General features: G+C 42.3%; 1 long non-coding RNA gene across 1 annotated transcript; it reads right to left on the bottom strand.

The window, feature by feature from the left end:
• Positions 1 to 61967: 61967 nt before the first annotated feature.
• LOC133555639 (uncharacterized) lies at positions 61968 to 65334 on the bottom strand. The gene is made up of 3 exons (XR_009807343.1): positions 65040 to 65334; positions 64879 to 64961; positions 61968 to 62123 (listed from the first exon to the last, which is right to left on the bottom strand). It is a non-coding gene; the product is annotated as an uncharacterized LOC133555639 (long non-coding RNA).
• Between the last annotated feature and the right edge of the window lie 6755 nt (positions 65335 to 72089).

Here is a 72089-nt window from a genome sequence, read left to right as displayed (position 1 = left end):
ATGACCTGCAGAGAGTTGGGACCAAAGTAACAAAGGTTACCATCAGTAACACACTACGCCGCCTGGGAATCAAATCCTGCACGGCCAGACGTGTCCCCCTGCTTAAGCCAGTGCATGTCCAGGCCCGTCTGAAGTTTGCCAGAGAGCACATGGATGATACAGCAGAGGATTGGGAGAATGTCATGTGGTCAGATGAAACCAAAATAAAACTTTTTGGTATAAACTCAACACGTCGTGTTTGGAGGAAGAAGAATACTGAGTTGCATCCCAAGAACACCACACCTACTGTGAAGCATGGGGGTGGAAACATCATGCTTTGGGGCTGTTTTTCTGCTAAGGGGACAGGACGATTGATCCGTGTTAGGGAAAGAATGAATGGGGCCATGTATCGTGAGATTTTGAGCCAAAACCTCCTTCCATCAGTGAGAGCTTTCAATAGCTGACCAAATACTTATTTTCAACCATAATTTATGAATAAATTATTTTAAATTCCTACAGTGGGAATTCTTGGATTTTTTTTTCACATTCTGTCTCTCACAGTTGAAGTGTACCTATGATGAAAATGACAGACCTCTGTCATCATTTTAAGTGGGAGAACTTGCACAATCGGTGGCTGACTAAATACTTTTTTGCCCCACTGTATATGTATATATATATATATATATATATATATATATATATATACACACACACACACCAAAATATATATATATATATATATACACACACTTGTATGTGTACATACATATACATATACACATATACATATATATATATATATATATATATACAGACACACGTGTATACATGTATATATATATATATATATATATATATATCATATCTATCTATATATCGATATTGATACTGTATAGATATATATATATATATATATATATATATATATATATATATATATATATATATATATATATATATATATATATATACACACGGACACACACACACACGTAAGATAAGATATATATAGAACATCAACATTAAATGACCCTCTTCGAAACACAATCTTTGGAAATGATCGCTGCATAATACACTGTACTTTGTTTGTGTGGTCCAATCCAACCGTGTTCGCTTGACCGCTCTCTTCCATAGTAACACCGGCTGTGTTTGTGTTGCTAAAGGCGGCCGCAATACACCGCTTCCCACCTACAGCTTTCTTCTTTGACGTCTCCATTATTCATTTAACAAATTTCAAAAGATTCAGCAACACAGTAGTCCAGAATACTGTGGAATTATGCGATGAAAACAGACGACTTGTAGCTGGGAACGGTCCTGGAACAAAATGTCCTCTACAATATACCGCGACGTCTCAGCATGAAACTTCGGCGTGAAATTTAAAATTGCAATTAAGTAAACTAACCGTATTGGCATGTGTTGCAATGTTAATATTTCATCATTGATATATAAACTATCAGACTGCGTGGTCGGTAGTAGTGGCTTTCAGTAGGCCTTTAAGAAATCATAACAAAACCAAAGTACTTGATTAATTGATTCTCCCTGAGGTGGTGTCCCAATATATTTTTAGCCATCATTTAGCGACGTCCTTCGTCCTTGATTGAAAAATGGGAAATTCAATTACGAGTGAAAGATATACAAGCGCTACCAAAAAAAAAAAAAGGTTCAAGAGGACAAAGGTCCCCACGGGATATGGAATTTTTCCTCATCCAGAATGTCCTCAGCATGTTCGCACCAGACTGAGTTTACATCCACTCATTAATCAACGGCGACATTCATGCGGGCCAAATAACCTCCAACAATGATGGCGGCAGACAATAAGATACTGCCTGCTAGTCATAACGTGGCCGGTCTACGAATAAAAGATGAACGCTGCCATTCCCAAAATGTGATTCAAACAGTGGGGGAGGAACACAGCGTTATTTCTCACCATGAAACTAACCTGCTGAAGCATCATCGTCTACATTTGAGGAGGAGAGGGATGCGAGGAAAAAAAAAATACTACAACAAGGAAACGGTCAGGTTGAATGACATAAAAACACCCAAGCGTGGCAGAAGTCATCAGGCGCTATTTACCCTCACAAACATGTCACCATTCTTACCTTAAAGGGTTTTAGGTAGGGATGCACCGAAATGAAAATTTGTGGCCGAAGCCGAAGCCGAATAAAATTTAAACGCTTGGCCGAAGGCCGAATACCGAATAATGAATGCAGTTTTTCACAATTTTTTAAATATTGCATAAATAGCCTAGAATAAATACTTACACGTTTTTCAAATAAAGTAATTTTTTATTGAATATTGACATTTTTTTAATACTCCAGTAGCCTTTGCTTTTAAAAAAAAAGCACAAAGTTTTTCATTTCAATTAGGCCTTCAAACAAAACATGCATTCCAAAAAAAAAACAAAGTGCATTAAAGTGGATAAACCCACAACAAATGAATTATTGTCCTTTTGGCAAAAGTCTGCTTAGCCACAGTAGATATGCTAATAATGTAAACAGAAGGCTCAAGTAAATGTCAATTAAGTGTGTGCTTGTAACCTCATACACTTATACAGGTAGCCTACACAACAGGCTAATAATGTAAATAGAGACCCCAGTAAATCTCAATAAGTGTGTGCTTGTAACCTCATACACTTATACAGGTACACAACATATCCCAACGTCACTGCGTCAAAAAATTGCGTCACACGCCACTATTCGGCCTTGTTTTTAACTCATTCCACCGAAGGCCGAATGTGGCTTTTTTTGCCATATTCGGCCAAATATATTCGGTTACCGATTAATCGGTGCATCCCTACCGAATACTGAATACCGAATAATGAATGCAGTTTTTCCCCAAAAATTTTATATTGCATAAACAGCCTACAATAAATTTTTAGACATGTTTTTTTTACATAAAGTACATATTTATTGAATACTGACATTTTTTTTAATATTCCAGTAGCCTTTGCTTTTCATTTATATTAGGCCTTCAAACAAAACATGCATTCCAAAAAAAAAATAAAGTGCATTAAAGTGGATAAACCCACAACAAATGAATTATTGTCCTTTTGGCAAAAGTCTGCTTAGCCACAGTAGATATGCTAATAATGTAAACAGAAGGCTCAAGTAAATCTCAATTAAGTGTGTGCTTGTAACCTCATACACTTATACAGGTAGCCTACACAACAGGCTAATAATGTAAACAGAGGCCCCACTAAATCTCAATAAGTGTGTGCTTGTAACCTCATACACTTATACAGGTAGCCTACACAACAGGCTAATAATGTAAACAGAAGGCTCAAGTAAATCTCAATAAGTGTGTGCTTGTAACCTCATACACTTATACAGGTACACAACATATCCCAACGTCACCGCGTCACTGCACGTTGGTTGATTGCGTCACCGCGTCAAAAAATTGCGTCACACGCCACTATTCAACTTTGTTTTTAACTCTTTCCACCGAAGGCCGAATGTGGCTTTTTTTGCCATATTCGGCCGAAACTTTTCGGTTACCGATTAATCGGTGCATCCCTACCGAATACTGAATACCGAATAATGAATGCAGTTTTTCCCCAAAAAATGTATATTGCATAAACAGCCTACAGTAAATTTTTAGACATGTTTTTTTTAAATACAGGTAGCCTACACAACAACTTTTTTTCCAAGATGGCGCTGCTGTAGTGGCTGCTGTTGGCAGGAGCTCTGTGCTCTTGTATCATCCTTTTGTGTTTCCCTCTTGTTTTCACGTGTTATTATATTTTTTTGCCTTTTGGTCCGGGACCCTTTGGGACTGTGTGACAAGGGGTGGCACTTTCGTGACCTCTGTGGTGCTTTGTTTGTGGACTTCTGGATCTGCCTCCCGGGAGCCTTTTGGCCATGGAGACCAGCTGCTTGGTCTCTGCTACACCAGAGTCTGTTTAGATGTACTGGAGGAGATGCGGATGAGGGGACAGGACTGCGGAGCTAGCACTGAGCGCTGGGACGGAGAGGCTTCGCGGTGTCTTGGCTGGGTGAGCAGGTGTCGGACACCTCAGTTACCTTGGACGTATCCTCGCTCATCCATGCGGACTGGACACTGGCCGAAAGTGGAGTCGGCTGTCTTGGTTGCCTTGTTGGGTCTGCTCCTGTCTCTGGCCATGCTCCCTCCACCCCAGCAGACGATGGCGTAGATGTAACGGAGTAAATGTAGCGCGTTACTACCCACCTCTGGTTACAACAGCATGGCTTCATAGTAAAAGACTGCAGGTACTAGACTGGCCTGTCTGTAGTCCAGGCCTGTCTCCCATTGAAAATGTGTGGCGCAATATGAAGCCTAAACTAATAAGCATGTTGTTAGATAAGAGTCAGTAAAAATTAATTAAAGGTGTTTAATGCCATCCATCCATCTTCTTCCGCTTATCCGAGTTCGGGTCGCGGGGGCAACAACCTAAGCAGGGAAACCCAGACTTCCATCTCCCCAGCCACTTCGTCTAGCTCTTCCCGGGGGATCCCGAGGCGTTCCCAGGCCAGCCGGGAGACATGTCCTGGGTCTTCCCCGTGGCCTCCTACCGGTTGGACGTGCCCTAAACACCTCCCTAGGGAGACGTTCGGGTGGCATCCTGACCAGATGCCCGAACCACCTCATCTGGCTCCTCTTGATGTGAAGGAGCAGCGGCTTTACTTTGAGTTCCTCCCGGATGGCAGAGCTTCTCACCCTATCTCTAAGGGAGAGCCCCAAACTCATTTCGGCCGCTTGTACCCGTGTTCTTATCCTTTCGGTCATGACCCAAAACTCATGACCATAGGTGAGGATGGGAACGTAGATCGACCGGTAAATTGAGAGCTTTGCCTTCCGGCTCAGCTCCTTCTTCACCACAACGGATCGGTACAGCGTCCGCATTACTGAAGACGCCGCACCGATCCGCCTGTCGATCTCACGATCCACTCTTCCTAATGCCTAAAAAAACATTTAACACACAGTAGAGGCAGGTGTCGTTGAGAAAAAAAATCCTTATAAATATGCACAATATTGTCAATAATTATGCGCCGCTAACACATTCTGGCCGCGTGTACGATGTGTTTTCATCACGTCCCACGCCAGTTAAGACTATATTAGCCAGCACAAACAGCTGTCAGTGGGAAACAAAAGAGGCGAGTTTGTTCTGCCCGCTAAATGAGGTTGTCAGCATCATCAGCGCACCTCTCCGCTGAGAATAAACCGAGGGGGTGACAGTTTTGACAGAACGGGACACCCGCGACGTGCACCAGAGAAAATCTCATTTGCCTAGAAATCCTCACACACACAAACACGTTTAATGCAATGTGTTCATTTCCCAGCCGGAGGCGGACGCGGAATCACATCCAATTTGGAACCTTTAAATGTCCGAAACTTCCCTTGCCGGGGAGTAATTAAAAGAAAACAAACCGGGAGGGGGGTGACCTTCAAGGCCGGGCCTCTCGGACTTTGGCTTTTCCCGAGCTGATTGATTAACAGAGACAGAGCATGCCGAGACACATCAGGGCCGGCGTGCAGGTTAAGTGGTGCTAAGATTGTTTTATGGAGTCTGTGATTACACCACGGAGGAGCTTTGACTTCCTCGTCCTTCTGACATCCTCTTTCAATCAGGCACACTTTGCGTGCAGAGGGAAGAATGTCTGCGGGCTAAAGTAGGCTCTTTAAAGGGGAACATTATCAGCAGACCTATGCAAGCGTCAATATATACCTTGATGTTGCAGAAAAAAAGACCATATATTTTTTTAACCGATTTCCGAACTCTAAATGGGTGAATTTTGCCCAATTAAACGCCTTTCTATTATTTGCTCTCGGAGCGATGACATCAAAACGTGACGTCACCTAGGTAGTCAATCCACCGTTTTCTCAAACACATCACACACACTAAGTCAAATCAGCTCTGTTATTTTCCGTTTTTTCGACTGTTTTCCGTACCTTGGAGACATCATGCCTCGTGGGTGTGTTGTCGGAGGTTGTGACAACACGATCAGGGACGGATTCAAGTTGTCTTACGTGGAGTGCGCATCGATTAGCTATTTAGGCTAGCTGTATGTACATTTGTAGCTATATTTGCATCCAGCCTCTCTCTCCACCCACATTTAATGCCAAACAAACACTTCCCAATCGTCGGATTTAAGTTGCTCCGGTTTCACAAGATGCGAAAGTCCCGATCGTTTGGTCTGTACATTTTATCGGCGATGCTAAGGCAGACATGGCACAGAGATGTATGGATATCCTGCAGATGCATTTCTAACGATAAAATCAACAAAATCACAAAGGCGAGTTTTGTTGATGTTATTAACTTATGTGCTAATCAGACATATTTGGTCGCGGCATGACTGCCAGCTAATCGATGCTAACATGCTATTTAGGCTAGCTGTATGTACATTTGTAGCTATATTTGCATCCAGCGTTTCCCTCCACCCACATTTAATGCCAAACAAACACTTACCAATTGACGGATTTAAGTTGCTCCTGCACATTTTACCGGCGATGCTAAGGCAGACATGGCACAGAGATGTATGGATATCCTGCAGATGCATTTCTAACGATAAAGTCAACAAAATCACAAAGGTGAGTTTTGTTGATGTTATTGACTTATGTGCTAATCAGACATATTTGGTCGCGTCATGTCTGCCAGCTAATCGATGCGAACATGCTATTTAGGCTAACTGTATGTACATTTGTAGCTATATTTGCATCCAGCCTTTCGCTCCACCCACATTTAATGCCAAACAAACACTTCCCAATCGTCGGATTTAAGTTGCTCCGGTTTCACAAGATGCGAAAGTCCCGATCGTTTGGTCTGCACATTTTACCGGCGATGCTAAGGCGGACATGGCAAAGAGATGTATGGATATCCTGCAGATGCATTTCTAACGATAGAGTCAACAAAATCACAAAGGTGAGTTTTGTTGATGTTATTGACTTATGTGCTAATCAGACATATTTGGTCGCGGCATGACTAGAATAGAATAGAATGAACTTTATTGTCATTATATTTGCATGTAACGAGATTAAAGACTCCAACTTAAGGTGCGGTAGTGGGAACAAATATGGGGTGAAATAAATGACATAAGAGGTAAAAAGGAAACACTAACAATTGAAATAAACAGACTACTATCCAATAAAAATAATAAGCAATTCTGTACAATATACAAAACACTATAGAAGTACAAAATACAAATACTGCCAGCTAATCGATGCTAACATGCTATTTAGGCTAGCTGTATGTACATTTGTAGCTATATTTGCATCCAGCGTTTCCCTCCACCCACATTTAATGCCAAACAAACACTTAACAATCGACGGATTTAAGTTGCTCCTGCACATTTTACTGGCGATGCTAAGGCAGACATGGCACAGAGATGTATGGATATCCTGCAGATGCATTTCTAACGATAAAGTCAACAAAATCACAAAGGTGAGTTTTGTTGATGTTATTGACTTATGTGCTAATCAGACATATTTGGTCGCGGCATGACTGCCAGCTAATCGATGCTAATATGCTATTTAGCCAAACTGTATGTACATTTGTAGCTATATTTGCATCCAGCCTTTCTCTCCACCCACATTTAATGCCAAACAAACACTTCCCAATCGTCGGATTTAAGTTGCTCCAGTTTCACAAGATGCGAAAGTCCCGATCGTTTGGTCTGCACATTTTACCGGTGACACTAAGGCAGACATGGCACAGAGATGTATGGATATTCTGCAGATGCATTTCTAACGATAAAGTCAACAAAATCACGAAGGTGAGTTTTGTTGATGTTATTGACTTATGTGCTAATCAGACATATTTCCTCGCGGCATGACTGCCAGCTAATCGATGCTAACATGCTATTTAGGCTAGCTGTATGTACATTTGTAGCTATATTTGCATCCAGCCTTTCTCTCCACCCACATTTAATGCCAAACAAACACTTCCCAATCGTCGGATTTAAGTTGCTCCAGTTTCACAAGATGCGAAAGTCCCGATCGTTTGGTCTGCACAATTTACCGGCGATGCTAAGACAGACATGGCAAAGAGATGTATGGATATCCTGCAAATGCATTTCTAACGATAGAGTCAACAAAATCACAAAGGTGAGTTTTGTTGATGTTATTGACTTATGTGCTAATCAGACATATTTGGTCCCGGCATGACTAGAATAGAATAGAATAGAATAGAATAGAATAGAATGAACTTTATTGTCATTATATTTGCATATAACGAGATTAAAGACTCCAACTTAAGGTGCGGTAGTGGGAACAAATATGGGGTGAAATAAATGACATAAGAGGTAAAAAGGAAACACTAACAATTGAAATAAACAGACTACAATCCAATAAAAATAATAAGCAATTCTGTACAATATACAAAACACTATAGAAGTACAAAATACAAATACTGCCAGCTAATCGATGCTAACATGCTATTTAGGCTAGCTGTATGTACATTTGTAGCTATATTTGCATCCAGGGTTTCCCTCCACCAACATTTAATGCCAAACAAACACTTAACAATCGACAGATTTAAGTTGCTCCTGCACATTTTACTGGCGATGCTAAGGCAGACATGGCACAGAGATGTATGGATATCCTGCAGATGCATTTCTAACGATAAAGTCAACAAAATCACAAAGGTGAGTTTTGTTGATGTTATTGACTTATGTGCTAATCAGACATATTTGGTCGCGGCATGACTGCCAGCTAATCGATGCTAACATGCTATTTAGGCAAACTGTATGTACATTTGTAGCTATATTTGCATCCAGCCTTTCGCTCCACCCACATTTAATGCCAAACAAACACTTCCCAATCGTCGGATTTAAGTTGCTCCAGTTTCACAAGATGCGAAAGTCCCGATCGTTTGGTCTGCACATTTTACCGGCGATGCTAAGACAGACATGGCAAAGAGATGTATGGATAACCTGCAAATGCATTTCTAACGATAGAGTCAACAAAATCACAAAGGTGAGTTTTGTTGATGTTATTGACTTATGTGCTAATCAGACATATTTGGTCGCGGCATGACTAGAATAGAATAGAATAGAATAGAATAGAATGAACTCTATTGTCATTATATTTGCATATAACGAGATTAAAGACTCCAACTTAAGGTGCGGTAGTGGGAACAAATATGGGGTGAAATAAATGACATAAGAGGTAAAAAGGAAACACTAACAATTGAAATAAACAGACTACTATCCAATAAAAATAATAAGCAATTCTGTACAATATACAAAACACTCTGGAAGTACAAAATACAAATACTGCCAGCTAATCGATGCTAACATGCTATTTAGGCTAGCTGTATGTACATTTGTAGCTATATTTGCATCCAGCGTTTCCCTCCACCCACATTTAATGCCAAACAAACACTTACCAATCGTCGGATTTAAGTTGCTCCGGTTTCACAAGATGCGAAAGTCCCGATCGTTTGGTCTGCACATTTTACCGGCGATGCTAAGGCAGACATGGCAGAGAGATGTATGGATATCCTGCAGATGCATTTCTAACGATAGAGTCAACAAAATCACAAAGGTGAGTTTTGTTGATGTTGTTGACTTATGTGCTAATCAGACATATTTGGTTGCGGCATGACTGCCAGCTAATCGATGCTAACATGCTATTTAGGCTAGCTGTATGTACATTTGTAGCTATATTTGCATCCAGCGTTTGCCTCCACCTACATTTAATGCCAAACAAACACTTAACAATCGACGGATTTAAGTTGCTCCTGCACATTTTACTGGCGATGCTAAGGCAGACATGGCACAGAGATGTATGGATATCCTGCAGATGCATTTCTAACGATAAAGTCAACAAAATCACAAAGGTGAGTTTTGTTGATGTTATTGACTTATGTGCTAATCAGACATATTTGGTCGCGGCACGACTGCCAGCTAATCGATGCTAACATGCTATTTAGGCAAACTGTATGTACATTTGTAGCTATATTTGCATCCAGCCTTTCTCTCCACCCACATTTAATGCAAAACAAACACTTCCCAATCGTCGGATTTAAGTTGCTCCGGTTTCACAAGATGCGAAAGTCCCGATCGTTGGTCTGCACATTTTACCGGCGATGCTAATGCAGACATGGCACAGAGATGTATGGATATCCTGCAGATGCATTTCTAACGATAAAGTCAACAAAATCACAAAGGTGAGTTTTGTTGATGTTATTGACTTATGTGCTAATCAGACATATTTGGTCGCGGCATGACTGCCAGCTAATCGATGCTAACATGCTATTTAGGCTAGCTGTATGTACATTTGTAGCTATATTTGCATCCAGCGTTTCCCTCCACCCACATTTAATGCCAAACAAACACTTACCAATTGACGGATTTAAGTTGCTCCTGCACATTTTACCGGCGATGCTAAGGCAGACATGGCACAGAGATGTATGGATATCCTGCAGATGCATTTCTAACGATAAAGTCAACAAAATCACAAAGGTGAGTTTTGTTGATGTTATTGACTTATGTGCTAATCAGACATATTTGGTCGCGTCATGTCTGCCAGCTAATCGATGCTAACATGCTATTTAGGCTAACTGTATGTACATTTGTAGCTATATTTGCATCCAGCCTTTCGCTCCACCCACATTTAATGCCAAACAAACACTTCCCAATCGTCAGATTTAAGTTGCTCCCGGTTTCACAAGATGCGAAAGTCCCGATCGTTTGGTCTGCACATTTTACCGGCGATGCTAATGCAGACATGGCACAGAGATGTATGGATATCCTGCAGATGCATTTCTAACGATAAAGTCAACAAAATCACAAAGGTGAGTTTTGTTGATGTTGTTGACTTATGTGCTAATCAGACATACTTGGTCGCGGCATGACTGCCAGCTAATCGATGCTAACATGCTATTTAGGCGAACTGTATGTACATTTTTAGCTATATTTGCATCCAGCCTTTCTCTCCACCCACATTTAATGCCAAACAAAGACTTCCCAATCGACGGATTTAAGTTGCTCCTGCACATTTCACCGGCGATGCTAAGACAGACATGGCACAGAGATGTATGGATATCCTGCGACACTCAATTGTTGGTTAGAAGGCGATCGCCGAATAAATAGCGTCAATAGCTATTCGCTCAATAGCTTCAGTTTCTTCTTCAATTTCGTTTTCGCGATCTGCCTCCATACTCCAACCATCCGTTTCAATACATGCGTAATCTGTTGAATCGCTTAAGCCGCTGAAATCCGAGTCTGAATCCGAGCTAATGTCGCTATATCTTGCTATGCTATCCGCCATGTTTGTTTGTATTGGCAGCACTGGATGACGTCACAGGAAAATGGACGGTGGCTTCACAGATAGCGAAAATCAGGCACTTTAAAGCCTTTTTTCGGGACATTCCATGATGGGTAAAATATTGAAAAAAACTTTGAAAAATAAAAAAAGCTACTGGGAACTGATTATTATTGGTTTTAACCCTTCTGAAATTGCGATAATGTTCCCCTTTAAGGAAGAGCAGCTTTGACTTTATTGTTGCCTGGTGTCATTTAGATTTCCAACATGCATGCAACACATATTTGCCAACACTAACGGATTTTCCGTGAGAATCCCGAAATTCAGCAACTAACCCGAAAACCTCCCGGGACAAATTTTCTCCCCCAAATCTCCCGAAATTTAGGCAGAGCTGGAGGCCACGCCCCCTCCAGCTAAATGCGGACCCGAGTGACGTATCTACAGCCTGTTTTCACGTCCGCTTTCCCACAATATAAACAGAGTGCCTGCCCAATGACGTTATAACTGTAGAATTATCGAGGGCGAGTTTTTGGTTTCTTATGTGGGTTTATTGTTAGGCAGTCTCATTAACGTCCTCCCAGCGCGGCAACAACACACAACAACAGCAGTCACGTTTTCGTCTACCGTAAAGCAATTCGTCTGCCGTAAACAGCAATGTTGTGACACTCTTAAACAGGACAATACTGCCATCTACTGCACATGCATATGTGACAATAACATCTACTAGGGGTGTAACGGTACGTGTATTTGTATCGAACCGTTTCGGTACGGGGGTTTCGGCACAAGCTGTGCTTTCTGCCTCTGTCTCATTGTCCCGCCCACACAACCATCTGATTGGTTACATACAAAGCCAATCAGCAGTGCGTATTCAGACTTCAGAACGATGTAGTCAATGCTTTAGCGTCGAGCAGATATTAGTCTAGCAGGGTAGGAGCGGACTCTACCCAAATTATACTAAATACTTCCCAGTCACAACTATTACAAACATCACTATGTGCCCGTTGACCTTCTAGAAACTTAAACTGCAGCTCAGCTCACTCACAGTATAGGCTTGAGGTGAAGGCTAATTAGCTTTTAGCGTAACGTTAGCTCATTTTGCTGTGTGTGTGCGTGCGTTTTAGGGGCAGCAAAGCCCTGTCTGTCTGTTATTTCATTGAACTCCATTGTGTTTAGGGATAAATAGTCTCTCCTATTGCTATTGTACTATTGTTCAGCTATAGTTACATGAATCATTAGTAAAGTAGCAGCCTAGTTTTGAATAGCAGGGTCCCTGCTATCACATGTTGATAAAAATACAACATTTACATAATAAAAGTCAACTACAGGCTTCCCAAATGCTATAATAAATCAAGCATGATGAGTTGACTTTAAACAGTTTCAATGGAAATTGTTTAATTAACATGGGCAGAATTATTATTGTGTTCCCAATGTTAAAAGGATAAAGCCATTGTTTACAAATTTGGTAAATAAATACCCAAAAAATGTATATTTTGTTGATTTCTTACTGTACCGAAAATGAACCGAACCGTGACCTCTAAACCGAGGTAAGTACCCAACCGAAATTGTTGTGTACCGTTACACCCCTAACATCTAAGGCTATTAGAGCAATGGTTCTCACCCTTTTTTCAGAGATGTACCCCCTGTGAACAATTTTTTTAATTCAAGTACCCCCTAATCAGAGCAGAGCATTTTTGGTTGAAAAAGAAAAAGATAAAGAAGTAAAATACAGCTCTATGTCATCAGTTTCTGATTTGTTAATTTGTATAACAGTGCAAAATATTGCTCATTTGTAGTGGTCTTTCTTGAACTATTTGGGAAAAAAACAACTAAAAACGTCACCTTTTTTCAAAAGTTATCTCCTCTGAGCGCGTTTGACGTTTCGGCTTCAAACTCGCACAGGAGAGAGATTGAACCCTTCTGATTAAAAGAACAGAGTTCTGATTACTGCTCCGGTTTTGATTTTACGCGCCTTCAAAGAACCCCTGCGCAAAGTTACCTAAAAAATTTCATTTTTGCCTCTGAGCTGTAATTTGACCCATTTAAAATGCTTCAAAGTGCAAGTTAAAGCTCTACTATGCCAAGCGAAAGCCATTTATCAACAACATCCAGAAACGCCGATCTGTAATTTGATCCCCTTATCATGCTTCAAAACTCACCAAATTTTACACACACATCGGTCTGGCATGCCTTCCCAACTTAATAGGCAGCCAAATCAGAAAAATCGAAATTGCGCGCTAGCGCCCCTAGGAGGGAAAGAAAAACAGACTGCTTGTAACTTCCGTTAGGAATGTCGTACAGACATGAAACAAAAACTGTCACGTTAGACCTACATTTCATAATTATATCTTCTAGGGCAAAAATCAACAGGAAGTTGGGGAAAAAAAACCCTTCAAAACAAAATTTTCGCAAAAAATTCAATTTTTGCCTCTTTGAGCAGAAATTTGACCCCCTTAAAATGCTTCAAAACTCACCAAACTTGGCACACACATCAGGACTGGCAGAAATTGCGATATAATGAAAAAAAAAAAAAACTCAAAATTGCGCTCTAGTGTTTTGATCAAAAATTGCGCTCTAGCGCAATTTTTGATCAAAACACAGCAAAAACTGCTTCGAGGAAGAAAACACAGACAAAACTGCTTGTAACTTCCGGTGGGAATGCCGGAAAGACATGAAACAAAAACTTGTATGTAGGCCTCACTTAGACCTACATTTTAGTTATTGACATCCTTCAGCAAAAATCAACAGGAAGTTAAAAATTACCCCTTCAAAATAAAAGTTTTGTAAACACCCGTCACCTTTTTTCAAAAGTTATCTCCTCTGAGCGCGTTTGTCGTTTCGGCTTCAAACTCGCACAGGAGAGAGATTGAACCCTTCTGATTAAAAGTATAGAACAGAGTTTTGATTACTACTCCGGTTTTGATTTTACGCGCCTTCAAAGAACCCCTGCGCAAAGTTACCTAAAAAATGTCATTTTTGCCTCTTTGAGCTATAATTTGACCCATTTAAAATGCTTCAAAGTGCAAGTTAAAGCTCTACTATGCCAAGCGAAAGCCCTTTATCAACAACATCCAATGCCCTTAACATGCTTCAAAACTCACCAAATTTTACACACATCTGGGCTGGCGAAAATTGCCATCTAATAAAAAAACCAAACCCTAAAAATCTAAATTGCGCTCTAGCGCCCCCTAGGAAAAAACCCAGACAAAACTGCTTGTAACTTCTGTTAGGAATGTCGTAGAGACATGAAACAAAAACCTCTATGTAGATCTGCCTTAGACCAGGGCTTGAGTAGCAGCGGCAGCAGCCAAAGGCGGACCCGACCAACGCTGCTTGCAGCTTTAATTTTTCTTTTGTATCTCTTGAAGAGATACAAATGAAAAATGAGTGAGCTGAAATCACTCACTTTTACTCAAAGACGTGCCGTAACTTTTACTTAAAGACGTGCCCCGAAAAAAACAAAACTGGCCCGACAATTTAAGACCATTGAGTACTGAATTTAAGACCATTTTAGAAATTTCTAATAAATGTAATACTTTTTAAGGCCTTAATTTTAGATACATGAATTTAAGACTTTTTAAGGATCCGCGGATACCCTGAAATATACTCCTTCCCTCTTAAGCACGCCCCTCGGCCAACCCCCGACCATGATGCTACATATTAGCAGTAATGCTACTTTTGGTAGCAACGCTTTTGGCCCACACTTGACAAATTACGGTTGTCTGTTGGACATATTCCCACTTCGATGTTTATCAATCAATCAATCAATGTTTATTTATATAGCCCCAAATCACAAATGTCTCAAAGGACTGCACAAATCATTACGACTACAACATCCTCGGAAGAACCCACAAAAGGGCAAGGAAAACTCACACTCAGTGGGCAGGGAGAATTCACATCCAGTGGGACGCCATTGACAATGCTGACTATGAGAAACCTTGGAGAGGACCTCAGATGTGTGCAACCCCCCCCCCCCTCTAGGGGACCGAAAGCAATGGATGTCGAGCAGGTCTAACCTGATACTGTGAAAGTTCAATCCATAGTGGCTCCAACACAGCCGCGAGAGTTCAGTTCAAAACGGATCCAAGACAGCAGCGAGAGTCCCATCCACAGGAAACCATCTCAAGCGGAGGTGCATCAGCAGCGTAGCGTACTAGGATGATTATGGTAAATCCCCTTATCTGCTTATTGTGTTACTAGTGTTTTAATGAGATTATATGGTCGTACCTGTACAACCTGAAAGTCGGAGGGGTGTGGCCAAGGGTGTGGTGACCGCCAGTGTCTCCGAGGGAACGCACGTTTCCTCGACGAGGCGAAGGCGGCTGGTGGGGCCGGGCTGAGTTTTTTTTTTCCCCCCCTCCTCCACGGTAGAAGCATCCGACGGTCGGGGGCGGCCGGTGGGAGGAGGCAAGAGAGTCCGCAGCTGCCTCTTTGACAGGCGCAGAAGGAACGAGGCAAGCTCTCCGCTCATGTCTATGCTAAGAGCCACCATTTTCTCACCAAAACCTGCCGGTTGACATGTGGTAGGGAACCATGTTCGCTCTACCGCTCTGTTCCATAGTAAAGCTTCACTGTCATCTTTCGGGAATGTAAACAAGGAAACACCGGCTGGGTTTGTGTTGCTAAAGGCGGCCGAATACACCACTTCCCAACTAGAGCTTTCTTCTTTGACGTCTCCATTATTAATTGAACAAATTGCAAAAGATTCAGCATCACCAAGGGTGTGGTGACCGCCAGTGTCTCCGAGGGAAGCCACGTTTCTCGACGAGGCGAAGGCGGCTGGTGGGCCCGGGCTGAGTTTTTTTTTCTTCCCTCCTCCACGGTGGAAGCATCCGACGGTCAGGGGCGGCCGGTGGGAGGAGGCAAGAGAGTCCGCAGCTGCCTCTTTGACAGGCGCAGAAGGAACGAGGCAAGCTCTCCGCTCATGTCTACGCTAAGAGCCACCATTTTCTCACCGAAACCTGCCGGTTGACATGTGTGTAGGGAACCATATTTGCTTGACCGCTCTGTTCCATAGTAAAGCTTCACTGTCATCTTTCAGGAATGTAAACAAAGAATCACCGGCTGTGTTTGTGTTGCTAAAGGCGGCCGAATACACCGCTTCCCAACTACAGCTTTCTTCTTTGACGTCTCCATTATTAATTGAACAAATTGCAAAAGATTCAGCAACACCAAGGGTGTGGTGACCGCCAGTGTCTCCGAGGGAAGCCACGTTTCTCGACGAGGCGAAGGCGGCTGGTGGGGCCGGGCTAAGTTTTTTTTCTTCCCTCCTCCACGGTGGAAGCATCCGACGGTCAGGGGCGGCCGGTGGGAGAAGGCAAGAGAGTCCGCAGCTGCCTCTTTGACAGGTGCAGAACGAACGACGCAAGCTCTCCGCTCATGTCTACGCTAAGAGCCGGCTTATTACCACCATTTTCTCCCCGAAACCTGCCGGTTGACATGTGGTAGGGAACCATATTTGCTTGACCGCTCTGTTCCATAGTAAAGCTTCACTGTCATCTTTCGGGAATGTAAACAAGGAAACACCGGCTGTGTTTGTGTTGCTAAAGGCGGCCGAATACACCACTTCCCAACTACAGCTTTCTTCTTTGACGTCTCCATTATTAATTGAACAAATTGCAAAAGATTCAGCAACACCAAGGGTGTGGTGACCGCCAGTGTCTCCGAGGGAAGCCACGTTTCTCGACGAGGCGAAGGCGGCTGGTGGGGCCGGGCTAAGTTTTTTTTCTTCCCTCCTCCACGTTGGAAGCATCCGACGGTCAGGGGCGGCCGGTGGGAGAAGGCAAGAGAGTCCGCAGCTGCCTCTTTGACAGGTGCAGAACGAACGACGCAAGCTCTCCGCTCATGTCTACGCTAAGAGCCGGCTTATTACCACCATTTTCTCCCCGAAACCTGCCGGTTGACATGTGGTAGGGAACCATATTTGCTTGACCGCTCTCTTCCATAGTAAAGCTTCACTGTCATCTTTCGGGAATGTAAACAAGGAATCACCGGCTGTGTTTGTGTTGCTAAAGGCGGCCGAATACACCCTTTCCCAACTACAGCTTTCTTCTTTGACGTCTCCATTATTAAATGAATAAATTGCAAAAGATTCAGCAACACAGATGTCCATAATACTGTGGAATTTTGCGATGAAAAGAGACTTATAGCTGTGAACGGTGCAGGAAAAAAATGTCCTCTACAATGCATGACGTCACGCGCCATCATACCGCGACGTTTTAGCATGATACATTCGCGTGAAATTTAAAATTGCAATTTAGTAAACTAAACTGGCCGTATTGGCATGTGTTGCAATGTTAATATTTCATCATTGATATATAAACTATCAGACTGCGTGGTCGGTAGTAGTGGCTTTCAGTAGGCCTTTAATGGAGTAACTGTGAATCGACTTCATGTCCACCAAGTTGGGAGATGAATGAAAAGTGCCAAACATTTTTGCCTCATTTGTGCTCGAATGGTTTGAGTAAATGATGTGAGCAGACCAACTAAAACAGGATGTTGCCAAAATACTATTTAGAGTTGATGGGGTTAGAAGATTTGGCTGTAATTGGGCCCCCGTCATAAAAGTCTCCCGAGTGAAACATAATTATCTACATCATCAAAAGCAATTACGGATGCATAAATTGAACGTGTCTACGTCCGTGTTGTCCCGTGCACAAGTATTGGTAACGGAGAATTAACATGAACAATGGAGTTGGGCAGCTGGGGGTTAAGAGGCAACAACAAGGACGATGTGTCCCGTCTTCATCACTACGGAAACTTAGGAAATATTCACAACAAATGTGCGATCCATGAATGGACCTAAGCATGCCTCGGATCGAATCAAAATGAGTTTTTAAAGATCATGCTGTTCAGTTTTGAAATGACGACACAAACAGTGTCCAGTTTGGTGGCTGCAGGATTAGGTCTCGGCTTTTTTGCAGATGATGGCTTCATCTGGCCAGGATCTTCAGCTCTCACTGGATCGGTTCGCAGCAGAGTTTGAAGCGACTGGGATGAGAATCAGCACCTCCAAGTCCGAGTCCACGGTTCTCTCCCGGAAAAGGGTGGAGTGCCATCTCCGGGTTGGGGAGGAGACCCTGCCCCAAGTGGAGGAGTTCAAGTACCTCGGAATCTTGTTCACGAGTGAAGGAAGAGTGGATGGTGAGGTCGACAGGCGGATCGGTGCGGCGTATTCAGTAATGCGGACGCTGTATTGATCCGTTGTGGTGAAGAAGGAGCTGAGCCGGAAGGCAAAGCTCTCAATTTAACGGTCGATCTACGTTCCCATCCTCACCTATGGTTATGAGCTTTGGGTTATGACCGAAAGAACAAGATCATGGATAGGGTGAGAAGCTCAAAGTAAAGCCGCTGCTCCTCCACATGGAGAGGAGCCAGATGAGGTGACTCGGGCATCCCGAACGCCTCCCTATGGAGGTGTTTAGGGCACGTCCAACCGGTAGGAAGCCACGGGGAAGACCCAGGACATGTTGGGAAGACTATGTCTCCCGGCTGGCCTGGGAAGGCCTCGGGATTCCTCGGGAAGAGCTGGACGAAGTGGCTGGGGAGAGGAAAGTCTGGGCTTCCCTGCTTAGGCTGCTGTCCCCGCGACCCGACCTCGGATAAGCGGAAAAAGATGGATGGATGGCGCTCTGTACTTTTCCCTACGTCCGTGTACCACTCCGTACAGCGGCGTTTTAAAAAGTCCTCAATTTTCATCCATCCATCCTCTTCTGCTTATCCGAGGTCGGATAAATTTTACTTTTTGAAACCGATACCGATAACTTCCGATATTACATTTTAAAGGCCTACTGAAACCCACTACTACCGACCACACAGTCTGATAGTTTATATATGAATGATGAAATATTAACATTGCAACACATGCCAATACGGCCTTTTTAGTTTACTAAATTACAATTTTAAATTTCCCGCGGAGTTTCCTGTTGAAAACGTCGCGGAATGTTGACGCGTGTTTCAATCAATCAATCAATGTTTTTCTTATATAGCCCTAAATCACTAGTGTCTCAAAGGGATGCACAAACCACCACGACATCCTCGGTAGGCCCACATAAGGGCAAGGAAAACTCACACCCAGTGGGACATCGGTGACAATAATGACTATGAGAACCTTGGAGAGGAGGAAAGCAATGGATGTCGAGCGGGTCTAACATGATACTGTGAAAGTTCAATCCACAATGGATCCACCACAGTCGCAAGAGTCCAGTCCAAAGCGGATTCAACACAGCAACGAGAGTCCCGTTCACAGCGGAGCCAGCAGGAAACCATCCCAAGCGGAGGCGGATCAGCAGCGCAGAGATGTCCCCAGCCGATACACAGGCAAGCAGTACATGGCCACCGGATCGGACCGGACCCCCTCCACAAGGGAGAGTGGGACATAGAAGAAAAAGAAAAGAAACGGCGATCAACTGGTCTAAAAAGGGAGTCTATTTAAAGGCTAGAGTATACAAATGAGTTTTAAGGTGAGACTTAAATGCTTCTACTGAGGTGGCATCTCAAACTGTTACCGGGAGGGCATTCCAGAGTACTGGAGCCCGAACGGAAAACGCTCTATAGCCCGCAGACTTTTTTTGGGCTTTGGGAATCACTAATAAGCCGGAGTCCTTTGAACGCAGATTTCTTGCCGGGACATATGGTACAATACAATCGGCAAGATAGGATGGAGCTAGACCGTGTAGTATTTTATACGTAAGTAGTAAAACCTTAAAGTCACATCTTAAGTGCACAGGAAGCCAGTGCAGGTGAGCCAGTACAGGCGTAATGTGATCAAACTTTCTTGTTCTTGTCAAAAGTCTAGCAGCCGCATTTTGTACAAACTGTAATCTTTTAATGCTAGACATGGGGAGACCCGAAAATAATACGTTACAGTGATGTTTTTGATGTTATAGAGCAGGGGTAGGGAACCTATGGCTCTAGAGCCAGATGTGGCTCTTTTGATGACTGCATCTGGCTCTCAGATAAATCTTAGCCGACATTGCTTAACACCATAATTATGAATAATTCCGCTGGAATTCACAGTGCTAAAAATAACGTTGAAAATATAAAACATTCTCATGCATTTAAATCCATCCATCCATTTCCTACCGCACCTGTTCAAGAAGTCGCATTAATGGTAAGAAGTATTTTATGTCACGATGGGGGGGGGGGGTCGCAGCTTGCTGCAGGGTCGTTCCCCCAGGAAGGCAGACAGACTACTCGGGACATGGCATTTAGGTAAAAACATGATTTAATTTAAACAAATAAAAAGATACAAACAAAAATCGCTCACAGCGGAGGCACAACTTGGGCTAAGGAACAAAGCTAACGCATAAACAGACTATGAACATAAATCAAACAAAACTTACTTGGCATGACATGAAGCACGAAACTATGGCAAGGCATGAAACAAGTCAGCACAGAGCAAGAAAAGATCACCTTTACGCCAGGGTGACTGACTGGCAAAGACGAGCTTAAATACTGCCTTTGATTAGTGCTCGGGAAGCAGGTGAGCGGGCGTCTTGTCCACCAGAGACAGGTGGACAAAAGGAGTAACCAAGGAAACCAGACAAGGGAGTGGAAAAAAACAGGAACTAAAAGAGTCCAAAGTACAAACAGCACATGGCCAAACAAAAACATGATCAACAGACATGACATTTTATTTATTATTGGTTAGCTTCAGAATAACAATGTTATTAAAAAGAATAAAAGACTTATTATACTCTAAAAATGTTGGTCTTACTTAAAAATGCACAGATTTAGTTGTATTCAGTGTTAAAAAATGTGATATGGCTCTCACGGAAATACATTTTGAAATATTTGGCTTTCATGGCTCTCTCAGCCAAAAAGGTTCCCGACCCTTGCTCTAGAGCAGGGGTGCCCACACTTTTTCTGGAGGCGAGCTACTTTTCAATTGACCAACTCGAGGGGATCTACCTCATTTATATATATCATTTATATTTATTTATTTATGAAAGAGACATTTTTGTAAACAAGTTCAATGTGTTTAATGATAATACAAGCATGTGTAACACATATAGATGTCTTTCTTTCACGAAGACAAGAATATAAGTTGGTGTATTACCTGATTCTGATGACTTGCATTGATTGGAATCAGACAGTAATGACGATAACGCCCACATTTTCAAATGGAGGAGAAAAAAAGTTGTCCTTTCTGTACAATACCACATGAAAGTGGTTGGTTTTTGGCATCTAATTCATCCAGCTTCCATACACTTTACAAGAAAAACATTGGCGGCAAATTCCGTAGCTTGCTTGATTGACATTCACGGCACCCGAGGGTCTTGTGAGATGACGCTGGCTGCTGCCAGTTCATTATTATGAAAAAATGACAGAGAGGAAGGCGAGAAACACTTTTTATTTCAACAGACTTTCGTGCCGTCCCTTCCGTCAAAACTCTAAAGGCCGAATGCACATTTCCTATCTTCACAATAAAAGCCCTGCTTCATGCTGCCTGCGCTAACAAAATAAGAGTCTCGGAAAGCTGGCGTGCACAAGTGATGTGCACGCCAGCTTTGTGAGGGATCGCTTGTGCACGCCAGTTTTCCGAGACTCTTTATTTAGTTAGCGCAGGCAGCATGAAGCAGGGCTTTTATTGTGAAGATAGGAAATGTGCAGTCGGCCTTTAGAGTTTTGACGGAAGGTACGGCGCGAAAGTCTGTTGAAATAAAAAGTGTTTCTCGCCTTCCTCTCGGTCATATTTTCATAATAATGATCTTGCAGCAGCCAGCGTCATCTCACAAGACCCTCCGGTACCGTGAATGTCATTTAAGTGACGTCTTGGTGAAGATTGATGATCACTAATTTTTAGGTCTATTTTTTTTTAAAAGCCTGGCTCGAGATCGACTGACACACCCCCCGCGGTCGACTGGTAGCTCGCGATCGACGTAATGGGCACACCTGCTCTAGAGCCATAGGTTCCCGACCCCTGCAGGGGTGCCCACACTTTTTCTGCAGGCGAGCTACTTTTCAATTGACCAACTCGAGGGGATCTACCTCATTTATATATATCATTTATATTTATTTATTTATGAAAGAGACATTTTTGTAAACAAGTTAAATGTGTTTAATGATAATACAAGCATGTGTAACACATATAGATGTCTTTCTTTCACGAAGACAAGAATATAAGTTGGTGTATTACCTGATTCTGATGACTTGCATTGATTGGAATCAGACAGTAAAGATGATAACGCCCACATTTTCAAATGGAGGAGAAAAAAAGTTGTCCTTTCTGTACAATACCACATGAAAGTGGTTGGTTTTTGGCATCTAATTCATCCAGCTTCCATACACTTTACAAGAAAAACACTGGCGGCAAATTCCGTAGCTTGCTTGATTGACATTCACGGCACCCGAGGGTCTTGTGAGATGACGCTGGCTGCTGCCAGTTCATTATTATGAAAAAATGACAGAGAGGAAGGCGAGAAACACTTTTTATTTCAACAGACTTTCGTGCCGTCCCTTCCGTCAAAACTCTAAAGGCCGACTGCACATTTCCTATCTTCACAATAAAAGCCCTGCTTCATGCTGCCTGCGCTAACAAAATAAGAGTCTCGGAAAGCTGGCGTGCACAAGTGATGTGCACGCCGGCTTTCTGAGGGATCGCTTGTGCACGCCAGTTTTCCGAGACTCTGTATTTAGTTAGCGCAGGCAGCATGAAGCAGGGCTTTTATTGTGAAGATAGGAAATGTGCAGTCGGCCTTTAGAGTTTTGACGGAAGGTACGGCGCGAGAGTCTGTTGAAATAAAAAGTGTTTCTCGCCTTCCTCTCGGTCATATTTTCATAATAATGATCTCGCAGCAGCCAGCGTCATCTCACAAGACCCTCCGGTACCGTGAATGTCATTTAAGTGACGTCTTGGTGAAGATTGATGATCACTAATTTTTAGGTCTATTTTTTTTTTAAAAGCCTGGCTGGAGATCGACTGACACACCCCCCGCGGTCGACTGGTAGCTCGCGATCGACGTAATGGGCACCCCTGCTCTAAGTCCAGATGATGGCGGCGGGCCTCCTTTGCTTTGCAGGCCGTGAGACACTGCGAGGATCCCTGGCAGCTCATACATCAAGGGAGATTCTTTTTTTTTTTTTTTCCTCCCATGCACAGGGTAAGTATTTTAATTAGTTGGCTAATTGTCTAAGTAATTGGAAGACAACTTAGCTCAAAGAGTAATCAATCTCTCCAGCGCCGCCTTCTATCACATGAAAGGATCTGTAATTAACACGGGCAAAAGTACGGGACACTCTTTGGAGCTCAATAGAGCGCGGGGGGTGGGGGGGTTGGGGGGTGGATGTGTACGATCACAGATAAGACAAGAGAGGTTGAGGAGACGGATCCGGGCGAGGCGTTATCGGGCGGAGACGCCAGTGCTTAGAAGGTTGGCAGCGGCGAGTAAACAAAAGACGAGACAGCGGAGAGTGACTACTGTGTGCTGAAGTCTGGGGAAAATAAACATTTTTGGTGTCAATAATAGCCAAAATAAATATGAACGCCTCAGCGCGCCGCATGATTGCTCAAAACGTGCATCCTCCACCTTAAATTTCCCCAAAGAGTGTCTGTTATCTTGATTTGACAACAAAATTGGCAATTCATTAAATGTTTTCACGCGCCGAGTATCACTTTCAGGCGGGCATTAAAGAAAAAGGGGGGGTGGGGGCGGCACGTTTGGGAGGAAGGAGACTAATCACGTCTCGCGTTCATCCGTTTGAGGCCCCTTAATTTCCCCATTGTAGAAAACAAGACGCATAATGAACAATTATGCATAAAGTCAATTTCGGTGTTGTGCGCAAAGACTTAATTAAAATTACTAATGAAAAAAAAAAAAAGGGACGGGTGTACAGTGGGAAGGTTTGCCAGGCCGATCTCCAAATGAGTCCATGTTTTGTCTTCATGCCTTTTAATGAAAATGACCTGCAGAGTGGCAAAGCGGCTTTTTTTATTTTTTATTTGTTTGCTTTACCGCCGTCTTTAATCAGCCTCTGTTTGATTCCACAAAGAAAACCCACGGCACACAACAATAAGAGCGGGAATTAAGCACACACATATTGGACATAAAATACATCTCCCCGATCCGACAACATTAAATACAAGAACCGTTGCAAAAAACAAAAAAAATCATTCCTATGAATGCAATAAAATGTTATATTCTGAGAATGTATCACCTTTTAAGTCAAAGAGAAGATGCAAGGTGGTGTATATGCTTACTTGCCAACCCTCCCGGATTTTCCGGGACACTCCCGAAATTCAGCGCCTCTCCTGAAAACCTCCCGGGACAAATTTTCTCCCGAAAATCTCCCGGAATTCAAGCGGAGCTGGAGGCCACGCCCCCTCCAGCTCCATGCGGACCTAAGTGAGGACAGGCTGTTTTCATGTCCGCTTTCCCACAATATAAACAGAGTGCCTGCCCAATGATGTTATAACTGTAGAAATGATCGAGGGCGAGTTCTTGCTTTCTTATGTGGGTTTATTGTTAGGCAGTTTCATTAACGTCCTCCCGGCGCGGTAACAACACACAACAACAGCAGTCACGTTTTCGTCTGCCGTAAAGCAGTTCGTCTGCCGTAAACAGCAATGTTGTGACACTCTTAAACAGGACAATACTGCCATCTACTGTACATGCATATGGTTAGAAAAACAGTGACAGAGAATAGAATATCAGGTCCATTCTATGTGTCATACTTGATCATTTCGCGATATTGCCATATTTTTGCTGAAAGGATTTAGAAGAGAACATCGACGATAAAGTTCGCAACTTTTGTTCGCTAACAGAAAAGCCCTGCCTTTACCGGAAGTCGCAGACGATGACGTCACCCGTTGATGGCGCCTCACATCCTAACATTGTTTTTAATGGGAGCCTCCAACAAAAAGAGCTATTCGGACCGAGAAAACGACAATTTCCCCATTAATTTGAGCGAGGATGAAAGATTCGTGTTAGAGGATATTGATAGCGACGGACTAGAAAAAAAAACGGGATTGCATTGGGACGGATTCAGATGTTTTTAGACACATTTACTAGGATAATTCTGGGAAATCCCTTATCTTTCTATTGTGCTGCTAGTGTTTTAGTGAGTTAAATAGTACCTGATAGTTGGAAGGGTGTATCCACGAGTGTGTTGACGCCAGTGTCTGATGGAAATCGACGGCAGCTGTACAAACGGCACAAGCTCAGCTGTTCTCCGGTAAGTGGCGACTTTTTACCACAATTTTCTCACCGAAAACTGCTGGTTGACATTTGGTCGGGATCCATGTTCGCTTGACCGCTCTGATCCATAGTAAAGTTTCACCTCCGGGAATTTTAAACAAGGAATCACCGTGTATTTGTGTGGCTAAAGCAGGGGTCGGGAACCTTTTTGGCTGAGAGAGCCAAAAAGCCAAATATTTTGAAATATGTTTCCGTAAGAGCCATATAATATTTTTTTTAACACTGAACACAACTAGACGTGTGCATTTTTAAGTAAAACCAACATTTCTAGAGTATAATAGGTCTCTTATTCTTTACAATAACATTGGTATTCTGAAGCTAACTGTGGAGGGGGGCGTGGCCTGCGGGCCTGCAGCGACAGGTGCGTAGAAGGCCCACCTGGGCCTTTTTATTTAATCACCTGTCGCTCTGTTATAAGCAGCAGCCAGGAGGAGAGACTGGGTTTGGGCTGGAAATACAATAGCTGGAAAACAACTGAGAGATTTATTGAAAAATAAAACAATATTGTAACCCTGAAACAGGCTCTCATGTCGGTGCTTGGGGGTCTGAAGAACCCCCAGGAGGGCAAGCCCCACACTAACCAATAATAAATAAATAACTTCTTACCATTGACTCAACTTCTTGAACAGGTGCGGTAGAAAACAGATGGACAGATTAAAAATGCATGAGACTAATTTACATTTTAAACATTTTTAACACTGTGATTACAAGTGGAATTATTCATTACTTATCGTGTTAAGCAACGTCAGCTCAGATTTATCAGAGAGCCAGATGCAGTCATCAAAAGAGCCACATCTGGCTCTAGAGCCATAGGTTCCCTACCCCTGGGCTAAAGTTTCCCAACTCCATCTTTCTACCTTGACTCCTCCATTTTTAATTGAACAAATTGCAAAGGATTCAGCAACACAGATGTCCAGAATACTGTGTGATTATGCGGTTAAAGCAGACGACTTTTAGCTGTGTGTGTGCGCAGCGCTAATATTTTCTAACAGTCCGTGACGTCACGCGTACACGTCAGCATTAAGCGACGTTTTCCACAGGAGACTTCGCGGGAATTTTAAAATGGCAATTTAGTAAACTAAAAAGGTCATATTGGCATGTGTTGCAATGTTAATATTTCATCATTGATATATAAACATTTAAGTCTCACCTTAAAACTCATTTGTATACTCTAGCCTTTAAATAGACTCCCTTTTTAGACCAGTTGATCTGCCGTTTCTTTTCTTTTTCTTCTATGTCCCACTCTCCCTTGTGGAGGGGGTCCGGTCCGATCCGGTGGCCATGTACTGCTTGCCTGTGTATCGGCTGGGGACATCTCTGCGCTGCTGATCCGCCTCCGCTTGGGATGGTTTCCTGCTGGCTCTGCTGCGAACGGGACTCTCGCTGCTGTGTTGGATCCGCTTTGGACTGGACTCTCGCGACTGTGTTGGATCCATTGTGGATTGAACTTTCACAGTATCATGTTAGACCCGCTCGACATCCATTGCTTTCCTCCTCTCCAAGGTTCTCATAGTCATTATTGTCACAGACGTCCCACTGGGTCATTATTGTCACCGATGTCCCACTGGGTGTGAGTTTTCCTTGCCCTTATGTGGGCCTACCGAGGATGTCGTGGTGGTTTGTGCAGCCCTTTGAGACACTAGTGATTTAGGGCTATATAAGTAAACATTCATTGATTGATTGATTGAAACTATCAGACTGCGTGGTCGGTAGTAGTGGCTTTCAGTAGGACTTTAAAATTACATTTAAAAAAAAATAACATATTATATGAAATGATTTGGGTAATGAAAAAAAAATCCAGAGCGTTAGAGTATTATTTTTGTGTTGTTTTGGGACGATTATGCCAGTGTACCTAATGAAGCGTCCGTTGTGCTGAAGTGATTGCCGTGCATGTGACAGCCGCCTAAACTGGATAATTAGGATGAAACAGCCAGAGGAGAGCAGTCGTCAGAAGACATGATATTCCCCGAAGCCATCCCCCCCTCCCCTACTTTCCCCCCCTCCTCCGGGCCCTCGGCTCCCCGCCTCAAGGCCCAATCGGCAGCCCGGCACTGACAGATTGACAAATAAGGTTAATAAGTACTTTCCACCTCTCCTAAAGGCTAATCAAATATTAATCCTTGAGGTGTGGTCAGCAGAAAGAAACAACAACAAACAATTGGCGGTGGAGAATTGATCGAATTGATTCGGCAATGCACGGGGGGGAGGGGGGGGGGGGGGGGGGGGGGGGAGGAGGAGGAATACATTGCAGCCCGGCTCTGCTGCAGACAAATATTTGGATATATGAGCGCTTGGAGCCAGATTCAATTTTTAATCCCGTCTCCATATTCAATCTTCGCCGCGACCTCCGACCCCGGCGCGGGCAAGCTCTCACGAAAAACACCAAACAAAAGTGAAAAATGACGGCGCCGCCTTATCAGCGCGTGTAAATATAATAAACAGGCGCATTTAAAAATTGAACACACATCTTTTACAGCGAACCCCCACCCCCCTCCTTTATCCCCTCGCCGCGCTAATCGGACGCCCCCCGGACATCTCTGGGGCGCACACACTCGCCCACTGACTGATAGGGGCAGAATTGGATCCCGTGAAAAATGCAAAGACGCTTATCAAGCAACACTTGCAGGCGGCGCTCCCTGCAAGAGCATATGTCAACATCATTTATTAGATGTGGCCGGGGACTAAATTATGTATGATCACCGAAGGAACGGGCGGGGCCGTCGTATGCAGCAGGTGGATAATATTTGAAGAGCATATGGAATGATTAATAACATATTTGCCATCAATCATTAACCCTCGAGTCACTTTTCATATACATTAAATGGCCACAACATTAGGCACACTGGGTACACACAACACAAGAGCTGTCCTGAATTTATTACACCGGACCTGGGGGGAAATACATCCTGCGGGCCACATGCGGCCTGCTAAGATTTATAATACGACTAGAGATGTCCGATAATATCAGACTGCCGATATCATCGGCCAATAAATGCTTTAAAACAGGGGTCTTAGACACCCGGCCCGCGATACGTTATTTTGCGGTTTGAGTTCTTGGTTTAATCGATCAATCAATCGTTTATTTATATAGCCCCAAATCACAAATGTCTCAAAGGACTGCACAAATCATTACGACTACAACATCCTCGGAAGAACCCACAAAAGGGCAAGGAAAACTCACACCCAGTGGGCAGGGAGAATTCACATCCAGTGGGACGCCAGTGACAATGCTGACTATGAGAAACCTTGGAGAGGACCTCAGATGTGGGCAACCCACCCACCCCCCTCTAGGGGACCGAAAGTAATGGATGTCGAGCGGGTATAACATGACACTGTGAAAGTTCTTATGTGGGTTTACTGTTAGGCAGTTTCAACACACAACAACAGCAGTCACGTTTTCGTCTGCCGTAAAGCAGTTCGTCTGCCGTAAACAGCAATGTTTTGACACTTTTAAACAGGACAATAATGCCATCTACTGTACATGCATATGGTTAGAAAAACAGTGACAGAGAATAGAACAAGGATGGACAATTCAACCCTTAACTCAACAATGAGTAGATAAATAAATAAATGATAAATAAGTTGTACTTGTATAGCGCTTTTCTACCTTCAAGGTACTCAAAGCGCTTTGACACTACTTCCACATTTACCCATTCACACACACATTCACACACTGATGGAGGGAGCTGCCATGCAAGGCGCCAACCAGCACCCATCAGGAGCAAGGGTGAAGTGTCTTGCTCAGGACACAACGGACGTGACGAGGTTGGTACTAGGTGGGATTTGAACCAGGGACCCTCGGGTTAAGCACGGCCACTCTTCCACTGCGCCACGCCGTCCCATATGATGAGTGTTATGTGTGTGTATACGTGTAAATAAATGAACACTGAAATTCAAGTATTTCTTTTATTTATATATTATATATATATTATATATATATATATATATATATATATATATATATATATATATATACATATATAGCTACAATTTCTTATATATATATATATATATTTATATATATATATATATATGAAATACTTGACTCTTAACCACGTCCCCAACCACGCCCCCCGCCCCACCCCCAACCACACCACCCACCTCCCGAAATCGGAGGTCTCAAGGTATTTTGCGGCCCGCACCTTAATGTGAAAATTTTATGTTGGTGCGGCCTGCGAGTTTTATATAAATGGCGCTTTACAGCATCACACTTCTGTATACCCTCGATTTTTCCGGTACACTCCCAATTTTCAGAGCCCCTCCAGGGGTAATTACTCTCCCGAATTTCACCCTAACAACAACGTTAAGGGGACATTGTGGAGATACACTACCTTTAACGTTGTGTACAACCTGTACAAACAGCGTGAAAGCCCAGCGACATGTTGTATTTGGCTTCAGTCGATGTAACGAGCGACTGCAAGACATAGTTGATCAACAGCCATACAGGTCACACTGAGGGCGGCCGTATAAACAACTTTAACACTGTTACAAATATGCGCCACACTGTGAACCCGCACCAAACAAGTTTGACAAACACATTTTGGGAGAACATCCGCACCGTAACACAACAGAACAAACACCCAGAATCCAATGCAGCCCTAATTCTTCCGGTCTACATAGGGGTCGGGGTTAGGAGGGCGAGGGTGTATATTGTAGCCCAGAAGAGTTAGGGCTGCATTGGATTCTGGGTGTTCGTTCTGTTGTGTTTATGTTGTGTTACGTAGCCGTACTCTGATGATTAACTTGTGTGATGACTGTATTATGCTGATAGTATATATTTGGACCATGAATTGATTAACAAGTTGAAAAACTTATTTGGGTGTTATCAATTGTACGGAATATGTACTGTACAACCTACTAATAAAAACTTTCTATCAATCAATCAATCAGGTGCACCCTATGATCCATAAAATACGGTACTTTTATACATAGCAAACTCATCTCGTGGGCTGTATCCGGTCCCCGGGCCGTACGTTTGACACCCCTGCTGTATAAACATTCTTCACACTGAAAACAGAAGTGCAGTATTATTCCGGGATAACTGTACTTTGCAGCATCGCGTGGACATCGGGGGCGGTACCTCTGGATTGGCAGACCGGGGTGGTGGTTCCTCTCTTTAAGAAGGGGGACCGGAGGGTGTGTTCCAACTATCGTGGGATCACACTCCTCAGCCTTCCCGGTAAGGTTTATTCAGGTGTACTGGAGAGGAGGCTACGTCGGATAGTCGAACCTCGGATTCAGGAGGAACAGTGTGGTTTTCGTCCTGGTCGTGGAACTGTGGACCAGCTCTATACTCTCGGCAGGGTTCTTGAGGGTGCATGGGAGTTTGCCCAACCAGTCTACATGTGCTTTGTGGACTTGGAGAAGGCATTCGACCGTGTCCCTCGGGAAGTCCTGTGGGGAGTGCTCAGAGAGTATGGGGTATCGGACTGTCTGATTGTGGCGGTCCGTTCCCTGTATGATCAGTGTCAGAGCTTGGTCCGCATTGCCGGCAGTAAGTCGAACACATTTCCAGTGAGGGTTGGACTCCGCCAAGGCTGTCCTTTGTCACCGATTCTGTTCATAACTTTTATGGACAGAATTTCTAGGCGCAGTCAAGGCGTTGAGGGGTTCCGGTTTGGTAACCGCAGGATTAGGTCTCTGCTTTTTGCAGATGATGTGGTCCTGATGGCTTCATCTGACCGGGATCTTCAGCTCTCGCTGGATCGGTTCGCAGCCGAGTGTGAAGCGACCGGAATGAGAATCAGCACCTCCAAGTCCGAGTCCATGGTTCTCGCCCGGAAAAGAGTGGAGTGCCATCTCCGGGTTGGGGAGGAGACCCTGCCCCAAGTGGAGGAGTTCAAATACCTAGGAGTCTTGTTCACGAGTGGGGGAAGAGTGGATCGTGAGATCGACAGGCGGATCGGTGCGGCGTCTTCAGTAATGCGGACGTTGTACCGATCCGTTATGGTGAAGAAGGAGCTGAGCCGGAAGGCAAAGCTCTCAATTTACCGGTCGATCTACGTTCCCATCCTCACCTATGGTCATGAGCTTTGGGTCATGACCGAAAGGATAAGATCACGGGTACAAGCGGCCGAAATGAGTTTCCTCCGCCGTGTGGCGGGTCTCTCCCTTAGAGATAGGGTGAGAAGCTCTGTCATCCGGGAGGAACTCAAAGTAAAGCCGCTGCTCCTTCACATCGAGAGGAGCCAGATGAGGTGGTTCGGGCATCTGGTCAGGATGCCACCCGAACGCCTCCCTAGGGAGGTGTTTAGGGCACGTCCAACCGGTAGGAGGCCACGGGGAAGACCCAGGACACGTTGGGAAGACTATGTCTCCCGGCTGGCCTGGGAACGCCTCGGGATCCCCCAGGAAGAGCTAGATGAAGTGGCTGCGGAGAGGGAAGTCTGGGTTTCCCTGCTTAGGCTGTTGCCCCCGCGACCCGACCTCGGATAAGCGGAAGATGATGGATGGAACTGTACGTGGTCGTTTTGTGTTGTTATAGCGCAGACTGACAAGTACATGAATTCATGTAAATGTAAATGCAGCGCTCCGAGAAATAAATAGCACTTTAAAAAGTGTGCGGAGGGCCGCTATTTGCTCCTCTCTGGTCCTAAGTAGCTTTTAATATTGCCCAATGAGCAATCGCTCAAGCAAAATACTCTTCGGAGATGCTCCGGTACGTAATTGAGTGCACATCTAACAGTATGGAACAAATCCCACATAGCGCAGGGACGTGATAAATTGCATTACAACACACACATACAGTGCATATGTATATGAAAATATATACATATATATATAAAAACATTTATATGAAGTCAATCGGGCCAGGATTGGTTAGAAAGAAGCTCATGTTGCTTGCTTATCCCATTAAACATGAAACAGTTTAAGCTCTCAAACTTGCTGACACGTGCAAAGCAGCGCTTAAAAGCTAGAGTGTTTGACGAGAGGGGGGGGGGGGGTGTATGCACGCAATTGTTTTTAACAACGGCGCAAAAGGCAGCCATGATGGAGGTCGCACCAAAGTGTCAAATCATCCAAGTTTACCCGATTTCAGCATGTCACGCTTCTTTTCAGGACATGTAAACAGGTTTTGACATGGGTCTGCTTTCAAACAGGGGGGAGAGGGGGGGATAAGGAAATCAAAACCTGTCAACACACAGTAAGTATACCTGCTTTAAATCTGTTCCCCGTTTCAAGCAATCTGGGGGAAGCAGGCCTGTGCAGTATAATCCTGTTTTCAACACACACATAAACGCATACATATAGACACCCTTCTTCCACTCGCCTCATCTCTATCACACTTTCTATTCCACTCACTGGCGCCTTTGTGCCATGTTCATTTGATCTTGCCTTTTTTTTTTTTTTTTTTAAAAGAAAAAAATCCCAAATCTATTCAAGTTTTTCCAGAGACGGCTGATTTAGCTTCTACGTTTGGAATGACGGGAAATCAAGAGTGTGTCATTCCAAGAGGGGGGTTTAAAGGAGGCGAAAATTCCCCCTTCTCCGCTTTTATGATTCTCCAGGTTTAAAATGTTAACAAGGTGTTTTAGCAAGCTGATTTGTGCAGCCTGTTAATGGCTGCCTGCAAGCGGGAAGCCACTAGACATAATATTAGGTACACCTGCACCTTCTAATCTACAATACCCAAAACCAGTGAAGCTGGCACATTGTGTAAATCAGGGGTGCCCATTACGTCGATCGCGAGCTACCAGTCGACCGCGGGGGGGTGTCAGTCGATCTCCAGCCAGGCTTTTAAAAAAAATAGACCTAAAAATTTGTGATCATCAATCTTCACCAAGACGTCACTTAAATGACATTCACGGTACCGGAGGGTCTTGTGAGATGACGCTGGCTGTTGCAAGATCATTATTATTAAAATATGACCGAGAGGAAGGCGAGAAACACTTTTTATTTCAACAGACTCTCGCGCCGTACCTTCCATCAAAACTCTAAAGGCCGACTGCACATTTCCTATCTTCACAATAAAAGCCCTGCTTCATGCTGCCTGCGCTAACTAAATACAGAGTCTCGGAAAACTGGCGTGCACAAGCAATCCCTCAGAAAGCTGGCGTGCACATCACTTGTGCACGCCAGCTTTCCGAGACTCTTATTTTGGCATGAAGCAGGGCTTTTATTGTGAAGATAGGAAATGTGCAGTCAGCCTTTAGAGTTTTGACGGAAGGGACGGCGCGAAAGTCTGTTGAAATAAAAAGTGTTTCTCGCCTTCCTCTCTGTCATTTTTTCATAATAATGAACTGGCAGCAGCCAGCGTCATCTCACAAGACCCTCGGGTGCCGTGAATGTCAATCAAGCAAGCTACGGAATTTGCCGCCAATGTTTTTCTTGTAAAGTGTATGGAAGCTGGATGAATTAGATGCCAAAAACCAACCACTTTCATGTGGTATTGTACAGAAAGGACAACTTTTTTTCTCCTCCATTTGAAAATGTGGGCGTTATCATCATTACTGTCTGGTTCCAATCAATGCAAGTCATCAGAATCAGGTAATACACCAACTTATATTCTTGTCTTTGTGAAAGAAAGACATCTATACGTGTTACACATGCTTGTATTATCATTAAACACATTTGTTTACAAAAATGTCTCTTTCATAAATAAATAAATATAAATGATATATATAAATGAGGTAGATCCCCTCGAGTTGGTCAATTGAAAAGTAGCTCGCCTGCAGAAAAAGTGTGGGCACCCCTGGTGTAAATGGTAAATAAAAACAGAATACAATGCTATGCAAATCCATTTCAAACTTACATTCAATTGAATAGACTGCAAAGACAAGATATTTAATGTTCGAACTGAGAAACTTTGTTCCATCCATCTTCTTCCGCTTATTCAAGGTTGGGTCGCGGGGGCAGCAGCCTAAACAGGGAAGCCCAGACTTCCCTCTCCCCAGCCACATCGTCCAACTCTTCCCGGGGGATCCCGAGGCGTTCCCAGGCCAGCCGGGAGACAACGTCTTCCCAACGTGTCCTGGGTCTTTCCCGTGGCCTCCTAGGGAGGCGTTCGGGTGGCATCCTGACCAAATTACCGAACTACCTCATCTGGCTCCTTTCGATGTAGAGGAGCAGCAGCTTTACTTTGAGCTCCTCCCGGGTGACAGAATTTCTCACCCTATCTCTAGGGCGGCATAGCTCAGTTGGTAGAGTGGCTGTGCCAGCAACGTGAGGGTTGCGGGTTCGATTCCCGCTTGTGCCATCCTAGTTACTGCCGTTGTGTCCTTGGGCAAGGCACTTTACCCACCTGCTCCCAGTGCCACCCACACTGGTTTAAATGTAACTTAGATATTGGGTCTCACTATGTAAAGCGCTTTGAGTCACTTGAGAAAAAGCGCTATATAAATATAATTCACTTCTAAGGGAGAGCCCCGCCACCCGGCGGAGGAAATTCATTTCGGCCGCTTGTACCCGTGACCTTGTCCTTTCGGTCATGACCCAAAGCTCATGACCATAGGTGAGGATGGGAACGTAGATCGACCAGTAAATTGAGAGCTTTGCCTTCCGGCTCAGCTCCTTCTTAACCACAACGGATCGATACAGCGTCCACATTACTGAAGACGCCGCACCGATCCGCCTGTCGATCTCACCATCCACTCTTCCCTCACTCGTGAACAAGACTCCGAGGTACTTGAACTCCTCCACTTGGGGCAGGGTCTCCTCCCCAACCCGTAGATGGCACTCCACCCTTTTCCAGGCGAGAACCATGGACTCGGACTTGGAGGTGCTGATTCTCATCCCAGTTGCTTCACACTCGGCTGCGAACCGATCCAGTGAGAGCTGAAGATCCCGGCCAGATGAAGCCATCAGGACCACATCATCTGCAAAAAGCAGAGACCTAATCCTGCGGTCACCAAACCGGAACCCCTCAACGCCTTGGCTGTGCCTAGAAATTGTCCATAAAAGTTATGAACAGAATCGGTGACAAAGGACAGCCTTGGCGGAGTCCAACCCTCACTGGAAACAGGTCCGACTTACTGCTGACAACGTTAGCTCATTTGGAATTTGATGCCTGCAACATGTTTAAAAAAAAGCTGGTACAAGTGGCGAAAAAGATGGAGAAAGTAGAGGAATGCAACTATTCTATTAACTATTTGTTTAACATTTTACAGCAATTCACTTCTTTGTGACAAGTAAAAATGTTTAAAAAAAAAACAGGAATGAATTTTTTGCATAATGTTTTGCGCTGTCTCTAAAGTTGACCCTTTTAGTTCACTTTGCATCCATGAAAAAGGACTGTCCTCCATTAGGGCCTCACAAAAAGCTATGCAAAAACGTACTGTTTTAATGATTAAAACAGTTTGCCATTAACCCCCGAGAGTTGTGCGTTAAGTGTGGGAGCCGGTCTGCTCGGGATCACGTAGCAAAACAGCGACACCCTCATCCTTCTATCCATTACGGCGTCGCCTTTCGGACCCTTTGACTTTTTGCGTTTGCGATTTCTGATGCTTTTCCCGGCGAGCGAAAAACACGTCCGCGCCGCCACTAAGTCGCGACAAAGTCCCCCTAGTCAGCAGATATTGGCAGGAAGTGAGCTGGTCATGGTCGCTCAGCTAAATCCCCTCATTGGATATGAAGGCTGGCCTTTTACTAAGCTAACACATCCCCCCCCCGGCCCCCCGCCCATACAACGTGATTATTGCTTATATATTTTTTAACGCCGTACAAATGTGATCTAAGGCTCACACGTCCTCTCGGCCTCACTGCACACGCACTCTGGGATTTATGCAGGAAAACATCCACTTGTTTATTATTGTTTGACATTTGGGGAAACTGCCAAGTGTAGCTTCTTTTCAGCGATATGAGCGCCTGGCGTTTATTTGCACAGCGATATTAAATGTCTTTGCATACATTGCTGCCAGGAAGGTGTTCAATGGCTTTAAAGTCTGGGGGGTTTTCACGCAATTTCCTCGGGACGGATGCGTACGCCGCCTTTGGACTTTTGTTATTAATTCGTCGGGTATTGATATTGTCCCCTTCGGTAGCGCTATGACGATCTGTGGGGTGGGGTGGGGGGGGGGGGGGGGGGGGGTCTTCTCATCTTCAAGCTAAGTATTAGAAATGGATGCAGACGTCAAATATCATAACGACATTTGGCGGAGTAGGAAAAAAATACATGTTTTGTATATTTCTAGTGAAGTGAATTAATGAACTCATATTATATTTTATATATGGTGAATGTTTATATTCATCTTGGAGAAAGCAAGCCACCAGTTTAAATACTGGTATTTCAGATTGAGCGCAGAATAAGATAAGATCTCTTGGTTGGATATTCTCAGGTGGATTGGATCACTTCTCGTCGGAAAGAGGCCTTAATTTGGATTTTGAATGCAAAAGTGATAGCTCTATCCTTGAGAAAAGACAACGCAAACATTTAAGTTATGTCTTAATTACCTCTTAAAGGCCTACTAAGGTGACAGGGTTAGTAGGGTTCAATGATCATCAGTATCATGTTTCTCTTCAGTGCCGCTAAAATTGTATCAAACTCTGGTGGCTTGTGCCTGAATCCTGTTTCTTTTCAGAGTTCTACCGGTCCAAGTCTGAAAGTTATTTGTGTATCTGCAAGTATCTCATTGATATTTATAAAAACACAATTAACAGAAGTTTAAAATCAAAGGAGTATTAATGTTTCTCTTCGACGTATGTGCAATCTTCCAGTTTGCCTGGATCTTGTTTCTTTTCAACGCTCTACCAGTCCAAATCTTAAATCCACTCCAACACAGCCACCATGGATGTGTTCACTGATCGTCAGTTTTAGGTTTCTTTTCAATGCTCAGGGTGCCAAAGTTCTATAAACATGTATTTCACATTTCGCTAAATCCTGTTTTGATTCCGCACTCTACCAGTTCAAATCTGAAACTGGTTAACATATTTATATCGGAGGGGGGGGTTCAAAAACCAGACAGCTTTTCTCATCTTCAAGCTAAGTATTAGAAATGGATGCAGACGTCAAAATATCATAATGACATTTGGCGGAGTAGGAAAAAAAATACATGTTTTGTATATTTCTAGTGAAGTGAATTAATTAACTCATATTATACTTTATATGAGGTGAATGTTTATATTCATCTTGGAGAAAGCAAGCCACCAGTTTAAATAGTGGTATTTCAGCTTGAGCACAGAATAAGATAAGACCTCTTGGTTGGATATTCTCAGGTGGATTGGATCACTTCTCTTAGGAAAGAGGCCTTAATTTGGATTTTGAATGCAAAAGTGATAGCTCTATCCTTGAGAAAAGACAACGCAAACATTTAAGTTATGTCTTAATTAACCTCTTAAAGGCCTACTAAGGTGACAGGGTTAGTAGGGTTAGATGATCATCAGTATCATGTTTCTCTTCAGTGCCGCTAAAATTGTATCAAACTCTGGTGGGCTTGTGCCTGAATCCTGTTTCTTTTCAGAGTTCTACCGGTCCAAGTCTGATACTTATTTGTGTATCTGCAAGTATCTCATTGATATTTCTAAAAACACAATTAACAGAAGTTTAAAATCAAAGGAGTATTAATGTTTCTCTTCGACGCATGTGCAATCTTCCAGTTTGCCTGGATCTTGTTTCTTTTCAACGCTCTACCAGTCCAAATCTTAAATCCACTCCAACACAGCCACCATGGATGTGTTCACTGATCGTCAGTTTTAGGTTTCTTTTCAGTGCTCGGGGTGCCAAAGTTCTATAAACATGTATTTCTCACATTTCGCTAAATCCTGTTTTTATTCCGCACTTTACCAGTTCAAATCTGAAACTGGTTAACATATTTATATGGGGGGAGGGGCTTAAAAAATCAGACAGCGTTTCTCATCTTCAAGCTAAGTATTAGAAATGGATGCAGACGTCAAAATATCATAATGACATTTGGCGGAGTAGGAAAAAAAATACATGTTTTGTATGTTTCTAGTGAAGTGAATTAATTAACTCATATTATATTTTATATATGGGGAATGTTTATATTCATCTTGGAGAAAGCAAGCCACCAGTTTAAATAGTGGTATTTCAGAATGAGCACAGAATAAGATAAGACCTCTTGGTTGGATATTCTCAGCTGGATTGGATCACTTCTCTTAGGAAAGAGGCCTTAATTTGGATTTTGAATGCAAAAGTGATAGCTCTATCCTTGAGAAAAGACAACGCAAACATTTAAGTTATGTCTTAATTAACCTCTTAAAGGCCTACTAAGGTGACAGGGTTAGTAGGGTTAGATGATCATCAGTATCATGTTTCTCTTCAGTGCCGCTAAAATTGTATCAAACTCTGGTGGGCTTGTGCCTGAATCCTGTTTCTTTTCAGAGTTCTACCGGTCCAAGTCTGATACTTATTTGTGTATCTGCAAGTATCTCATTGATATTTCTAAAAACACAATTAACAGAAGTTTAAAATCATCCATCCATCGATCCATCATCTTCCGCTTATCCGAGGTCGGGTCGCGGGGGAAACAGCCTAAGCAGGGAAACCCAGACTTCCCTCTCCCCAGCCACTTCGTCTAGCTCTTCCCGGGGGATCCCGAGGCGTTCCCAGGCCAGCCGGGAGACATAGTCTTCCCAACGTGTCCTGGGTCTTCCCTGTGGCCTCCTATCGGTTGGACGTGCCCTAAACACCTCCCTAGGGAGGCGTTCGGGTGGCATCCTGACCAGATGCCCGAACCACCTCATCTGGCTCCTCTCCATGTGAAGGAGCAGCGGCTTTACTTTGAGTTCCTCCCGGATGGCAGAGCTTCTCACCCTATCTCTAAGGGAGAGCCCCAAACTCATTTGGGTCGCTTGTACCCGTGATCTTATCCTTTCGGTCATGACCCAAAGCTCATGACCATAGGTGAGGATGGGAACGTAGATCGACCGGTAAATTGAGAGCTTTGCCTTCCGGCTCAGCTCCTTCTTTACCACAACGGATCGGTACAACGTCCGCATTACTGAAGACGCCGCACCGATCCGCCTGTTGATCTCACGATCCACTCTTCCCTCACTCGTGAACAAGACTCCGAGGTACTTGAAGTCCTCCACTTGGGGCAGGGTCTCCTCCCCAACCCGCAGATGGCACTCCACCCTTTTCCGGGCGAGAACCATGGACTCGGACTTGGAGGTGCTGATTCTCATTCCGGTCGCTTCACACTCGGCTGCGAACCGATCCAGCGAGAGCTGAAGATCCCGGTCAGATGAAGCCATCAGGACCACATCATCTGCAAAAAGCAGAGACCTAATCCTGCGGTCACCAAACCGGAACCCCTCAACGCCTTGACTGCGCCTAGAAATTCTGTCCATAAAAGTTATGAACAGAATCGGTGACAAAGGACAGCCTTGGCGGAGTCCAACCCTCACTGGAAATGTGTTCGACTTACTGCAATGCGGACCAAGCTCTGGCACTGATCATACAGGGATCGGACCGCCACAATAAGACAGTCCGATACCCCATACTCTCTGAGCACTCCCCACAGGACTTCCCGAGGGACACGGTCGAATGCCTTCTCCAAGTCCACAAAGCACATGTAGACTGGTTGGGCAAACTCCCATGCAGTTTAAAATCAAAGGAGTATTAATGTTTCTCTTCGACGCATGTGCAATCTTCCAGTTTGCCTGGATCTTGTTTCTTTTCAACGCTCTACCAGTCCAAATCTCAAATCCACTCCAACACAGCCACCATGGATGTGTTCACTGATCATCAGTTTTAGGTTTCTTTTCAATGCTCAGGGTGCCAAAGTTCTATAAACATGTATTTCTCACATTTCGCTAAATCTTGTTTTGATTCCGCAATCTACTAGTTCAAATCTGAAACTGGTTAACATATTTATATCGGGGGGGTACAAAAACCAGACAGCTTTTCTCATCTTCAAGCTAAGTATTAGAAATGGATGCAGACGTCAAAATATCATAATGACATTTGGCGGAGTAGGAAAAAAATACATGTTTTGTATATTTCTAGTGAAGTGAATTAATTAACTCATATTATATTTTATATATGGTGAATGTTTATATTCATCTTGGAGAAAGCAAGCCACCAGTTTAAATACTGGTATTTCAGATTGAGCGCAGAATAAGATAAGATCTCTTGGTTGGATATTCTCAGGTGGATTGGATCACTTCTCGTCGGAAAGAGGCCTTAATTTGGATTTTGAATGCAAAAGTGATAGCCCTATCCTTGAGAAAAGACAACGCAAACATTTAAGTTATGTCTTAATTAACCTCTTAAAGGCCTACTAAGGTGACAGGGTTAGTAGGGTTAGATGATCATCAGTATCATGTTTCTCTTCAGTGCCGCTAAAATGTTATCAAACTCGGGTGGCTTGTGCCTAAATACTGTTTCTTTTCAGAGCTCTACCGGTCCAAGTCTGAAACCTATTTGTGTATCTGCAAGAATCTCATTGATATTTCTAAAAACACAATTAACAGAAGTTTAAAATTAAAGGAGTATTAATGTTTCTCTTCGATGCTTGTGCAGCTGAACTTGTATCAAACAATCTTCCAGTTTGCCTGGATCTTGTTTCTTTTCAACGCTCTACCAGTCCAAATCTTAAATCCACTCCAAAACAGCCACCATGGATGTGTTCACTGATCGTCAGTTTTAGGTTTCTTTTCAGTGCTCGGGGTGCCAAAGTTCTATAAACATGTATTTCTCACATTTCGCTAAATCCTGTTTTGATTCCGCACTCTACCAGTTCAAATCTGAAATTGGTTAACATATTTATATCGGGGGGGGGCTTAAAAAATCAGACAGCGTTTCTCATCTTCAAGCTAAGTATTAGAAATGGATGCAAACGTCAAAATATCATAATGACATTTGGAGGAGTAGGAAAAAAATACATGTTTTGTATATTTCTAGTGAAGTGAATTAATTAACTCATATTATACTTTATATGAGGTGAATGTTTATATTCATCTTGGAGAAAGCAAGCCACCAGTTTAAATAGTGGTATTTCAGCTTGAGCACAGAATAAGATAAGACCTCTTGGTTGGATATTCTCAGGTGGATTGGATCACTTCTTGTCGGAAAGAGGCCTTAATTTGGATTTTGAATGCAAAAGTGATAGCTCTATCCTTGAGAAAAGACAACGCAAACATTTAAGTTATGTCTTAATTAACCTCTTAAAGGCCTACTAAGGTGACAGGGTTAGTAGGGTTCGATGATCATCAGTATCATGTTTCTCTTCAGTGCCGCTAAAATTGTATCAAACTCTGGTGGCTTGTGCCTGAATCCTGTTTCTTTTCAGAGTTCTACCGGTCCAAGTCTGAAAATTATTTGTGTATCTGCAAGTATCTGATTGATATTTCTAAAAACACAATTAACAGAAGTTTAAAATCAAAGGAGTATTAATGTTTCTCTTCGATGCTTGTGCAGCTGAACTTGTATCAAACAATCTTCCAGTTTGCCTGGATCTTGTTTCTTTTCAACGCTCTACCAGTCCAAATCTTAAATCCACTCCAAAACAGCCACCATGGATGTGTTCACTGATCGTCAGTTTTAGGTTTCTTTTCAGTGCTCGGGGTGCCAAAGTTCTATAAACATGTATTTCTCACATTTCGCTAAATCCTGTTTTGATTCCGCACTCTACCAGTTCAAATCTGAAATTGGTTAACATATTTATATCGGGGGGGGGGGGCTTAAAAAATCAGACAGCGTTTCTCATCTTCAAGCTAAGTATTAGAAATGGATGCAGATGTCAAAATATCATAATGACATTTGGCGGAGTAGGAAAAAAAATACATGTTTTGTATATTTCTAGTGAAGTGAATTAATTAACTCATATTATATTTTATATATGGTGAATATTTATATTCATCTTGGAGAAAGCAAGCCACCAGTTTAAATAGTGTTATTTCAGTTTGAGCACAGAATAAGATAAGACCTCTTGGTTGGATATTCTCAGGTGGATTGGATCACTTCTCGTCGGAAAGAGGCCTTAATTTGGATTTTGAATGCAAAACTGATAGCTCTATCCTTGAGAAAAGACAACGCAAACATTTAAGTTATGTCTTAATTAACCTCTTAAAGGCCTACTAAGGTGACAGGGTTAGTAGGGTTAGATGATCATCAGTATCATGTTTCTCTTCAGTGCCGCTAAAATTGTATCAAACTCTGGTGGCTTGTGCCTGAATCCTGTTTCTTTTCAGAGTTCTACCGGTCCAAGTCTGAAACTTATTTGTGTATCTGCAAGTATCTCATTGATATTTCTAAAAACACAATTAACAGAAGTTTAAAATCAAAGGAGTATTAATGTTTCTCTTCGACGCATGTGCAATCTTCCAGTTTGCCTGGATCTTGTTTCTTTTCAACGCTCTACCAGTCCAAATCTTAAATCCACTCCAACACAGTCACCATGGATGTGTTCACTGATCATCAGTTTTAGGTTTCTTTTCAATGCTCAGGGTGCCAAAGTTCTATAAACATGTATTTCTCACATTTCGCTAAATCTTGTTTTGATTCCGCACTCTACTAGTTCAAATCTGAAACTGGTTAACATATTTATATCGGGGGGGTACAAAAACCAGACAGCTTTTCTCATCTTCAAGCTAAGTATTAGAAATGGATGCAAACGTCAAAATATCATAATGACATTTGGAGGAGTAGGAAAAAAATACATGTTTTGTATATTTCTAGTGAAGTGAATTAATTAACTCATATTATATTTTATATATGGTGAATGTTTATATTCATCTTGGAGAAAGCAAGCCACCAGTTTAAATGGTGGTATTTCAGCTTGAGTACAGAATAAGATAAGACCTCTTGGTTGGATATTCTCAGGTGGATTGGATCACTTCTCGTCGGAAAGAGGCCTTAATTTGGATTTTGAATGCAAAAGTGATAGCCCTATCCTTGAGAAGAGACAACACAAACGTTATGTCTTAATTAACCTCTTAAGGCCCAAGCTGTTTGTTTACATGCTTTTTTTTATCTCCCTTTGCTATTTGGGCTTATTGGACCCTAATTAGAATAAAAACTGAGCATCATCTTTTGATATGATGTACTTAAACCAGGGGTAGGGAACTTATGGCTCTAGAGCCAGATGTGGCTCTTTTAATGACTGCACCTGGGTCTCAGATAAATCTTAGCTGACATTGCTTAACACGGTAAGTAATGAATAATTCCGCTGGTAATCAGTGTCAAAAATAACATTCAAAATATAAAACATTCTCATGCATTTTAATCCATCCATCCGGTTTCTACCGCACCTGTTAAAGAAGTCGCATTAATGGTAAGAAGTATTTTATTTATTGTTGTTTAGCTTCAGAATAACAATGTGATTAAAAAGAATAAGAGATTATTATCCTTTAAAAATGTTGGTCTTACTTAAAAATGCAAATATTTAGTTGTATTCAGTCTTAAAAAAAATATTATATGGCTCTCACGGAAATGCTTTTTAAAATATTTGGCTTGTATGGCTCTCTCTGCCAAAAAGGTTCCCGAACCCTGACTTAGTCCGTAAGTAACAAACGTGTACTTCATGTTGAGTGAAATGCTAATTCTTATTTTTACACTTTTTTTTCCAAATTCCATTGTATTTTATACTCTTCTGACACCACCAGATGGCAGTATAAGTGACCACATAATTCAGTGGTGTGCACAATTTTGGATATAAGAGCTAAAAAGGTGCTGTCCACGCATGTGGCCAACTAAGCCTTTAGAGTTTTTAAAGCAGTTGTTTTTTAGACACTTACACAAAAACTTCTCCTTTTTTGGTCAGGATGCGCTCTCCTGACTTAGCACACACCTAGAGACAGGAAAGAGGAATATAAAAACTGATGGTTTGGTTTGTCCAAGTTAGGAGTGCCTCATTTTTCTGACCGTACCTCCTCCGAGAACTGCAGTCCTGTATAATGATACTCGCTTGTAATAAAGCAACTTTCGGTTCAGTAAAGAGTCGCCGACGTCTCTTTTAAAACCAGCCGCAATGCTGTGTCACCTTTCTGTCCGGACGAGGATGACAAGACCAGAAATACACAACAGTGGCTTAGTGTTTTTTCTTAAAATAAGTCTATAAATCTCTGATGGTTTTCCATTCAGCGCTTTACCAGTCCAAAATATGTATTTACTTTGCGACTGACAGAATTATATTAATTTGAACTGCATTTTTGGCTGAATTAACAGGGGTTTAGATTCATATACGTATCGTGTTTCTCTTCAGCGCTCGAGCAGCAACATTTATCAGACTTCGATCATGTTTGCTTACATTCTGTTTCTATTCAGCGCCCTACCAGTCCACAAGTAAACAGACTTATTTCTTTGCATCTAGATTTTTTATAAAATGATTCAGCTTAAGGTAGCTGAATTAACAGAAGTTTAAGTTCATAGGGAGTATCACGTTTCTCTTCAGCGCTCGAGCAGCTGAACTTGTATCAAAAGTGTTTCCAGTTTGCCTGGTAGAGTTTTCACAAGTCTATCAAATACATTTTCCAAAGTAGCTGGGTTACTTGACTTCAATTATCATCAGGATAACGTTTCTTTCCAGTGCTCAAGCAGCCAAAATTGTATCAAAGTATAAGCACATTTGGCTGGATCGTGTTTCTTTTCAGGACGCTTTCAATTCATATCTTATATATATGTTTAATACATATATCAAACACAATGCAGCCCAAGATGGCGGAATTGTAGCAACAGAGATTTACGATAAGATCATGTTTCTCTTCAGTGCTTTAGCAGCTGAAATTGCAGTTGGCCTGGCTCTTATTTCTTCTCAGCGCTCTACCAGTCTAAACCCTAAATCAATTTTCTAAGGTGACAGGGTTAGTCGGGTTCAATGATCATCAGTATCATGTTTCTCTTCAGTGCCGCTAAAATTGTATCAAACTCTGGTGGCTTGTGCCTGAATCCTGTTTCTTTTCAGAGTTCTACCGGTCCAAGTCTGAAACTTATTTGTGTATCTGTAAGTATCTCATTGATATTTCTAAAAACACAATTAACAGAAGTTTAAAATCAAAGGAGTATTGATGTTTCTCTTTGACGCTTGTGCAGCTGAACTTGTATCAAACAATCTTCCAGTTTGCCTGGATCTTGTTTCTTTTCAACGCTCTACCAGTCCAAATCTTAAATCCACTCCAACACAGCCACCATGGATGTGTTCACTGATCATCAGTTTTAGGTTTCTTTTCGGTGCTCGGGGTGACAAAGTTCTATAAACATGTATTCCCATTTTGCTAAATCCTGTTTTGATTCCGCACTCTACCAGTTCAAATCTGAAACTGGTTAATATATTTATTTGTGTATATGCAAAAATCACGTGGATTTTTGAAAGACAGAATCCAGCCGAAGGTAATCAAATAAGCTGATGTCAACCCTCATATTAGCGCCATGTTTTTTGCATCCATCCATCCATCTTCTTTTGCTTATCTGGCTAAGCAGAGAAGTCAAGACTTTCCTCTCCTCAGTCACGTCGTCTAGCTCTTCCCAGGGGATACCGAAGCGTTTACAGGCCAGTTCGAAGACATGTCTCTCCCATCATGTCCCAAGTCCTTCCCATGGTCTCCTACCAGTCAGGTATTCAGATCAGATGCCCGAACCATCTCATCTGGCTGTGGAGGAGCAGCGCCTTTACTTTGAGCTTCTACCGGATGACAGAGCTTCTCACCCGATCTCTAAGGGAGAGCCCCGCCACCCAATGCTCAGGAATCTCATTTTGGCCGCTTCTACCTGTGATCTTGTCCTTTCGGACTTAGATTGACCGGTAAATTGAGAGTTTGCCTTCCGGCTTAGGACCTTTTTCACCACGACGGATCGATGCAGGGTCCACATCACTGCAGACGCTGCACCGATCTGACTGTCGACCTCATGATTCACTCTTCCCTCACTTGTGTACAAAACCCCGAAGTACTTTAACTCCTCCACTTGGGGAAGGATCTCGTCCCCAACCCGCAGATGGCACTCACCCTTTCCCAGGCGAGTACCATGGACTCTGACTTGGAGGTGCTGATTTTCATTCCAGTCTCATCATACTCAGCTGCAGTGAGAGGTGAAGATCCTGGCCTGATGAAAAAAGCAGGACCACATCATCTGCAAAAAGCAGAGACCTAATCCTGCAGCCACCAAACCGGATCCCTTCATCACCCTGACTGCACCTAGAAATTCTGTTCATAAAAGTAGTAAACTGGATGGGTGACAAAGGACAGCCCTGGTAAAGTCCAACCCTCACCGGAAATGGATCATACAAGGAGCGGACCACCGCAATCAGGCGGTCCGAAACCCCATACTCTGTGAGGACTATCTTGCTGATTGTATTGTACCATATGTCCCAGCAAGAAATCGGCGTTCAATGAACTCCGGCTTATTAGTAATTCCCAGAGCCCAAAGAAAAGTCTGTGGGCTATAGAGCGTTTTCTATTCGGGCTCCAGTACTATGGAATGGCCTCCCGGTAAGAGTTAGAAATGCTACTTCAGTAGAAGCATTTAAATAGATCCCCTTTTTAGACCAGTTGATCTGCCGTTTCTATTCTTTTCTGCTCTGCCCCCCTCTCCCTTGTGGAGGAGTTGGAAGGGGACACAGGTTTGGTGGCCATGGATGAAGTGCTGGCTGTCCAGAGTCGGGACCTGGGGTGGACCGCTCGCCTGTGCATTGGCTGGGGACATCTCTCCGCTTAGGATGGTCTCCTGCTGGCCCCACTATGGACTGGACTATCACTATTTTGTTATATCCACTATGGACTGGACGTTCACAATATTATGCTAGACCCACTCGACGTCCTCTGAGATCATTTAGGACCAAAACACTTAAAATATGTAGAACGCCAACATAAAATCTGCTTAGTAAGAAAGAAAATAAGTAAATATCACCCTTATTTGAGATATTTAATCTTACTAAGATTTCTGTTATTACAGTGCACACCTGCCAGCAAATCGTTAAAATTGTCTATCATTACAAAGAAATCACTTGTACTAAAATTAATCTATCGCATTCGTGCGTCACCAAGTGTTTTTCCTTGCAGTAACAGAAATGGCACGGACATCTCCCATGACATTTGGAGGTTAATTTGCAGCGGTTTCACGGCCATTTACTGGTGGGAGGGCTTCAAAATTAGCATTCACCACGCTTTTTATTGACAGGAGTCTTTAATAACCAATCATAGACCAGCCTGCACTGCGAAAACTGAAATTTAAGTAAGATGAAATCTCTCAAATAAGGATGATATTTGCTTATTTTCTGTCTGATAAGATAATTATTCTCACTAAGCATATTTTATGTAAGAGTGTTTTACTTGTTTTAAAGGGGAACATTATCACCAAACCTATGCAAGCGTCAATATATACCTTGATGTTGCAGAAAAAAAGACCGTGTATTTTTTTAACCGATTTCCGAACTCTAAATGGGTGAATTTTGGCAAATTAAACGCCTTTCTGTTTATCGGCCTTTTAGCGATGACGTCAGAACGTGACGTCACCGAGGTAACACACCCGCCATATTCCTTTTCACGTTACAAACACCGGGTCTCAGCTCTGTTATTTTCCGTTTTTTCGACTATTTTTTGGAACCTTGGAGACATCATGCCTCGTCGGTGTGTTGTTGGAGGGTGTAACAACACTAACAGGGAGGGATTCAAGTTGCACCACTGGCAAGAAATCTGCCGCCAGACCCCATTGAATTTACCAGAGTGTCTGCCGGCGATGCTAAGACAGACATGGCACAGAGATGTATGGATAACCTGCAGATGTATTTGCAACGTTTAAGTCAACGAAATTACAAAGGTGAGTTTTGTTGATGTTGACTTATGTGCTAATCAGACATATTTGGTCACGGCATGACTGCCAGCTAATCAATGCTAACATGCTACGCTAATCGATGCTAACATGCTATTTACGCTAGCTGTATGTACATTTGAAACTAGATACCCACATTTAATGCGAAACAAACACTTACCAATCGACGTATTTAAGTTGCTCCAGTGTCACATGATGCGAAAGTCCTGATCGTTTGGTCCGCACATTTTACCGGCGATGCTAATAAGGCAGCCATGCTATGGGCCACTTCATTAGCTACACCCATGCTATGGCCGAATAGCGTCAATAGCTATTCGCTCAATAGCTTCAATTTCTTCTTCAATTTCGTTTTTGCTATCTGCCTCCATACTCCGACCATCTGTTTCAATACATGGGTAATCCGTTGAGCTGTAATCCGAGTCTGAATCCGAGCTAATGTCGCTATGTCTTGCTGTGGTAACCGCCATGTTGTTTGTATTGGCAGCCCTGTACGACGTCACAGGGAAATGGACAGACGCATCGCAAATAGCGAAAATCAAGAACCTTAAAGCTTTTTTAGGGATATTCCGAGAGGTGTAAAATTTTGAAAAAAACTTCAAAAAATAAAACAAGCCACTGGGAACTGATTTTTATTGTTTTTAACCCTTTTGAAATTGTGATAATGTTCCCCTTTTAAGGGTTTTGCTCCTAAATGATCTCAGTAAGATATTACAGTTTTTAACCGAGATTTGATGACCTATATTGAGTAAAACATGCTTGAAGCGAGAATATCAACTGTTGCAAAACTGTGTCATCGACACTCACAAGTATAAAACTGCTTTTTCAAAGTAAGAATTTCTTATTTCAAGCATGAAATAAAAAAAATCATGACTGACACAATTGTGTCTCATAATCAAAACAGATGACAGCCAAATGGACTTTGGTGTTTTATTTTCAATTAAACAATAGCACATCCATCCATCCATTTTCTACCAATTATTCCCTTTATGTACTCATATAGTAGTACAGTTGGCACAGTACAACAAACTGACAGTTAATATTTAAACATTTAACATTTCAAACTATTTTGAACAGAAATAGTGCACATTCAGATAAATTCTTCAAAATTACAATACAAAAAATTTGGTCGGGGGCCGGGCTGTAAACATTATATATATATATATATATATATATATATATATATATATATATATATATATATATATATATATATATATATATATATATATATATATATATATATATATATATATATATATATACATATATATATATACATACATATATATATATATATACATACATACATATATATACACATACATATATATATATACACATATACATATATATATATACATATATACATATATACATACATACATATACATACATACATGCATATACACATATATATATACATACATACATATATATATACATACAACCATACATATATATATACATACAACCATACATATATATATATATATACATATACATACATACACACACACATATATATATATATATATATTCCTTGCGCACCTATTGACTGAAAGAGCACACGCTTGGTGCGATGATCTCATGTTATCGATGGAAAAAATGTAACGCCGGGTGCATATGATTATGTCAAGATAATGGCGCTAGCATTTACTTAATTTAAGAATATTTTTCAACATATTGAGCAAAAAGGTCAACATTTTTTCACCTACCAAGAAAAGTGCACTTGTTATTAGTGAGAATATACTTATTTTAAGGTATTTTTGGGTTCATTGAGGTTAGCAAGTTTTACTTGTTTTGGAAAGTCTTGACAAGCCGAATTTTCTTGTTCTATTGGCAGATAATTTTTCTTAGTTCACATAAAACACCCCTCCATTTTGTATTTTTAGTGACAGAGGACCCTATTATATTTCTAAAGTTTTATTATTATACCACCGCCTCTTTGAGCTGTAATTTGACCCCCTTAACATGTTTCAAAACTCACCAAATTTTACACAAATATCAGGACAGGCGAAAATTGCGATCTGATCACAAAACATAAAAACCAAAACCCAAAACTCAAAATTGCGCTCTAGCGCCCCCTAGGAAAAAACACAGACAAAACTGCTTGTCACTTCCGTTAGGAATGTCATAGAGACATGAAACAAAAAAATCTATGTAGGTCTGGCTTAGACCTACATTTCATACACTTACATCCTTCAGCAAAAATCAACAGGAAGTTGGCAAAAAACCTTTCAAAACAAAAGTTTCCTAAAAAAAAATGTAATTTTTACCTCTGAGCTGTAATTTGACCCTCTTAAAATGCTTCAAAACTCACCAAACTGGACACACACAGGGTGAAAATTGCGATCTAATAAAAATTTTTAAAAAATGCAAAATTGCGCTCTAGCGCCCCCTAGGAAAAAAACACTGACTAAACTGCTCTTTGGAAGAAAATGGTAAATGGGTTATACTTGTATAGCACTTTTCTACCTTAAAGGTACTCAAAGCGCTTTGACACTATTTCCACATTCACCCATTCACACACACACATTCACACACTGATGGCGGGAGCTGCCATGCAAGGCCCTAACCACGAACCATCAGGAGCAAGGCATGACGAGGTTGGTAGAAGGTGGGGATTGAACAAGGAACCCTCAGGTTGCTGGCACGGCCACTCTCCCAACCGCGCCACGCCGTCCCCAAAACACAGACAAAACTGTTTGTAACTTCCGATAGGAATGTCGTAGAGACATGAAACAAAATCGTCTATGTAGGTCTCACATAGACCTACATTTCATTAATTGATATTCTTCAGCAAAAATCAACAGGAAGTTGGCAATTACCCCTTCAAAACAAAACTTTTGTAAAAACCTGTCACCTTTTTTCAAACATTATCTCCTCTGAGCGCGTTTGTTGTGTCTGCTTCAAACTCGCAAAGGAAAGAGATTGAACCCTTCTGATTAAAAGTTGCGCAAAGAATTTTTCTAACGGCTCCGGTTTTGATTTTACGAGCCTTCAAAGAACTGCTGCGCTGATGCTGCTGCGCTGCTGCCGTCTCAAGATGACCGATTAAAAGCAGGAATCACCAGCGTGACCACACAATGCAGAGAAGGTAGGTAGTGTGTGGGTAAAGATATGTTGACTGGGTGAAAGAAGGAGGCACCAGTTTGACACCAGGATACAGAGAAGGTAGGTAATGTGCAGGTAAAGATATGTTGTCTGAGTGATGGCAGGAAGCACCAGCGTGTATGGGTGAAAGAAAGAAGCACCAGTGTGACCCCAGGATGCAGGGAAGGTAGGTAATGTGAAGGTAAGAATATGTTGAATGGGTAAAGGCAGGAAACACCAGCAAAAGTCGGGCCTGTCCATTGCTGCTTGCAGCTTTAATTAGGGCCCGCATGGCCCATTGCCAAAGGACTCCAAAGGAGTCCTTTGGCAATGGCTAAAGGACCTATTGAATTTTGTGCGTTTTATTCTTTCTTTATTATTATTCCGCACCGTCGTACCCTAATTTGACCCCCTTAACATGCTTCAAAACTCACCAAATTTGACACACACATCGGTCTAGCAAACTTTCCCAACTTATTAAACAACCAAACCCCAAAAATCTAAATTGCTCTCTAGCGCCACCTAGGAAAAAAAAAAACACATTCGTCGTAACTTCCGTTAGGAATGTCGTAGGGAAATGAAACGAAAACCTCTATGTAGGGCTGACTTAGACCTAGATTTCATAATTGTGCCTTCTAGGGGAAAAATCTACAAAAATTTAGCAAAAACCCCTTCAAGGCAAAATTTGCCTAAAAAATGCTATTTCTGCCTCTTTGTGCTGTAATTTGACCCCTTTAAAATGCTTCAAAACTCACCAAACTTGGCACACACATCAGGACTGGCAAAAATTGCAATTTAGTAAAAAAACCAAACCCCAAAACTCAAAATTGCGCTCTAACGCAATTTTTGAGTAAAACAGAAAAAACTGCTCATAGGAAGAAAACACCGACAAAACTGCTTGTAACTTCCAGTAGGAATGTCAGAGACATGAAACAAAAACTTCTATGTAGGTCTCACTTAGACCTACATTTTAATAATTTACATCCTGCAGCATAAATTAACAGGAAGTTAAAAATTACCCCTTCAAAACTAAAGTTCTGTAAAAACCCGTCACCTTTCTTCAAACATTATCTCCTCTGAGCGCGTTTGTCGTTTCGGCTTCAAACTCGCGCAGGAGAAAGTTTGAACCCTTCTGATTAAAAGTTATGGAAAGAGTTTTGATTACTGCTCCGGTTTTGATTTTATGACCCTTCAAAGAACCACTGCGCTGATGCTGCTGTTGTCTCAAGATGGCTGCTTAAAAGCAGGAAGCACTAGCGTGCCCACACAACGCAGAGAAGGTAGGTACACTAGACAAAAGTATTGGGACACTTAGAACTACCCTTGGACAAAAGTATTGGGACACTTAGGACTAACACTAGGCAAAAGTATTGGGACACTTAGGACTAACACTAGGCAAAAGTATTGGGACACTTAGGACTACTACTAGGCAAAAGTATTGGGACACTTAGGACTACCACTAGGCAAAAGTATTGGGACACTTAGGACTACCACTAGGCAGAAGTATTGGGACACTTAGGACTAACACTAGGCAGAAGTATTGGGACACTTAGGACTACCACTAGGCAGAAGTATTGGGACACTTAGGACTACCACTAGGCAAAAGTATTGGGACACTTAGGACTAACACTAGGCAAAAGTATCGGGACACTTAGGACTAACACTAGGCAAAAGTATCGGGACACTTAGGACTAACACTAGGCAAAAGTATCGGGACACTTAGGACTAACATTAGGCAAAAGTATCGGGACACTTAGGACTAACACTAGGCAAAAGTATCGGGACACTTAGGACTAACACTAGGCAAAAGTATCGGGACACTTAGGACTAACACTAGGCAAAAGTATCGGGACACTTAGGACTAACACTAGGCAAAAGTATCGGGACACTTAGGACTAACACTAGGCAAAAGTATCGGGACACTTAGGACTAACACTAGGCAAAAGTATTGGGACACTTAAAACTACCACTGGACAAAAGAATTGGGACACTTAGGACTAACACTAGGCAAAAAGTATCGGGACACTTAGGACTAACACTAGGCAAAAGTATTGGGACACTTAAAACTACCACTGGACAAAAGTATTGGGACACTTAGGACTAACACTAGGCAAAAGTATTGGGACACTTAGGACTAACACTAGGCAAAAGTATTGGGACACTTAGGACTAACACTAGGCAAAAGTATTGGGACACTTAAAACTACCACTGGACAAAAGAATTGGGACACTTAGGACTAACACTAGGCAAAAGTATTGGGACACTTAGGACTAACACTAGGCAAAAGTATTGGGACACTTAGGACTAAAACTATGCAAAAGTATTGGGACACTTAGGACTAACAGTAGACAATGACAATGTGAAATGGAATTAGTTATTTTTTGTCCTCAAAATTGTACAGACAATACCATATAATAATAGTAGCTACTATCCATGCATCTTCTACCGCTTATGCGGGTTTGGGTAGCGGAGGCAGCAGCCAAAAGGCTTGTTTTTGAACACTGACTTTTTGCGGTGTGGAAGTGGATCTCCGGACAGAACGAGAGGTAGAATAATAAATATCCTGTAGCGCGCAATTCTAGGCCCGACTTGCTCAGACGTTTTTTTTCCTCGTTAGCGTACACATTCCGCCACTTTGTCACATCGCTTCCGGCGAGAGGAATTATTCGCGCTCGGCTGAGTTTTATTATAATCAACAAAAAAAAAAAAGGAAGACCTGTAGGTTTCTGGAACGATGTACCGTGTTCACAGACGTGTACCGCACTTGGAGACGATGTCATCAGCAAACGAGGAAATTAGTTTGAGCTCCATTTTTTATTTTATTTTGTGACCTTCTTTCTAAATCGCGGCTTCTCTCTGCTCGCAGCCTTATCTCGCCGCTCGCTGTTGTGGATCATTTCCACGAGCGCACATCCGGCGCGACACGCCGCCACCTCACAGAGGAAATATGCTTATGTTCAAAGGAGTTCTAATGTGGAGTGATGGGCGGGTCCGTGCAGCCTCGCAGTGGCTGACACGCAGCTGTCTTGGCTGTAAATCTTCGCTGTAAATCCACTCGGAGGGGAGGTGGGTACTTTTTGGAGCGCTTCAGCTACGAAAGTCACTCCATCCATTTTAGTCAGAAATATAATTTTGAATAATACGTGCATGCTTTCTATAAACAAGTCAACATATCTCACTTCAAAATGCCAATCCCTCAGTTCATGTTGAGGCAAAAACACAATTTTTTTAGTCCACATCAACGATCAAGTTGATGTCAGCACCATTTTATTTTATCCGAACCAATCTGACAATTTTTCGGTGTTGATGCAAGGACACAGCTGGGGGTCACCAACCTTTTTGAAAGCAAGAGCTACTTCTCGGGTACTAATTAATGCGAAGGGCTACCAGTTTGATACACGCTTAAATAAATTGCCAGAAATAGCCAATTTGCTCAATGTACCTTTAATAAATAAATATGTATATATATATATATAAAAAAAATTGGTATTTCCTTTTTTTTTCCTTTTACGGGAGGTTTTTTGTAGAGAATAAATGATGAAAAAACACTTAATTGAACGGGTTAAAAGAGTAGAAAACAGGAAAAAAAATGAAAATTTTGAAAAACAGTTTATCTTTAATTTCGACTCTTTAAAATTCAAAATTCAACCGAAAAAAAGAAGAGAAAAACTAGCTAATTCGAATTTTTTTTTTTTAAATTAAAAAAATAATTTATGGAACATCATTAGTAATCATTCCTGATTAAGATTAATTTTGGAATTTTGATGACAAGTTTTAAATAGGTTAAAATCCAATCTGCATTTTTGTTAGAATATATAACAAATTGGACCAAGCTATATTTCTAACAAAGACAAATCATTATTTGTTCTAGATTTTCCAGAACAAAAATTTTAAAAGAAATTCGAAAGACTTTGAAATAAGATCTAAATTTGATTCTAAAGATTTTTTAGATTTGCCAGAATAATTTTTTAGATTTTTAATCATAATAAGTTTGAAGAAATATTTCACAAACATTCTTTGTCGAAAAAACAGAAGCTAAAATGAAGAATTAAATTAACATTTATTTATTATTCTTTACAATAAAAAAATAAATTTAGTTGAACATTGATTTAAATTGTCAGGAAAGAAGAAGAAGGAATTTAAAAGTTAAAAAGTTATGTGTTTAATAATCCTAAAATCATTTTTAAGGTTGTATTTTTTCCCTAAAATTGTCTTTCTGAAAGTTATAAGAAACAAAGTAAAAAAAATAAATGAATTTATTTAAACAAGTGAAGACCAAGTCTATAAAATATTTTCTTGGATTTTCAAATTCTATATGAGTTTTGTCTCTCTTGAAATTAAAAATGTCGATCAAAGCGAAACCAGCTTGCAAGTAAATAAATAAAATTAAAAAAAATAGGAGGCAGCTCACTGGTAAGTGCTGCTATTTGAGCTATTTTTAGAACAGGTCAGCGGGCGACTCATCTGGTCCTTACGGGCGACCTGGTGCCCGCGGGCACTGTGTTGGTGACCCCTGCCCTTGAATAATAGGTGGTGGGAGTTAGCCTGAGGTCAAAGATCATACATATCATTTCTCTTCGGCAATCGGGCAGCATCGTCATAACTAGACGCGTCCCATAATATCGGACTGCTGATATTATCGGCCGATAAATGCTTTAAAATGTTTTATCGGGAAACATCGTTATCGGTTTCAAAAAGTAAAAATTATGACTTTTAAAAACGCCGCTATATGGAGTGGTACACATGGTTGTAGGGAGAAATACAGAGCGCCAATAAACCTTAACTTGTCCAGGGTGTAACCCGCCTTCCGCCCGATTGAAGCTGAGATAGGCGCCAGCGCCCCCCGTGACCCCAAAAGGGAATAAGCGGTAGAACATGGATGGATGGAAGGTACTGCCTTTGCATGCCGGCCCAATCACATAACATCTACGGCTTTTCACACACACACAAGTGAATGCAATGTATACTTGGTCAACAGCCATACAGGTCACACTGAGGGTGGCCGTATAAACAACTTTAATACAGTTACAAATATGCGCCACACTGTGAACCCACACCAAACTAGAATGACAAACACATTCGCACCGTAACACAACATAAACACAACAAAATACTCAGAACCCCTTGCAGCACTAACTCTTCCATGACGCTACAATAAAAACAAAAAAAAATCTTTATGACAGATCATCTTAAAAAATGTAATGGAATTTAAAATTTTTCTATGAACGATAAAACACTGAATACTGACAAAATATGAATGTCAAACCCCCTTTCGATCGACATATTTTACAATCAAGAGAAACGCAACAAACAGTGAAATATGAACACTAAGGGTACAAAATAAACCCACTTATAATCTGATATATCTGACATATCACTATAATTGAGAACTTTGTTGTGAAAAGCTTCTTCCATGTCTGTGGAAACGCTTCCCGCCCACACTGCTTGGTGCCTCGTCTGAGCTGCTGTGACGTAGATGACCATAGTAACTAATTAGATAACACCGCGACACCTGTTCGTCAGTAATAACAGTCCCCGATAACCTGGACCAATTCAAACAGTTATTTGTTTTATTTATTGTTTAATTTGCATTTCCTCACACAATGAACACTATATCAATCAATCAATCAATCAATGTTTACTTATATAGCCCTAAATCACCAGCGTCCCAAAGGGCTGCACAGACCACCACGACATCCCCGGTAGGCCCACATAAGGGCAAGGAAAACTCACACCCAGTGGGACATTGGTGACAATAATGACCCAGTGGGACGTCGGTGACAATGATGACTATGAGAACCTTAGAGAGGAGGAAAGCAATGGATGTCGAGCGGGTCTAACATGATACTGTGAAAGTTCAATCCACAATGGATACAACACAGTCGCGAGAGTCCAGTCCAAAGAGGATCCAAGACACAGCAGCGAGAGTCCCGTTCACAGCGGAGCCAGCAGGAAACCATCCCAAGCGGAGGCGGACCAGCAGCGCAGAGATTTCCCCAGCCGATACACAGGCGAGCAGTACATGGCCACCGGATCGGACCGGACCCCCTCCACACGGGAGAGTGGGACATAGAAGAAAAAGAAAAGAAACGGCAGATCAACTGGTCTAAAAAGGGAGTCTATTTAAAGGCTAGAGTATACAAATGAGTTTTAAGGTGAGACTTAAATGCTTCTACTGAGGTGGCATCTCGAACTGTTACCGGGAGGGTATTCCAGAGTACTGGAGCCCGAACGGAAAATGCTCTATAGCCCGCAGACTTTTTTTGGGCTTTGGGAATCACTAATAAGCCCGAGTCCTTTGAACGCAGATTTCTTGCCGGGACATATGGTACAATACAATCGGCAAGATAAGATGGAGCTAGACCGTGTAGTATTTTATACGTAAGTAGTAAAACCTTAAAGTCACATCTTAAGTGCACAGGAAGCCAGTGCAGGTGAGCCAGTACAGGCGTAATGTGATCAAACTTTCTTGTTCTTGTCAAAAGTCTAGCAGCCGCATTTTGTACCAACTGTAATCTTTTAATGCTAGACATGGGGAGACCCGAAAATAATACGTTACAGTAATCGAGACGAGACGTAACAAACGCATGGATAATGATCTCGGCGTCTTTAGTGGACAAAATGGAGCGAATTTTAGCGATATTACGGAGATGAAAGAAGGCCGTTTTAGTAACGCTTTTAATGTGTGACTCAAAGGAGAGAGTTGGGTCCAAGATAATACCCAGATTTTTAACAGAGTCACCTTGTTTTATTATTTGGTTGTCAAATGTTAAAGTTGTATTATTAAATAGAGTTCGGTGTCTAGCAGGACCGATAATCAGCATATATATTTCTATATGACGCCGGATAGCACTCCGGGAGCCGTCACTTTTTTGCGCTCGCTATTATCCGCCGACCGCCGTGTTGCTTTTGGGGAGGAAAAGTGGAACGACACACATCGCGGAAATAAAATTATTCTCCGTGCGTCGGCTACGAATATATTCCACAACCCCAAAGTGAAGAGAAAGGTAAGTGATTACACAACTAGACATGCTGAGGAGTATGCAACATTTTTTTTTAAGAAATATTTTCTTGCTGCCGAGCCTCACCCAGACTCTGCATCCATGTGGCCCCCCAGGTAAATTGAGTTTGAGACCCCTGTTTTAAACTATTGTAGTGGCGTTCTGTACAAAAAGTGCACTTTAATTTAGTGTTGTTTGGATATGTCATCTTAGTGACATCATGCACAAAAGTGCACTCATAGCTTGTTTTAAAATGTCTCTGACAATCTTGCACTTTCTGTTTTGAAATGACATGAATGTTTGTGGCACTGCTTAATAACTTTTTAGTAAATACACTTTTGGTCAATTGACTCTGCATGAAAGTTTAAAATGAGCATATATTAAAGGCCTACTGAAAGCCACTACTACTGTCTGATAGTTTATATATCAATGATGAAATATTAACATTGCAACACATGCCAATACGGCCTTTTTAGTTTACTAAATTGCAATTTTAAATTTCGCGCCGAAGTATCCTGTTGAAACATCTCGGTATGTTGACGCGTGCGCGTGACATCACGGATTGTCGAGGGCATTTTGTTCCAGCATCGTTCCCAGCTATTTGCTGGTCTGTTTTCATCGCGAAATTCCACAGTATTCTGGACATCCGTGTTGCTGAATCTATTGCAATTTGTTCAATGCATAATAGAGACATCAAAGAAGAAAGCTGTAGGTGGGAAGCGGTGTTTTGCGGCCGGCTTTACCAACACAAACACAGCCGGTGTTTCATTGTTTACATTCCCGAAAGATGACAGTCAAGCTTTACTATGGAACAGAGCGGTCAAGCGAACACGGTTGGATTGGACCACACACACAAAGTACAGTATATTATGCAGCGATCATTTGGAAAGATCGTGTTTCGAAGAGGGTCCCTTGCGAAGGGCAGAGATGGGCATCGCCACCACCCGTCGACTGGTGCTGAAGAACGGTGCGGGGCTGACCTTCAGGTTGTACAGGTATGACCATATAATCTCACTAAAACACTAGCAAAACAATAAGCGGATAAGGGATTTTCCAGAATTATCCTAGTAAATGTGTCTAATATCTGAATCGCTCCCACTGCCCTCGTCTTTTTTTTTCTAGTCCTTCACTCTCACTTTCCTCATCCACGAATCTTTCATCCTCGCTCAAATTAATGGGGGAATTGTCGCTTTCTCGGTTCGAATCGCTCTCGCTGCTTGTGGCCATGATTGTAGACAATGTTCAGATGTGAGGAGCTCCACAACCCGTGACGTCACGCACACATCGTCTTCTACTTCCGGTACAGGCAAGGCTTTTTTATTAGCGACCAAAAGTTGCGAAATTTATCGTCGATGTTCTCTACTAAATCCTTTCAGCAAAAATATGGCAATATCGCAAAATGATCAAGTATGACACACAGAATGGACCTGCTATCCCCGTTTGAATAATAAAATCTCATTTCAGTAGGCCTTTAATGCAGTATGAAGAAGAATGTTTTAATGTAGACAGACTCATCATACTGCTGTGATTATATGCATCAAGCATACTTGCCAACCTTGAGACCTCCAATTTCGGGAGGTGGGGGGTGGGGGGGAGGTGTGGTTTGGGGGCGTGGTTGGGGCGGGGGGCATAGTTAAGAGGAGAGTATATTTATAAATAATAAATAAATGGGTTGTACTTGTATAGCGCTTTTCTACCTTCAAGGTACTCAAAGCGCTTTGACACTACTTCCACATTTACCCATTCACACACTGATGGAGGGAGCTGCCATGCAAGGCACCAACCAGCACCCATCAGGAGCAAGGGTGAGGTGTCTTGCTCAGGACACAACGGACGTGACGAGGTTGGTACTAGGTGGGATTTGAACCAGGGACCCTCGGGTTGCGCACGGCTACTCTCCCACGCCGTCCCTTACAGCCAATATTTTTGTATTGGCTGTAATTAATACAATTATATATATATATATATATATATATATACACACATATATGTATGAAATACTTAACTTTCAGTGAATTCTAGCTATACATATTTATTTTATTATATATACATAAAATAAATAGTTGAATATTTTATACGGCACCTATCAAATACACAGAAATGAAAACACAGTTCTACTAACTGTACTGCGCTTGCTGGTTACTAAAAAAAAATCAACACTTACCTTTCACTATTTGAGCAACGTCACTTCCGAGTTTCCAGAAGATGGCGCCAGTATGTGCTTTGCCCTGCCGTCTCTCGCTGTCAGCTCTGTTCGTTTTTGTTTTGTTTCCTTTCCCGCCTCGTGGCTCCTCTCCCCCGCCACCTGCGGGCTGTGTGTCGGGCCCCACCTGGATTAGCTGCGCCCTTGGACGTGCTGTCCCCCGCCAGGTTCGGTCTTGTAAACGCAAGATCTTTGACGAACAAAACGTTTATCCTGAAGGATATCTTCACTTCTTGCGGACTTGAATTCCTCTGCGTGACGGAAACATGGCTGAGAGCCGGTGGGTCCGCCCCTCTTAATGAACTTCTGCCTCCGGAGTGTTCCCTACTTTAATTCTCTGTGGTCCTCCAGTCGAAAAGAAGGAGGACTAGCAGTCATTTTTAAAAATGACTTTAAATGCCGTCAGATTTGCTTGCAATCCTTTTCAAGCTTCGAACTGGCCTCCAGCTCCAGCTGAATTTCGGGAAATTTTTGGGAGAAAATTTCTTCCTGGAGGTTTTCGAGAGAGGCGCTGAATTTCGGGAATCTCCCGGAAAATCAGGGAGGGTTGGCAAGTACGGCATCAAGTGTTCATTCAAGGCTAAGGCAAAATATCGAGATATATATCGTGTATCGCGATATAGCTTAAAAATATCGAGATATTAATAAAAGTCCATATCGAACAGCCCTATTTACAACACTTCTTTGGGATCAAATGTCACAGAGCTGAATTTACCTCATTAACACTCCACCAGTGGAAAATGTCCCCCGTTCCTCACACAGCGCCCCGCCCCGGCCCCACATTGCTAATCCATGACGGTATAGCGGGTTTTGACACACTGTCATCTTCTGCAGTTGAGTAGTTCAATTGTCACATTAATCATCGCTGCTCGTCGCTACGTCCAACAACAAATTAAAGCAGCGCTAACGTTCATAAGCGGCACGTAAAAAATATTAATATTCCCCGCGTAATGAATGTTTTATTATTTACATAATAAATTATGGATGAATACAGAGGGAAAAGCCACGGCTCGCCATCAATCCTCGTCTGAACGGTCCGACGCCGCGTTCCGTTGGCGACGCTAACGGGCGCCATTATCACCTGCACTCGGCTTCATTTCCCGAAAAAAAAAAAAAAAAAAAAGGTCATTATAAAATGACGCGGAGTGTCATTGAAAAGACAGTTAAAGCCCGAAAGAGAATGCACATTAGAAGAAGCTTTTGGATTAATGCATTTTGGAAGTTCACACGGCGCCGAGATAGGCGGGAAACATTATTCATGGCGAGGTTTTTTTTTTTTTTCATCCTAACTCCACTTTATTAGCTTATTTGATTCCCCATTCTCCTCATAGTTGATTCAATACATTCCCCTATTTGCATAAAACTGTCCGGTAAGATTATCTTCACTTATTCCATCTATCCTAAGAGTCACCTTGTTCAGGATCTTATAGGAATAATGAGATTTTAAATTGGAAGACACTCAGACAGAGAATGAGGCATTTACAGTTAATTCATCTCATTGAGTTACATTGCTTAGAGGTATTGGAGGGTTTAGATTTTCATTCAAGCATCATATTTAACAGTGTCTGCACCCCCGCCCCCCCCCCCCCCTCCACCATCATTCCACTTTACTGGCATTGAAATTTAAATGGCCCCAGTCTGACAGATCCAATATTGCCACACACTGTTGCTGTTTTCCTCCAGATATATTGGCTCAATCCTTACCGCCGTCGCCGAGAGCTCATCACTTCTCTCTTTTGTGCTCCTCCCCAAATATTCCGAATGTGCTATTTCTAGAAGGAAATGCAAAAAAAAAAAAAGGGATGAAGTGTAGTGTTTTGACAGAGAAGAAGCGACACACTGTGAGGGGACAGAAAAAAGGAGAAAGGGGGGGGCGAGGCGGGTTAATTGGCTTTTTATGACTCCAATTAAATAACATTCTGCATATAGTGGCTTAACAGCTTATGTGTGGCCTCGATTAACAATGTCCTCTTGATTGGTTCTTTGGACTTAGGGTCCAACTCGTAGAGAATGCCGTGGCGTTGCAGAGAGGGAGTCGTTGAGAGAATGCGGCTTTACACAATTTTACCACGAGAAGTAAAAAAAAAAAATGGTTAATGCCGCCATTTCTCTACAAATGTAAATTTAATCTAAAACAGTGGTTCTCAACCTTTTTTCAGTGATGTACCCCCTGTTAACATTTTTTTTTTAATTCAAGTACCCCATAATCCAGGGGTGTCCAAAGAGCGGCCCGGGGGCCATTTGCGGCCCGCAGCTAATTGTTTAGTGGCCCGCCACACATTCTGGAAATGCTATTGCAAAAATAGAAATAAAAACACTAAAAAAAGTAGAATGAGGTGAAATCTAAAGGGGAAAAGTTGCAATGTTGACACAAAGCTGCCATGCAGGCTGTTTGTTTTTCCTTATTTTGCTCTTATTGCCAATGTTAAAAAAAGAAAAGAAAAAAAGTTTATATATATATATTAGGGCTGGGCAACGATTAAAAATTTTAATCGAAGTTAATCGCACAATTTCTCCGATTGTATTAACTGCATTGTATACGCAAAGCTCAATAATGAATTCAAAAGTAGTGTGTAGTGCACCTTTATTGGAATATTCTCCCGCATGAACAAAAGCGCCAAAACATTTGTTGCGCAAACACAATTTAAATCAGTCCTTGTTAAACAGTAGCAGTTAAATAGCATATTTTATGAAAATCAACTCAAAAAATGTAAATTCAAACATTTAAGCTTATTGCCACTGCCAGGGTATTTAAGTTATCCTGTTTGTTATGGAAAATAAATATAATCTACATACAAATCTCTGAGCCACAATCATAACATCTGAACAGGCAATTTCTGAGGTAAGAGCAGAAACATTTTTTTTTTTATCAGGGATCTTATGTTTAAAAAAACCTATATTATAGGTAGTGGGCTCTTTCAGGGAATTTTTGATCAAATTATCCGTAGTAGCAATATTAATAATGTTGTGTTTATTCTGCGTAGTGCACTTAAAATAATTATGACCATATCTAGGAATTGATATGATGGGAATTTTCCGATTGTTTTCTTGGTGCTTTGATAAACTGAAGGCATATACATGGTACTATATTGTGATGTTATGAGGCAGGGAAAAAAAGAACTACCCTAACCAGCATGCAACAGGAGTGACACGGTAGCCCGGTATAGGTTGTGTCGCCATGACGGCATCTTGTATGTTGTGATATGCACGCTCTGAAAGTAATAGTTAAGAACTCAGCCAACACTCCTCGTCTGCATTATTGATAAATAGACAGACAACACATATACTCCGCTGCTTCACAGGCCGCTGGATGTAGACGGCAAAGTATTCCCATGCTAAGTAACCGGTCTAGCAAGCACGCGTCATTCAGTCCAAAACGGCCCGATCTATCCACATTCAGAATTGTCTGGCAGTCGTAAGGGATCCCGGAGTGACCACGCTGTAAGCCAGCCATGAAATTTGCAGAATTGTCCGGTATTTTTGCCAAATGTTCCATCTTTACCAAGAGCCCATCGACGCCGAAGTACATCCGGGAGATGCCATCTTGTTAAGAAAAGGCGTTAACAAAATAAAAGCATGTAAACAACATACGCAAATGTGCGATACAATAATTGTCGGCGTTAATAGATTGATGAGTAATTAACGCATTAATTTGCCCACCCCTAATATATATATAATCAGTCTGCTACTTCCGGTACAGGCAAGGCTTTTTTATCAGCACCAAAAGTTGCGAACTTTATCATCGATGTTCTCTACTAAATCCTTTCAGCAAAAATATGGCAATATCGCAAAATGATCAAGTATGACACATATAATGGACCTGCTATCCCCGTTTAAATAAGAAACTCCCTTTTTAGACCAGTTGATCTGCCGTTTCTTTTCTTTTTCTTCTATGTCCCACTCTCCTTTGTGGAGGGGGTCCGGTCCGATCCGGTGGCCATGTACTGCTTGCCTGTGTATCGGCTGGGGACATCTCTGCGCTGCTGATCCGCCTCCGCTTGGGATGGTTTCCTGCTGGCTCCGCTGTGAACGGGACTCTCGCTGCTGTGTTGGATCCGCTTTGGACTGGACTCTCGCGACTGTGTTGGATCCATTATGGATTGAACTTTCACAGTATCATGTTGAACTTTCACAGTATCATGTTAGACCCGCTCGACATCCATTGCTTTCCTCCTCTCCAAGGTTCTCATAGTCATCATTGTCACCGACGTCCCACTGGGTCATTATTGTCACCGATGTCCCACTGGGTGTGAGTTTTCCTTGCCCTTATGTGGGCCTACCGAGGATGTCGTAGTGGTTTGTGCAGCCCTTTGAGACACTTGTGATTTAGGGCTATATAAGTAAACATTGATTGATTGATTGATTGATTTCAGTAGGCCTTTAATGTTGTTGGTAATAATTCCACTGTGCTCCTCTGAGTGAGATTATTATTATTGCTATGTTGTGTAAATAAAATCACCACATACACACTCATAGCTCATGAAAGTGGACTAAAATGCCACTCCACGTATAATTTAATCCACATACCTCTCTTCTCCTGACAAGGCCGCTAACAGGAAGTGTGATATCCTCATTGAATGACCACATGTGCCGGACATCGACCACCTACACTGGAAACAAATACGCTCACATAAATATTGCACTTGCTGCAACGATTAACACTTTTATTTGAATTTTAATACACTTACTTGAGATAACTAATGTGCTGACAAGATGCTTGTTGAGTGCGTGTTGGCGACCGTGGCGAAACTGCCGAGTCAAAACTGGCGTGTGACGTCACGATTTACCTTACTCTTTTAAAAGGGGCGCGCCAACCCCGGGAACATGAATACACTGTTTAGCTAGCGGCGGTATCCTCACGTTCATGTTTCGTTTTAAGTAGCTATTTTAAACTTGATAACAAAGTTTGTCGCTGCAATACTAACCAATTACATCAATATTATCTAAGGTTCCGTCGAGGGTTGTTTTGAAGCGAAAGTGCGGCGAAGAGCCCATCGCTGGAACTATCGCTGGTGTGTGACGTCATCACTGCCTGAACATAATGCGCACTTCCGGTGCAAATCAAAACAAACACTGAGATTAATCATAATTATTTTATGATAACGCGATATTATTTTGTTTTATTAATCACTTGCGTTAACATTCCAAGCCCTAATATATAAACAAATATAAATAGTCTATAATATAGACCAGTGGTCCCCAACCACCGGGCCGCGGCTCGATTGGTACCGGGGTGCAGAATATTTATTATTATTATTATTATTATTTTAAGTTTTAGTTTTTTAAATTAAATCAACATAAAAAACACAATATACACTTACAATTAGTGCCCCAACCCAAAATACCTCCCTTTTTCATGCCAAAGAAAAAAAAGATCTCACCCCCCACACCTCGCCGGGCCGCGGGACAAATTATCAAGCGTTGATTTTTTTATTTTTTTTTTTGTTCTGTAAAATCTAGAAGAAATAATTATTTGTCTTTGTTAGAAATATAACTTGGTCCAATTTGTTATATATTCTAACAAAGTGCAGATTGGATTTTAACCTATTTAAAACACGTCATCAAAATTCTAAAATTAATCTTAATCAGGAAAAATGACTAATGATGTTCCATAAATTCGCTTTTTTGTTTCAAAAAGATTCAAATTAGCTAGTTTTTCTCTTCATTTTTTTCGGTTGAATTTTGAATTTTAAAGAGTCGAAATTGAAGATAAACTATGTCTCAAAATTTAATTTTCATATTTTTCCCTGTTTTCTCCTCTTTTAAACCGTTCAATTAAGTGTTTTTTTTCATAATTTATTCTCTACAAAAAACCTGTACGACGGAATGACAGACAGAAATACCCATTTGTTATATATATATATATATATATATATATGTATATATATATATATATATACATATATATATATATATATATATATACATACATATATATATATATATTTATTTATTAATCAATGGATTTTATTTCGGCAATCTTCACATAAAACAAAGAACAACAACAAAAAAAGAAAAAAAAACACTCATTTGAGCAATGATTGAGCCGAAAGGTTGAAGCAACGCTTATATAAACCTACTCCATCACAACAAAAACAAGGTTCAAAATATATAAAATCTAAAACATGCTTCACTTACATTACTTTTTTTTTTAAAACAATATATAAGAAACATATATGTAGCACACGTCTCATATACACAGTTTAACATTTAAATCAAACATATACATTTGTACACTTATATATATATACATATATATCAATCAATCAATCAATGTTTCTTTATATAGCCCCAAATCACAAATGTCTCAAAGGACTGCACAAATCATTACGACTACAACATCCTCGGAAGAACCCACAAAAGGGCAAGGAAAACTCACACCCAGTGGGCAGGGAGAATTCACATCCAGTGGGACGCCAGTGACAATGCTGACTATGAGAAACCTTGGAGAGGACCTCAGATGTGGGCAACCCCCCCCCCCCCCTCTAGGGGACCGAAAGCAATGGATGTCGAGCGGGTCTAACATGATACTGTGAAAGTTCAATCCATAGTGGCTCCAACACAGCCGCGAGAGTTCAGTTCAAGCGGATCCAAGACAGCAGCGAGAGTCCCGTCCACAGGAGACCATCTCAAGCGGAGGCGGATCAGCAGCGTAGAGATGTCCCCAACCGATACAGGCGAGCGGTCCATCCTGGGTCTCGACTCTGGACAGCCAGTACTTCATCCATGGTCATCGGACCGGACCCCCTCCACAAGGGAGGGGGGGACATAGGAGAAAGAAAAGAAGCGGCAGATCAACTGGTCTAAAAAGGAGGTCTATTTAAAGGCTAGAGTATACAGATGAGTTTTAAGGTGAGACTTAAATGCTTCTACTGAGGTAGCATCTCGAACTGTTACCGGGAGGGCATTCCAGAGTACTGGAGCCCGAACGGAAAACGTAATATATATATATATATATATATATATTATTTATACACAATCTATTTAAATTCCATATAAAGTGGTCATATATACATTTGAATATAACCTATATGTATAATTATGAAATCATAAAAGTAAAAAAGTAAATTGAGCAAATTGGCTATTTCTGGCAATTTATTTAAGTCTGTATCAAACTGGTAGCCCTTTGCATTAATCAGTACCCAAGAAGTAGCTCTTGCTTTCAAAAAGGTTGCTGACCCCCGCACTAGAGGGCACATTTGTGTGATTTCCTTTGTTGTTGTTGTTTTTTTTTTTTACATTTCGCCCGGCCTGTCGTTTGAAAAGTCCAAACCGCGCCGAAGTGATCTGAAAACGGCGCAAAAACTCTTGAAAGGCTTCAAAAAGCACTAAAAAGGTGGCCATCAGGGCCGCCTGTGATATGTTGAAAGGGGGAAAAAAAATGAAAGCGGGAGGAAAAACAAGCATGTGCCTGTCCTGAAGCGCGGCTCCTGAGGTGTTAACTAATCTCTGGTGGCCAGTCCACGCGCTGCCTCCTCTAATTGCTCCCCGTATTTCAGTCAGTCGGCGGCGAGAGCAGCCATTGTAGCGAGCGCCCAGTCAGCCCCCAGAGGTCTCACACCTTCATTATCACTCTTTATTGCACAACCTTATACTGGCACTTGGCACCAAACAGCCTGCCCGTTAAAAATAGAGCCTCCTTCTCCTCTCTCCTTTTTTGCCGGTTTCACTTTTAATTACTAACAGCGAGCCAAAGTCCTCAGCAGGGCCTGCGTGCTTCTCGGCAACCTCCCCCCCCCTCCCTCCCTCCTCCCCCCCGACCCCCCACCCCCGTCTCTCCTTTCACTAATTAAAGCCGGGATGGAGTTTATTGAAGGGACCCTGACTCGCTGCTCTCTCATCTATTATTAAGAGGCCAGGACAAATCATTTTCAAATTTATATGCTGAGAAAAGCGTCCAGGGACTGACACAAGGTGGTAAAGGTTGCTTGAACACATGCGCAATTGGGGGGAGGGAGCGGGGGGGAGGGGACGCACGTTGTTATTCGGTACATTCACACGGATCAATACGAGAGCTGTGTAATAATGCTTTTATGCATTATGCACCCACGATATTAGAAATACTAACCCCGTTTCCATTTGAGTTGGAAAATTATGTTAGATGTAATTATAAACAAAATACAATGATTTGCAAAAAAATTTCAACCCATATTTCAAATCTGCATTCAAAATCCATCCATCCATCCATTTACTACCGCTTATTCCCTTTCGGGGTCGCGGGGGGCGCCGGCGCCTATCTCAGCTACAATCGGGCGGGAGGCGGGGTACACCCTGGACAAGTCGCCACCTCATCGCAGGGCCGACACAGATAGACAGACAGCATTCACACTCACATTCACACACTAGGGCCAATTTTTAGTGTTGCCAATCAACCTATCCCCAGGTGCATGTCTTTGGAAGTGGGAGGAAGCCGGAGTACCCGGAGGGAACCCACGCATTCACGGGAGAACATGCAAACTCCACACAGAAAGATCCCGAGCCTGGATTTGAACCCAGGACTGCAGGACCTTCGTATTGTGAGGCAGACACACTAACCCCTCTTCCACCGTGAAGCCCTGTGTGTAAAAATGCTTTTATGCATTATGCACCCACGATGTTAGAAATACAAACCCCGTTTCCATATGAGTTGGAAAATTATCCATCCATCCATCCATTTTCTACCGCTTATTCCCTTTCGGGGTCGCGGGGTTGGAAAATTATGTTGGATGTAAATACAAACAAAGGGGATAGGTTGATTGGCAACACTAAAAATTGGCCCTAGTGTGGGAATGTGAGTGTGAATGCGCAATGGGGGAGGGAGCGGGGGGGGAGGGGACCGCACGTTGTTATTCGGTACATTCACACGGATCAATAGGAGAACTGTGTAAAAATGCTTTTATGCATTGTGCACCCACGATATTAGAAATACAAACCCCGTTTCCATATGAGTTGGAAAATTATCCATCCATCCATCCATTTTCTACCGCTTATTCCCTTTCGGGGTCGCGGGGTTGGAAAATTATGTTGGATGTAAATACAAACAAAGGGGATAGGTTGATTGGCAACACTAAAAATTGGCCCTAGTGTGGGAATGTGAGTGTGAATGCGCAATGGGGGAGGGAGCGGGGGGGAGCGGGGGGGAGGGGACGCACGTTGTTATTCGGTACATTCACACGGATCAATACGAGAGCTGTGTAAAAATGCTTTTATGCATTATGCACCCACGATGTTAGAAATACTAACCCCGTTTCCATATGAGTTGGAAAATTATCCATCCATCCATCCATTTTCTACCGCTTATTCCCTTTCGGGGTCGCGGGGTTGGAAAACTACGTTGGATGTAAATATAAACAAAAGGGATAGATTGATTGGCAACACTAAAAATTGGCCCTAGTGTGTGAATGTGAGTGTGAATGCGCAATGGGGGAGGGAGCGGGGGGGAGGGGACGCACGTTGTTATTCGGTACATTCACACGGATCAATAGGAGAGCTGTGTAAAAATGCTTTTATGCATTATGCACCCACGATGTTAGAAATACTAACCCCGTTTCCATATGAGTTGGAAAATTATCCATCCATCCATCCATTTTCTACCGCTTATTCCCTTTCGGGGTCGCGGGGTTGGAAAACTACGTTGGATGTAAATATAAACAAAAGGGATAGATTGATTGGCAACACTGAAAATTGGCCCAAGTGTGTGAATGTGAGTGTGAATGCGCAATGGGGGAGGGAGCGGGGGGGAGGGGACGCACGTTGTTATTCGGTACATTCACACGGATCAATAGGAGAGCTGTGTAAAAATGCTTTTATGCATTGTGCACCCACAATGTTAGAAATACTAACCCCGTTTCCATATGAGTTGGAAAATTATCCATCCATCCATCCATTTTCTACCGCTTATTCCCTTTCGGGGTCACGGGGTTGGAAAATTATGTTGGATGTAAATATAAACAAAAGGGATAGATTGATTGGCAACACTGAAAATTGGCCCAAGTGTGTGAATGTGAGTGTGAATGTTGTCTGTCTATCTGTGTTGGCCCTGCGATGAGGTGGCGACTTGTCCAGGGTGTACCCCGCCTTCCGCCCGATTGTAGCTGAGATAGGCGCCAGCGCCCCCCGCCACCCCCAAAAGGGAATAAGCGGTAGAAAATGGATGGATGGATGGACAATGATTTGCAAAAAAATTTCAACCCATATTTGAAATCTGCGTTCAAAAGACTCCGGCTTATTAGTGATTCCTAGAGCCCAAAAAAAGTCTGCGGGCTATAGAGCGTTTTCCGTTCGGGCTCCAGTACTCTGGAATGCCCTCCCGGTAACAGTTTGAGATGCTACCTCAGTAGAAGCATTTAAGTCTCACCTTAAAACTCATCTGTATACTCTAGCCTTTAAATAGACCTCCTTTTTAGACCAGTCGATCTGCCGCTTCTTTTCTTTTTTCTCCTATGTCCCCCCCCCTCCCTTGTGGAGGGGGTCCGGTCCGGTGACCATGGATGAAGTACTGGCTGTCCAGAGTCGAGACCCAGGATGGACCGCTCGTTGGGACCCAGGATGGACCGCTCGCCTGTGTATCGATTGGGGACATCTCTACGCTGCTGATCCGCCTCCGCTTGGGATGGTTTCCTGTGGACGGGACTCTCGCTGCTGTCTTGGATCCACTTGAACTGAACTCTCGCGACTGTGTTGGAGCCACTATGGATTGAACTTTCACAGTATCATGTTAGACCCGCTCGACATCCATTGCTTTCGGTCCCCTAAAGGGGGGGGGGGGGTTGCCCACATCTGAGGTCCTCTCCAAGGTTTCCCATAGTCAGCATTGTCACTGGCGTCCCACTGGATGTGAATTCTCCCTGCCCACTGGGTGTGAGTTTTCCTTGCCCTTTTGTGGGTTCTTCCGAGGATGTCGTAGTCGTAATGATTTGTGCAGTCCTTTGAGACATTTGTGATTTGATTGATTGAGATTGATATTTAGTTGAATATGCGACAAAGACAACATATTTGATGTTCAAACTGATAAACATTTTTTTTTGTTGCAATTAATCATCAACTTTAGAATGTGATGCCAGCAACACGTGACAAAAGAAGTTGGGAAAGGTGGCAATAAATACTGATAAAGTTGAGGAATGCTCATCAAACACTTATTCGGAACATCCCACAGGTGTGCAGGCTAATTGGGAACAGGTGGGTGCCATGATTGGGTATAAAAACAGCTTCCCAAAAAATGCTCAGTCTTTCACAAGAAAGGATGGGGCGAGGTACACCCCTTTGTCCACAACTGCGTGAGCAAATAGTCAAACAGTTTAAGAACAACGTTTCTCAAAGTGCAATTGCAAGAAATTTAGGGATTTCAACATCTACGCTCCATAATATCATCAAAAGGTTCAGAGAATCTGGAGAAATCACTCCACGTAGGCGGCATGGCCAGAAACCAACATTGAACAACCGTCACCTTCGATTCCTCAGACGGCACTGTATCAAAAACCGACATCAATCTCTAAAGGATATCACCACATGGGCTCAGGAACACTTCAGAAAACCACTATCACTAAATACAGTTTGTCACTACATCTGTAAATGTAAGTTAAAGCTCTACTATGCAAAGCGAAAGCCATTTATCAACAACATCCAGAAACGCCGCCGGCTTCTGTGGGCCCGAGATCATCTAAGATGGACTGATGCAAAGTGGAAAAGTCTTCTGTGGTCTGACGAGTCCACATTTCAAATTGTTTTTGGAAATATTCGACATCGTGTCATCCGGACCA

Source organism: Nerophis ophidion, linkage group LG07 (assembly GCF_033978795.1).
Source record: "Nerophis ophidion isolate RoL-2023_Sa linkage group LG07, RoL_Noph_v1.0, whole genome shotgun sequence".
In the NCBI taxonomy this organism is placed as follows: Eukaryota; Metazoa; Chordata; class Actinopteri; order Syngnathiformes; family Syngnathidae; genus Nerophis; species Nerophis ophidion.
This window is presented reverse-complemented; position numbering and strand designations above follow the sequence as displayed.